At 34.7% G+C, this 65,520-nt stretch overlaps 1 protein-coding gene and 1 long non-coding RNA gene across 2 annotated transcripts; both read right to left on the bottom strand.

Annotated features, from left to right (window-relative positions):
• Positions 1-5,064: 5,064 nt before the first annotated feature.
• Positions 5,065-35,723, bottom strand: EED (embryonic ectoderm development). The gene is made up of 12 exons (XM_051987285.1): positions 35,469-35,723; positions 29,069-29,221; positions 27,414-27,506; positions 24,200-24,265; positions 17,194-17,319; positions 16,574-16,655; positions 14,475-14,566; positions 9,654-9,787; positions 7,700-7,805; positions 6,565-6,723; positions 5,843-5,916; positions 5,065-5,419 (listed from the first exon to the last, which is right to left on the bottom strand). Exons 1-12 carry the CDS (start codon positions 35,580-35,582, stop codon positions 5,293-5,295), a joined length of 1,326 nt encoding a protein of 441 aa, XP_051843245.1. The 5' UTR covers positions 35,583-35,723; the 3' UTR covers positions 5,065-5,292.
• A 14,265-nt stretch (positions 35,724-49,988) lies between these two features.
• LOC127558071 (uncharacterized) lies at positions 49,989-57,431 on the bottom strand. Its single transcript, XR_007952717.1, has 3 exons — positions 57,388-57,431; positions 50,348-50,429; positions 49,989-50,078 (listed from the first exon to the last, which is right to left on the bottom strand). It is a non-coding gene; the product is annotated as an uncharacterized LOC127558071 (long non-coding RNA).
• Positions 57,432-65,520: the final 8,089 nt, after the last annotated feature.

The raw sequence follows: 65,520 nt of genomic DNA, 5'->3' as shown, positions 1-65,520 counted from the left end.
ATCCCTCCCATCAAGCAGACAATAGAAAGGAGGAAGGGGGCAGGGTCAACGCTTTTAATCCCTAACGCAAATTCCCCCTCCCACCACTGACTCTCATCCTTATTGGCTGAGGATCTTACATTCTAAACGAGGGAACTACCCAAGAAATTGAACTTGACCAATAAGTACATAGTTGCCCATATTTGGTTGAAATAGGGAGGATAACAAGAAGGGGACTTAAGTATGCCCTTAGGAGGATGGCAGGAAGGGGGCTTAAGTATGCCCTTAGGAGAATAGCAGGGAGAAGACACTTTAAGTATGCCCTTGATTTAATGCTTAAAGTCCTTCAGGCCTACTCAAACTTTGAAATAGATGAAGCCTTACTCTATTTTCACAACTGTCTTGAAAGATCTCACCTTATCTCGTTCAAGCAGAACCATGAGAGCATTGAAGACAGTCACAATAGTATTGTTTTATGAATAAATTTAAGTGTCATTTTAACTATTATAAACATGTTATGTCACAGTTCTTTTATTGTCCTGACTCAATTTCCCTAATTATCCTTGACTCAGTTTCCTAATTGTTCTGCCTTAGTTAATAATTGATCTGCTCAGTCCTGCAAAACCACCCTTCCCTTTTAATCATCAGAATATTTGATAAGGATAAAAGATCTTATATTTTAGAATATCAGAATGCTTCTCCCCATCCCAAGCTATCAGAATATCAGATACCATCTTATCAAGATGGCTCTCCCCATCTCCAGGGGATCACCCCACCTGTCAGAGTCCTGTTACAGCTATCAGCACCTTGACTCTGCCCCTGCCTCAGTTTACCACCTGAGTCTAAGCCACGTGTATATAGGTCATTGAGAACTCACATTGTTTGCTGGATTCTTGGAGGTCTTATTCAGCCCTGGGACCAAATCATGGATCCATTTGGTCCCAATAAATCTCTCCCTTTTGAATAAATTATTAAATACTCTCTGATCTCTATCTTACCTCAGTTTCTCTGGCATTACATACCCAATTAACTACAAAGGACATTTGAAAGAAGATGCCATCTGCAGCCAGAGAAAAAACTGATAAATATAAGTATGTATGGAATGTTTTTACATACACACATACATACATTAGTGTCTAATAGTAGCTATCCAGGGGAGAGGAAGAAAAGGGGGAAAAAAAAGAAAAAATTTACCTAATAACTTTATTACATTTAAAAGGAGTAACAAGATGTACATAATAGATTTGCGGTTTCATATGCAATCATCATTTTTTATTATACTATGTTATGGAAATGTTTGTCTTATTCCTTAAATTAAAAACACAATATAATTTTAAATAATGTTTTAATATGGGAAATAGGCTTGCCAATTAATGCTAAGGACAGCAACAATAAAAAAAGTTTACATTCTAAATAGAGAAGATAACACATTAATGAAAACTGGCAAGAGGTTGGAGAGATTAAAAATTAAAGATACTTGGCCCTGGGCACTGTGACATCCTGGAAGAAAAGTCGAGTGCATTCTTGAAAGGAATGCAAGTATGGACAAGTCTGGACAGAATTTGGAGATAAATTTGTTACACATAGAAGGTAAAGGTCAGTATCTTAAAATCCTATGAGCAAATGGCAAAACAATCCTAGTCTAAATAGTCCTAAGAGTCTTGTAGTTCATACAAAATTTTGACTCTTTTTTTTAAGTACTTGAAGGGCTTTTAGTCAAATATAGAAATATTACCTTTCCTTTGCATGGTAGCTGTTGTGGTGTTGTAAATTACATATTTTCAAATATGTCATATAACACGTTGAATTCTTTGACATGTCTGTTCTTGGTGTAGGGACTGCTCTTCCAGTGAAGTACTTAAGTATATCTTGGGTTAGCCAGTTTTTGATTTTAAATCGAAGGTTTTTTTATGTTGGAAAGTATCATGTGGCAAGCAATCTTACAGCAGTTTTGAAGTTCATATGGAAACAAGGCAATCAATCAATCAACAAACATTTATTAAGAGCCAACTGATTGAACTCCCCATCAGTAGAAAGAAGTCAGTCATTGAAGAATGCCAGAACAAAAAGGAATTAGCAGTTTTGTTGTGTTGTGTTTTCTTTTTCACATTTTTACATTTCTAAACAGTGAAAATCAATGTGCCACTGCTATTCTGCTTTTAACAAGTTTTGACATATCCATTTTTCCTGCAGTGTTTGGTGGAATAAAATTGTTTACTTCCCCATCCTCAAAAATAAAATCCATGCTAGATTTGTCTCTCCTGTATATCATTTCTTTTTCTCATTTCACAGCTTGAGAATGTTATTATAGGTACTTCCACTTTCCTTCCTCTTTCAAGTCTGGTCTGGTATCTCCGAAATTATTTTTTAATTGCAAAATGTAATGGCATTTTCTCAATGTATACTTTTGATCTCTGTAAGTCTTTTGAGTCAGTTATTCTTTGATGAAACTGGCTTCTCTCTAGATTTTTATGACACCATAGTTTCTCCTTCCCAACTTTGTTGTTGAATCTTCATAGATTGCATCCACTGAGCATCCCTCAAGGTTCTGTCCTGGATACTCTTTTCAACACTATTTTGATTGGTGATCTAGATTTCTTAAGCACAGGTCTAACCATGTTTGCTTTCCCTCACTCCCATTTAATAAATTCCAGTAGTTCCTTACTGCCTTTAGGATCAAATAAGATCCTATTTGCCTTTAAACCTCTTTATGACTTGTTTTTTTTTTTCTATTTTTCCTGTCTTATATAAACTTCATGATAGTGATCTTAACTTTTGCTCAAGACACTCTCATATCTTAATTCTGTTGTCCCTTTTTATTGGCCATCTCCTGTGCTTGCAATGTTCCCTCTTCCCTAAAGTCTCAGAAAAGTCCCCCTTGTTTTTTCCATTTTATTTAATGTTATTGGCCAAGATTACTTCAAATTTATCTTATGTAAAGACACAGAAAAATTTAATAAGTGCTTGACTAGAAAAATATGTTTAGGCCTGGCTTGAACACAGAGATATAATACATAAGATTTCTAGAAAAGAATACGAGGGCCAAGTGGCAAAATGAGTTAAATGTCAAGAGTGGATCCTACTGGGAATAAAGAGGTTAATGAATGGAGAATGGGGGAGGGGAAAGGGAGAAATCTTATCAAGTAAACCTGTACTTTATAAGACTGCATGATTGGAGGGGACAAATCTGCAAAAAATATTGGAGAGTCAAAAATGAAAAAATGTGTAGTGAAGACATGAGTGAAGAGTTGAGGATATTGTACTTTTTCCTATGAAATTTTAGAACACAAAACAGAAGTCTGTAGCACCTCTGGAGTATTTATGGGTTGGGACAATCACAAAACATGCATAAGCTAAGAATGTACAGATTTCAAATCTATATCTTGACAAACACTACCCTAAAAAGACTTTGAGGGCCAGGAAAAAAAAAAAAAACACTCCAAAAATCAAATCAATATAGGTGTTTTATCTAAATACTTTATTGCTAACAGATTTTACATAATTTTTGACTTTGCTCTTTGTCATTTTAAAAGGCATAAAATTTAATTAGAAATCTGTTCTTGAAAATATTACTGCCTGTGAAATTACATATTAAATCAATTTCTCCTTTCATTATGGAGAAAAAAAAAAAAAAAGAGAGATGTGCTCCTTGAGGGAAAAAGTCTGGCTTGTAAGAGCCACTGGAGAGTATATTGGATTTGAAGTCACAGGGCGAGTTCAAATCTTGGTCTTCCCTCTTATTATATATGAGACAAAGTCACTTGACTTCTGTTTTCTCATCTATAAAATGATGAAATTGGAGATGACTTAAGTTTCCTTTTTGTTCAAACCGTAATGTACTAAAAGACAAATCACATTGTGTAGAAAATCTTTGAAAAATAAGATATTTTGTTATAAAAAAATCACTCAAGTATTCTTCAATAATTGACTTGCATTGCTCTTTGCTGTTGGAATCTTTACAAACTGCTAACTCATTAGAGTTGATAGATTATTGATCTGATCTTACAAGAAGATGTTTTGGGCCAGAACCGGAAACAAGGTACTAAGTAGAACGAATACAATGCTTGTGTTTATACCTTTACTCTTTGGAGTTCCAAGTATGGGAGATTCACAAAGTTAACTGTGTAACTTGGTGAATTCACACCTCCCTTGAAGCTCTTAGGGCCAGAGAGTACTATGGGAGAAAACCCATAATCCTCTCTCGTATCCCACAATTTCTCTCTCTCGTATAAAAGAAACAGACAGAGGCTCTCAGAAGAGTGGAGCTGGATTGGAGGCTGAAGAAAGCAGAAGCAGAAGCAAAGACAATCTGCAAGAGCTCTTGGAAAACAAGCAGAGAGATAGGCCTCAACTAAGCAGGCTACTTTGGAAGGAGAAAATAAATGTTTGTATTTTTACCAGCTGGCTGCATTTGGGTGCAACTAAGGTTGTTTCCAGAAAATCTCCTCAAGAAACCTTCTCTTGCAGAGAGAATTATCATATTAAAAGAAAAAAATCACCACACTTTGCTTCCTCTCAACTAGAGATTTAAGCATTGTATCATAGCTTACTACTGTTTTATTAAACAACTTTCACCTCATCAAGATTATTGATTCTTAAAGGGACTATATGTCATATAACTCTAAATTATAATGAAACACTTTTTTTGAGGGGGGTCCCCATTCTTCCACCCAGCACAAGATACATATCAGGATCTTAAAAACTTAAAGTTTCCTCTCCTACTACATTTAAACTTTTAAAAACAGTCAAGAATATGAAAATTTTGTCAAGTCTTTGTATAATGGATATTTACCAAGTCTTACATTTAAATAGTAAGAAAAAGCTCTTTTTGACAAGTTATAATTTATATTAAAAATATGCCATTATGCTTATAATTTCTTTCAATAAAGTGTCCATCATTTAATCATTCACATATTAGGATCAAAATTACATTTAGAATTCATTTTGAAATATGAAAATGTCATATAAACTTTGGTTTATTGCACATTATAAGAATAATCATAAGAATAAAAGTGTTAACTATTAAATGGTGTAAAACATCTTTTAAACACAATGATAAATGAAAATGGACTCAATACAGAGAGCTTTACAAAAATAAATTTTTATTAAAAGCTGTAGAGTCTGAGCAGGAAGACAGTACAAAGAATGTAAACAATGTAAACATCACTACGTTCAGCTCAGGCTGATTGTACACTGGAAGAAGACAACACAACTCTAAATGCTAGCGATGCTCTAGGTGCTTTTACTAGCAAGACACAGTAGAAGGTTATATTGTACACAGAAATTTTCTACTTTCAATTAAGAAAAAGTAATTTATCGAAGTCTATCCCAGCGCCAAATGCTAGCATCATCACAAACAGCTATAAGAATACTGCTATCCCTGCTAAAACTGGTTTGTCTAATGGCAGCAACACATTTTGGATGAGTAAGTGTTGTACATCTGTAGAGAAAAAAAACAACCATGATTATATGTGAAAACAGCACAGAAAGTACTGGTAGTAGCAAATATCATTAATTATTTTCTCTATGAAATGAACAACTGTGTAAAATCAAATAAAAAGTACTTTTAAGTTAGACAATTTTACTCTAAGGAAATATAATTACTTTCATGGGTGAAAATTAACATTTCATGAAACTTAAAGCAAATTATTTTTTTCTTGAAATTATCAGTTAAAAAATAAGTTTTTAAAGAATCCATGTTATAAAAGTTGATTTACTTAATATGTTAATATTGTTTCAATTTAATAATGTCTGTCTAAAGATCAAACAAAAAGGTTTGTTAAAGATAACATACCATTTACTGTTTTCTAAATAATTGGGGAGATGGGAACAGGAAACATGAAGGAAATTTATGAGTACTCACTTGGCTTTATGAGGATCTTCTACTTCTAAATCCCAAACATAAAGTTTGCCAACTTGATTGCCCAAAGCAAGCATCTAAAGGTATAATTAGAAGAAACATATAAATAAAAGTTTCTAGATATACAGCATGCCTAAAATTCATCCAGAAAATCAACCAACTTATTATTTTTCTAACAAAAAAGAAAAATATATCAGCACCATTCTATGACTATTCTAAATAATCTAAAATTCACTATTTGGCATATGATATAGCTTATATAAGAGAACAATGGCAGCAAAAACTATACAAAGTGATTCTTTCAAACCCTTAATGAAAAACATTTCAGGTAATTCGTTGCCAACAATTCTTAGCAAATTTGTTTAAATAATATGTTTTTCACCATCTCCTCCCTTATTATTTCCCCTCAACTATAAGACTTTGAGGCATAAAGCAGAAAATGGCTGAAGAATAACTCTTTAATTTTTAGATATAATAGCTTATTAACAGGGATTATTTGGAACAAAACTTAATACCCAACTGCTAATTTTATTCACAATAAGAACTGTAGATGGTATGTAAACCCAGAGTCAACACCAAATATCTTCTGTAGGTAAAGAAAGGAAATCAATTCATATACTCACAAGAACATTATAGATAAATAGATCAGAGGCACAATAAAAGATAAACTGCACTACAATTTTCAAAATATAAACCATTTAAAAAGTACAAAAATAAAGTGTTACCTTCTGCCAGAAATCCATTGAAAATCTCATGTACCAAATATCACACTGACTATAATCAAATCGCCCAAGTATAGTCACATTTGATTCACTAGGTTTAATTTTATCTATCTCATCTTCCATTTTGCCAGGTTTCCAGCACACAATGGCATTTTCACAAGACTGAAATACAGAAATGTAAAAGGAAAAAAAATGAAAAGCAGGTTTTTCATAATTATTATTTTAAAGTTACAGAACAGTAAAATTGTATTAAGTGGAAGGAAATTTACAGCTAGTTTAACCTCCCACTCAGGGCAAGAATTCCTTCTACAGTGAAAAGAGAATCAAGTAGGAGATAGAGAAATTCACTGATTTTAAAGTTCTTTATTATCTTAGATATACTTCATAACATTTAGCATCTTTGGACTTTTTCAATCTCAATGTAAAATGCATGATGATGGCTATTCAAAAATTTGTTTTGAGTTTTTGATAATTCTCCAAAGCCAAATATTTATAAGCATTTAAAAATGTCAACTGGGTTGTTTTTTAAAATGGGACAAACCAAACATAGTTTTGATAAAAACTGAATGGATTCAGAAAGACTTTCACAGTTCCCAGGGAAAGCACTAAGACTTTCTGATTCTATTTTAATATTCATTAACAAATACAATTATACAACATACCTTTTCCATGATCCTTTGCAAAAAATCCAACATGTTTTTAAGACTTTATCACTTAAGAGTTGAGATTTTAAAATGGAAAGATTATCATAAAAACATGGTTCCCACAAAGGGACTTAAAATAGCTAAAATTCAATACTCTAATTTTTCTAAAATAATTTTACAAACTTATAAAAACTCAAGGCACCTGCAACAAACAGGTAAAAAGAAAAAAGGAAGCTCAGGAAAACACTATCACCACTGACAATTATCGAGATTAGTTAAAATGTAAAATTATTCTTTGCAAAACAATCACTTGTCCCTGTTAAATAAATCCCCCTTTTTTAAGCAAAGAAAAGAATAGAGAGCATAGATAATTTGGAAACTGCTGTATAATTTGTCAAGATTTGTAATGAAACTAATTATATTCAAGTGGAGAACTCCCTAAAGAGGAGCCCCACCACACACAAAGAAATACAGCTTAACAACAGCTACTATACCTTGGAAAGTATCAGATCTCCTAACCATCGCACACAATCGACATAATTCCTATGTATGTCTCTGGTTGAAAAGTCAGGGAAATGAACTTTCTGAGAAATAAATGGCCTGCAGGAAGAATGGATATGTCAAAACTCAAAAAAAGGAGAACAGCAGTGGCACATTCATTTTCACTGTTCAGAAATGTAAAGTGTGAAAAGTAAAACACAAGAGGGCTATTAATTTCTCTTTGTTCTGACATTCTCCAATGGCTGAGTTCTTCCTTTCTACTGATGAAGATCTAAGCCTCATTAGTTACTTTCATGATCAGTTTTTATACTTTATTTTCTTCTTTCAACTTAATATTCTTGAAACAAAGTTTGAAAGAAGTTAGCTTAAAAAATGGCAAATTCTCTTTTTTTTCTATTCAAACCTAAATAGTTTTAAAATACACTAAAGAACAGCCTATAGAATTATAAATGTTATAGCTAGAAATTTAGTTTCATAAATTTAATAAACTGAGTACAGTTAGTTACATTTATAGCAACAAAAACCGCTATAAATGAATCTCAATCAGAGATTAAAAATCGAAAGGTGTAATTATTCCAAATAACTATTTCATTTTAGGAAACCATAAACAAAGCACCAATTCTCTAAAGTTATTTTTTTGTTATTCTCACTTTAAATGATATTAACATAAGCAAGTCAAAGGTAAACTTTAACTCTAGCAAGAAGGGTAACTTTATAAGCGTGCCTTATATTTTTAAACTAAAAAAGTCAAGTCTTTGCAGGGTTTTTTTTTTTTTTTTGGTTATTTAAACAATAGAAATGACTTTTTACTGCCAACTGATGTGTTAACCTGTAGAAATCATTTACACTTGAAGAGTTTTATTTTTTTATCTGTAAAATGAGATTATTTCTAATGTCATATCTTGCTCGATATTCTATGACTCAAACTTTAATACTATGTGTCAAGATTTAAAGGCCTCATTCTTTGGTTATTAATTATGTAAAGTTACAATAATTCTTTAGACTTCTCTGAATTGAGAGATTAGCACTAGCTGACTCAATAATCAAAGGGAATTTAAATTCATGTTCTTTAGCATCTCTAGTTCTTAATTAAGACATTAATGTACATTTAATGATTTTATAAAAGATAGATAATCTCTACAATGGAACAATCAAATATAGTCTTTTTTTAAAGATTCCTAAAATTATAAATTTTATAAATTAGATTAAGAAAAAGTCAACCCCTTCCTATCTGCCTGTAGAATCTCTTCTGTTTGGCATTTGACCCAGTTTCTAATAAAATGGGAGATTATTTGGCATAAGGCAGTAATATATTAGAAATGGAGACCTAAATATTTAAAAAAACAAAACTGTTTTCTAAAAAATAATGTTTTATACAGCACATATACTAAGCATGCAGACTTAATGACAATAATTTTTTTTTAAAGTAGTAATGAACAAACTTATTTAGAACAACTATGTCCAACATGGTGTCCAAAGTCTTTAGGTGCTAAAATTAAGTTTAAATAATACTTTAACCTCATACCATTGTTGAACAGAACTTGAGATTTTATTGACCACATAACTAATGATACAATTTAAGTTCTGAATTGCCATTTACTGTCTCCTATTTCTTCACAGTAAATAAAATATGGTAATATGAAGGTTTTTGTCCTTTATTAAAAACAGCTAAGGACAGAAAGTTGAATATGATGTCTAATTAAAGTAAACAAAATTTTTTAAAAAATAAAACGAATTTGGGCAAAATAAACTGAAAATGAACCCAAAAACATGAAAGACATCAGACTAAACATTAATCCATTAATTATTTTAGAAAATCACTTTCCAAATTTCACTTTTTTAAATAGTTAAAAATGATTTTATAAAAATTATAGCTATCATCCATACTTGTAATTGTTTTGTATGGCAAGAGTTTTGTTTGTTCTTAAATGAAGTCACAAATATTACCTGTTAGTTTTATTTGGGTTATAATCATAAGAATCCTTAATTGCATTCATCATTCTTTTTGAATTGATTCTCCAGAGTTTAAGAGAATGATCCATTCCACAGGACATTATTTTTTCACCAAGAAGATCATAATCCTATACAGTAAACAGGTTAAATCAAGATAATATTTAGTCAGAGTATCAATTTTATGCCATTTGTGCAAATTTGTCTTACAATATGCAAAATGGTACCCACTACAATACAAATTATATCTAATTTTAGGGGGGCCTTTTAAAAATTTAATCAGAAATTACAGATACACCATTAAGTGTACAAGTCTTTACATGAAGCCTAAATAGGCCTTTTCTAACTTCTGTCTGCTAGGGCCAAATAAAACAAGTCCAATCCGTATTCTACATATCAGTCCTTCAAATACCTATTCATAGTTCTAATGTCACCAACCCAACATTTTCTTATTTCCAGGCTAATTATTTAAAATTCAACTATTAGGGGCAGTTAGGTGATACAGTGGATACAACCACCAGCCCTGATGTCAGCAGGACCTGAGTTCAAATCTGGCCTCAGGCACTTAACACTTCCTAGCTATGTGACCCTGGACAAGTCACTTAATCCCAATTGCCCCAGCAAAACAAACAAATAAATAAATCAACTATTACTTTGACTGATCTTTATACAGCACAAACTTGAAGTTTTTCACCTTCCTGGCTATCCTCCCATGTAGACTCTCTTATGTTTCCTTCACCTCAGATGCAGTCATACCAAGTTCAATACGCATTTCTCCTCAATTTCTGGTAACTATTTCTCTCTCAATACAGTTTATACCATTCACTTTAGTGGTGATGAAACCACACTTGGGAATTTACAGTCCTCCAAAACCCATTTAATCTTTTTTTAGGCAACCTACTGTTTAGTCACAATACTTTATACTTAAAAAACCATTTCCCCTCCATCCAAATGTAAATTTTTACACTCATCACCTTCAACTTTATTTGTTACACTCAGGATACTTTCATCTGTAAAACATTTTGGAAATATTAACAAAGATATCTCAGGAAGCAGACATTTATTAAGTTCTTACTATATGCCAGGCACAATGATAAGACCATTACAAACATCTCATTTGAATCTCACAATCACCCAGGGAAGCAAGTGCTATTATTATCACCCCCATTATACAGCTGAGGATGACAGAGATTAAGTAACGGAGTCACACTGCTATTGAGACATCCAATTTGAACTTGGGTTCTTATCTAAACCTAGCAGTCTATTAATTGTATACTTGCAACACTGCCTTCAGTAGCTAGGATTTTATTTTCAAGGGCAATTGCATTTGATGTCTTAATTATTTCTCCTAGATCTGTGTCACTTGCAAATATGATAAGCATGTCATCTCTAATCAATTTATAAATAAAAGTTCAACAGAATGAAGTCAGACACTGACCTCTGGGGCACAAGATATCCTTCTGAGTTTACTCAAACCATAAATTTGCCAAGTCTAGTCACTCAGCTATTTCCAAATCTACCTATGTGCACAATCATCTAGCTCACATATTTCTATCTTTTTATGATAGAAGAACAACATAAAGGACTTTATCAAGTTCTAGTTCTAGTCTAGGTAAATTTTATCTATAGCTCATCTCTGAACAAGTTAGGAAGGAAATAATGTTAATGTTGTATGAGCTGTTCTTAGTGAAAAGTAGGTTTCTTGTAATCTGCACTTCCTAGTCTAGATAATTCACCAAAAGCTCTTTGCTTAATTTTCAATAAGCTAAATTCTAATGAAAAGTTTTCTCATGTGACAGACATCTTTTACAAAAAGAAGTAAAAAAATGAATTTTCATCCATTTCTATGTGTTATAAGAGACTTATTAACAACATATTAACTGCAATTAAATAGATACAGCTTAACTATGAATAGCAAAAAAAAATTTTTTTACAAAGAAAAATTTAAAAATAAAATTTAAAAAACCTTTAAATTCTGAACCTTTTATTTTCTTCCCCTATTAAATATTATATAACCAAATTAATTGGTAGGATTCAACAATTTTGCTTTTCTTTCTCTCCCTGGTGGATGGAGACGCTAAAAGGTCATCAGATGGCCACAAAACTACAATGAGCAATGGCTCTGTGAATAATTTGTTTCTAGCACACCACTATGACCTCACACTTTTATTATGCTAAGCTTACTGTTGAGATAATTAGGGAAAATTATCACATGCTTATGATTCAAAGTTTGTTTTCTGAAATTCAGACAAGGTATCTGAAATCAATGTAACTTATCATTCAACTAATAATTGTACATTGGTACAGAAATACCATTGCTTGCAAAAAGTACATTAATAGGTATCAGCACCAAAAGAACAACCAAATCATTGCTAAATGCTAGCCTTTAAGAAATTAAAAAAACCCCATAATAGGTCTTCCAAATAACACGTTTAATGAGAACTTTAATTCAGAATAATGTCCTAATAAAAAAGAATTTCTAATAAAATACATTAAAAAAAGAACTGACTGGTTTAAAAATAAATCCAGGTTTGTTTCTATTTTACAGCAACAGACTAGTGAAAATGTACTTATAAACCATTAATTTCAGAAATAAGTCTCTGAGTTAATTCTGTCTCAACTCCAATTCAAAACCAATTCAAATTAGAAATTCAAGATTGAGAATTTTACATCAATTTCCGTCTATCCTAATTCATAGTTAATTCTCAAAATATCAACTGATGGGATTAAGTTTCAATGTACAGAATGTCTAAGTTGATAAACCATAAAAATAAAAGAAAAACCTTAACAACATATTCTTTTTTTTTAAGTGTTATATTCTTTAAAACTTGCAAAACTTGTACCTCTCAAATTAAAACTAAAATCCAACAGGATCACGTATAATAGTATTTTTTTAAAAATGTAAATTACTTGCAGAGGTAAAAGAAGCATGGCAAAACATGTAAATTAAAAGTACGATAAAGAAAAATTATAATGATATCTTATTACTACCCAAATTATCTATGATCAGCCTGAAGTTGTCACCATCATCTCCACGATAGTCTACAATTTCAGCATATCACAACAGAATAGCAAATGCCAAAACCAATTTTTACTAATCCTGATCCTTCAGAAAATCTGTTTAAAGCATCTTGAGAAATTCTTAATTGGACAATGCTCATAAAAATCTCAAATTACTTAACAAACAAGACACTTTTAATACTCAAAAAACAACAAAAAGCAGAATGTTCCTTTTGAGAACAATAACTTTGTAACCTAAAGAATCAATCCTAGAGATGAGCTACAGGCTACTGGAATCTAGGAAACTAAAACTTTAGGTCACAAGGCTGGCTACTTTTGTTTTCAAGTTTTTTTACTTAGGAAAACCAGTATTAACAAGCATTCTTCCTTAGCTGGTAACTCTAAAGTTATGATTCTTATGATTAGGGTGATAGCTTAAGTTTTTCCATCTTGAGAATATGCCACATGTGAATTTATTATTATATGCATTTGCATTCTACAGCATTTGTGGCTGAGGGTCCCTGACTTATAAATCCAAGTTAAGGACATTTATTGTGTGTATGATGTGTCCTGCACTCTCCAAAATTGGTTGTTTCCCATGTAAGTATTGGATGGGATAACACTACAAGAATTTTCCCACAAAGAAACTAAAATTAAGTTAAAAATCATTACATGAAACAAGTTTTTTTTTTTTTTTTTAAATTGAAAACAGTTTAGAATACTTTACAGCAAATAGAGAATGGCACTATATGTGCTCTAAAGAGATTGAAAGTTACTATATCCCTAGTCTCACAGAGACATTTACCATATATACTTGAGTATAAGCTGAGTTTTTCTGCCCAATTTTTGGGCAGAAAATCCCCTCCTCGGCTTATGCTCGAGTCACTAGATAAAACATGTGTAAATATCCCTTTGAATGCTCCCCAGCTGTGTAGTATACAGCGTGAGTGCTGACTGTGATACTACAGGGCCGGTTGTTGCTAGGGTGATGTGGCTGTTCCTGTAGTATCACAATCGGTAACAGGACTGTATACTAATGCTGGCAAGCGTTCTACATACGTAAACTGGCACCCGCTCTCCTCCTCTGCGGGCACTAGTGCGCTACCTATACCTACTGATATAATAAGTTTTCCCAGATTTTGGGGTTAAAATTAGGGGCTTCGGCTTATATTCAGGTCGGCTTATACTCGAGTATATACGGTAATTCACACAGAAGAATAGAAACAGTATCTCTTTGCAACATGAACTATAAGAACAAACATGGTATTTTCTAAACGTATTTAAAATCCAATTTTTGAGATTCCAGACTCTGATTTTATTGGTTCAGACAATTCCCTGAAAAGAAACTTCTTTAGCAATCCATGCTGATATTTGCTGTGCAACTGACAGTATCAGAGAGCTGCCTGCGGTACTGAAAAGTTAAGTAACTTGCCAGGGTGACATAGTATGTGGCAGAAGCAAGAAATTAATCGAGATCTTGTGGATTCAGGGGTCATTCTCCAACTATAAGGTCCATTCTATAACCTCATAGAGCATACAAATAAATAAGATTTATTAGGTAACTTCTTTTTTGGCTTTCTTACACTATCTTTTCAAGATTTAGCTTAATGTAAATGAAGAAATACTACAATTATTTGCTTCATTCAATCAACAAGATTAAAGTAGTTATTACTGATAATTGAAATGATGGCCTGAAAGGTTGTACCATAAAAACCATATATGCTTTCTTGTAGGAAAAAAAAAATCTATCAGTGATAATTATTCACAAATAAATCTCAAATTTACAAATAAATCACTGTCCTGTAGTTTTCTACTTACAGCACTTAAAACTTCATCTCTGTGCCCTTCTACACCTCCAAATATAGCAACCAATGTGTCTGTCTGGATGTTCCACAGTCTCAAAGCATGATCTAGTATAAATGCAAATAGTTAAGATTAACCGTGATCATTTTATAGCGCTGGCCTTTCAAACCTATTCTTTCTATTGACAGGTAAGAAAATCTTAAGGTAATACACAAAATGATTTAGATTTGCAATATACTTTTTTTGTACAGTTAAAAACTCTCTTGAAGAATAGAAATCAAGACTGTAAGCTTAAAAAACTCCTTTATAATTTATAGAATAATACTCCTTTTCAAGTTTTTTTCATCACAAATCCTGATGAATCTGAATAAATACTATAAGATCAATTTACAATGCTTATTTATTGAACACAGAGTTTATTTTTAAAGTTACTTATCAGCTTAAATGTTTTGAGGTAGAAAATGAAGAATGAAGACAAAAATCATATTTTTGATTATGACATTTTCAAGAACATTTTTTTTCCAAAATAGAGACATGCCTTTGGTTTATTGAAAGAAATCATGTTTAGACATTTTATTAGGAAATACTAAAAAATGTATTACACTGCTTATGATTAGACATTCTTCTTTACACTGTTATGCTTATATAAGAAAGAGATGGGAATAATCAAGTTTATAAAAACATCTAGTAAGCTGAAATTATGAATGACAGGATTTATCATATACAGCATAATATAATGCTCTTCATATTCTGGAATCATGAAACTATTTTAAATTCTTCAAATGTTTCATTTAACATGATACAAGAAAAAGACAATAATGCTCTAAATCAAGAATTCAAAAAAGCTAATCAGGGAATGTTAAGTATATCTCCAATAGCAACAATGTTCAACAACATATATCAATAGTCAACATATCAAAATTTTAAAGATAGGACCTCAAAATATTATTAACAGCAAACTTTAAAAATATTCCATTCAATTTTAACTCACTGAAAACATTTGAAAATAAATATTTTCTTTACTTTTAGATGTACAAATGAGGAAAAAGCTGGGTTGAAAAGCTGTGCTAAATAAAACAAATTAATTAAAACATGACCTGCGTTATACACAGAAGTGCATTTGAGCCCAGGCACTCTTGCCTGTTCCACTCACCACTGCCAAGAGGGGAGGTGATGAAAAAAGTATTTCTATTCCTCTTACTTCTCAGAGGTGGTGACATGTGGCACAGTTAGGAACTGGAGGGTCATAGAAGCCTAAGGCATGAAACACGCATGCATGCTTCATATACATATGTACTTTACATAAAAGCATTTCTGAAAAAAGTTACTTGTAAATTGAATTACTTAAAAGTTCATTGGGGCATTGCTTCACAAACCCTTTTTAATCTATAGCACAATTGGAGAATGGGCCTATGAAAAAACTACTCGACACCATGGCCATAAAAAAGGAGAGAAAAGTGAGATGAAAATACACACACGTACAGACCCCAGGAGCATGAATGACTTGGGTTGTCTTAGGAAAGCAAAGATAACTTATCACCAACTTGTAAGAACCCAAGGAAAGTTTGAGTGGATTTAGATTTAGGAAAAGAGATATGCATCCATGGGAGGGAAAGCATGCACAGATATGAGCTCCTTGAAAGCACAGTACTAAAACCATGCATAATGCAATGTCTAAGTATATAGATCATACCTATATATGAATTTCAAGAGTTAAAAGTACCTTTGATATACTTACTTATAAAACATGCTTATAAAATGTCTTGTATATGACATGGTACTGATGACAAGCTTTAAATATAAATAACAATTCAATCGTAGAAAAATTTGATGATTTGATAAAATTTTCACAATATCAGGTTTGTTATCAACTATTTTGTATTGAAACCCATAGCACTGTTAGCTTCATTTACTTCAATAAAAGGCCATAAATTAATACCTTCTTTTCAGCACTACTTCACCTACGCTTGTCTTTTTATTTCCTAATACTATAAATTTCTAAGACTTTTTGATATAACTTTCTAATACAATTCTTGTTCAACACCTAACTAAAAGGAAGGAACATGGCTTCATTCACATATAGGTAGGTCTAAAGAAAGAGTTGCTTATCTTACCTTTGCTTACTGAGAGGAGAAGATTTGGATCTCTTGGATGAAATTTTAGTTCATTAATAGCATTTCCATGGCCAACATAGTGCTAAAATAAAATTTAAAGATAAAGTTTATTTCTGAAAGACAGCCATTTTTCTCATTTCATGGGCATGGAAATCATTTTCATTTTAAGTGACTCGTGCATTAAAATGATTTTCCACTTAAATAGGCCTTACATGATCCTATGTCCAAGCTTTTAAAACTAAGAGGAACACAAACAGAATAAAAAAATATGAAAGGAGGAAATTACAAAAACAAGAAAAAAATTCTGTACTTTTCCTTTTCTTTTAGTACATTTTTACAGACGTCAAAAATATGACACAAAAAATGGAAATCCCACATTTTCCCATTAACTAGACAAATATGTACAATGCAAAACATACTTTTAGTAATACAGAAATTCACTTCAAGGATGCCTGCTAAATGCAGTTTTAAATTACTTTAGTCCAATGAACTCTTAGGAAAATATAATCATTTAACGAATGCCAAAAGTAAAAATTTCACTAGCTAGGATTGATGCATGACAAAGCTCCAATGACACATATTCAAGAAAAGTAAATCTATGGTTTTAACCTACAACTTACCTTTATGCACTGCATTGTTATGGGATTAATTATCCTAATTATGCCTCTAGATCCAGCCACAGCTAAGAGAGGATGGCTTGTATTGCTATCATAAGTCCATGCACAAGTATAAAAGTTTTCATCAGCCTAAGAAAAAGTACCATTAAGGAATACAAAGTTTTAAAAAGAAAACTTCTAAACACAATCATTTCACTAACTATGGAAGATGCATTATATTTAATATTTTATAATGATTCAAATATAGTGAAACTGCCAGTTTTATCTGTGCCCGTTTCAATGATGCTCACCCTCCTATACTCACCCAGATAAAGAGTAGATTCTAAAATATCAATGGAGCAATAAATTCTAAATCAATCAACAAAGAAGCACAATGTTTTATTTTCCTACCTAACAATATTTCATTTTAGTTCATTGCAAATGGTGCTAATATTGACTTGTCTAACTATTTGTAGTCAACTTTGTAATAATAACAGCTAATATTCATCGTGCTTTAAGATTTGAAAAGTTTACAAACAATAAAAGATCTAACTCTTCTGTTTTAATCATTAAAAATACATATTTTCCCTTTTTCTGTGTTTCTGCTTCAAATTAAGTATGAATCTGATCACCTAAAATTCTTATTCAAAACAAAAAGAATCTGAATTTACAGGCATGGCTAAGAATCATTTATAAAATGCTAAGATCAGAAGGGAAGTTTCAATAATTGAAGTAACAAAATAAAAGATTTCCAACCTCATCGAGCTACTTGCATAGTCTCAGAATATATTAATTATATATATATTTTTTCAATTAAGTCAAATTTAGAATGTAATACTTCAAGTAGAAAAAGTAAGGAATTTGAAGTCAAGAGGATTTGGGTTCAAATCTTCGTTTGGCCATTTATTTCCTGGTATCCTGAAGAACAAGTTCTTTTAAAATCTCTTGGAAAAATGGAAGAGCACATATCCCCTATAGTTTCTTCTAGCTCTAAATCTAAGCTATAAACTTAAAACAGTCTGAGTTTGAAAACATTCACTTGGATAATTCATGACTCAAAGCTAGGAACACAACCAGAGTTTTTTGACGTATTTGGTATTTATGCAATCACCCTCCTTTAAAAGCTAAAGATGTTTTCATTCAAAGTAAGACTTCTTAAGATCACAAACTTATTAAATAAGAAATATGCTAATAAAGATTGATCTTTGGCATAGTCTATAATTGAGACACTCAGTTGCAGCCTGAGATCCCTTTCAACTCTAAATCTTGGCTTTTATGTTCCCATCCATGATCTCATTATGGATCAACAGGGTCATCTTTATACATTAAAGTCAACACTTAGCATATTTTATTTGAAAGACTTGAATATGTTTAGTCTGGAGAAAAAAGGCTCATGAAATATGTAATAACCATCTTTTTTAAAAAAAAAATTCAATTTTTATTTATTTTTAAAGTTTTTTATTTACAAAACATATCCATAGGTAATTTTTCAATATTGACCCTTACAAAACCTTCTGTTAAAATTTTCCCCTCAAAAAAGAAAAAAAAAAATAAAGGAAAAATCAATTTTCCCCTCCTTCCCCCCATTTTCTCCCCTAGATGGCAGGTAGCCCAATACATGTTAAATATGTTAAAATATATGTTATATACTATATATATATATACACATACACACACACACATACATACATATTTATACAGGATAACTATCTTTTAAGGTAGCTGAAGGGAAGACTTGTTCTATGTGGCTCTAGAAATAAGAAATAGAAGTTGCAAAGAGGAAACGTTAGGCTTGAAAATAGGAAAAACTGTTAACAAGAGTTGTCCAAAAGTAGGATGTATTAACTCAAAAGTTGGCAGATTTTGCCCTCCTTTGAGATACTCAAGCATAGGCTGGATAATCTCCTCAGCTGTGATAGTGGTGATTCCTTTAACAAAAGGATTGGACTTGCTTCAAAAACAAATTTTGTAATTTTTGTACTGATTTTAGAAAAATGAATGTTATATAATCAAATGCGATGATGATGATGATGATGATGATGATACATTTCTAAGCAATACCAGATCTCAAATGGTACTACATAGGAATAATCATCCAAACTATTTAGTACTGGTTAAAATATAGAAGTCAACCAGCATAAAAGATCAGATATACAACACACAGTAGCAAATAACACAGTACCCCATTAGAAAAATCCAAAGATCTGTTATTAGCAAAGGGTTAATTTTATAAATATTGCTGAGATCAGAAATTCTATTTAAGTATAAATATTAATGATATCAAACCCTTAAATCTGAAAAACGAATGCAAACTTTTCAAAATGACACAAACCACAGAATGAACCCAGTCATCAAGTTCAACACATATAGTTTTATTCTAAGGAAACTAGATTCTTAATGTATAGATTTTCATACACTATAAAGGGTGCACAAAAACTAGAACAATGGATAGCTGAAGTAGAAGTAATGGATGACTCTGAACAGAGACCTTTACCCAAGGAGAATCCTCAGCATGGGGAGCACCTCAAACACTCCTACTGGTTTATCCCATGGCCTTTTCTGTTCTACCACTTTTATATTGTGACTGCTCTTCTTCCCACCACCCTGAGAGAATATGCAGATAACTTTAAGGGCTTAGTTTCTAGGATGGTTTTGGAGAGTAGTGCAACAACTTAGAAGAAAGCTAATAGGTACAAGAGAAGAGTTTTCAATAGCTATGCAACTACCTTTTTTGCTACAAATCAATGACCTCCTGATAGCCCAAGAAATATTATAATCAAAGAATGGTTTAACCATTGCTAAACTGATGGCAAACATAACTTCAGTTCACGTTGCCAATAACTTTTCTCAAATTTTTAATGGCTTTATGGCAGAGATGGAATTTTAATTAATTATATGTAATTTTAAATTTGTAATAAAAAACATCCTTATTCCAAAAAATTCCAAAGTAATATGACAAATAGAGACTACTATAATTGTATTATCATTATTTTAAAAAATTAAACCAGTATTTAGATGTAATAAAATTTGAATTTGTGATGACAACAAACTATTTTCCCCCCTAGGGCTATTTTCCCTTCATTTTTTATTTATCTTGTATGTACTGATTTATGCTGTTTTCCCCATTCAAATATAAACTCCCTGAAGATGGAAACTGTTTTTACTTTTTAAAAAATATTTCTAACACCTAGCACAGTGCTTAATAGTAAATGCTTAATAAATGCTTGCTTGTTGAGTACTCAAGCTCTAGTACATTATGGAATATTCTGGAAGAAATCTATAATGGCTTAAAGAAATTTAACTTAATCACTAATGCAGGAAAACCCAAATAGACTTGGACAAGTCTGCTGTCCAGATTACTACATGCAACTGCTTGAATCACCTACAAAGCTCATCTATCAGTATGTAGCTTCTGGATAAAAATAGTACAAATGAACTGAATTGGACCCAGAAACACTTATATTAGAAATGAAAACCTTTTAGTATTATTATGAAAATAGTTTTCACCTTGGGGAATTCCTAAAAGACTCTTAAGGACCCCAAGGAGTACCCAAATTACATATTGAGAACCTCTGTTTTTGAGCTTTAGACAAGTAGCTGGGCACACAAAGGTGAAAAATGTTTAAGCACAGCACATCAGTTAATGTTCTACAACTTTAAGAATTGTTAAAAGATCAATCATCAGTTTTTCAATAAATCATGCATTATTAAGGCATAGAACTTAAGGCAGAACTATATCTAAAGCATTTTTTTACACCAACGTTAACAAATGAACTTGCAGGTTGAGGCCCCACATTTCAAGGAACTAAACAAAAGGCCAAATAAAACTTAAGTAACAAGGCTAAAGAAAAATTTAGTACTTTTAATTCTTCATTACTTTTACTTCCTACCTCCAGCTTTTTCTGTTTCCATTTCTCTTATGTACACAAAGTGCAAAAATAATGTTCCTAAATCATAGTCTGACCATGTCACTCCCATCCTCATTTTCTCACTTTTATTATCAGTGCCTTTAATAGAAACTTGAGAACAAAAAACAGCATTTTTCACCTTTGTGAGTCCAGCAATTAGCACACAACACATATTTAATATTTATAGAACTGAATGTGATCACTAATCAATAATTCAACTGATTCTTCTAGATTCAATTTAATTCTTCTGGAGACTTTTTTCCAATTAATTCTACTTCCTTATTTCTCTGGCATGATTACCTTTTATTCAGCTTTCTGATCTAGACAAACTAACTGTTCAATTACAAGTCAACTACTGATCACTGCTCAATTCTAAGACTATGATTCAAGTTCTTATGCAGCAACCTTTTACATGAACACATATCTAAAGGTCATTATTCTTTGAATACCTTCAGTCATTATTTCAAGAGGTAGCCTGCTCCTTCAATAAGAGGTCCAATTGTTAAAAATAGGTATCAAGTGACTAGACTGAGTAACATATGCTTATAAAAGTTTTCAAGAATGTAGACAAAGACAACAGAAAAACTGAATATGACAGCTAAATCCAAATATTTGTATTTATTTATTTATGTGAGTGCTATTTGAAGTGGACAAAGGTATAAGATTTAAGAGTCAGAGAAGAATAAGGAAATCATTCTGAAGGAATAGTATATAGTATGATCAGATGATCAGAGATTTGATGGCAACTGGGAAAAGTAATATGTACACATAATATAAAATATATAGAACATAAACACATAGAAATAAATATAAACATTTTGGGTATCATGACACATAACCAGTAAGACAACAAATTCACCCATTTTCACCCATTATAACTGACTCTACATTAAATAAGAAAGCAGCTCAATAAAATAAAATCTTTATGACTGAACACTAGTTACATTTAATCCAAAAAATGCTAACTCTAATCATTTTCGCTGTTAGCCAACATATTTACCCGGTGTAGATACTAAGTTGACTATAGCACTTGTACTTGGATCTACCTTATAATTTCTACTCCTATCTCCTGCAACAGTCACAATATTCCCTCCCAAGACTACAGACTTGAACAACTACATGAAATGAAGGGGAAGGACTAGAAACAGTGCAGTCTTCTGCCTGCAGCCTGGCCTAGATCAGAGACTCCCAAATTTCAGAAATTGCTTGAAAAACCCTCCCCCCTCTGCAAAGAAACTTGAGATAAGGAGATTCAACCTACCCATAAGAAATAAAGGAGAGTCAAGGGACATGGGAATAATGACTCTAGGTCTGCAAGAATGGAGATTGAAGACATGGAATTTAGCACTAAGAAGTATTCAAAACAGATTCTATATTCCTCAATATGGGAAGGATAGGGAGTAGGATGGGTGTGACCAACAGCAAAAAGCTACGTCAGAAATTAGTTAACCAGTGAATATATCAAAAGACTGAAACACTAAAGACTTTAGGAGAAAAAACCCTCAATAAAAGTTCAGAACACAAGTAGATAAATCAACTGAGATAATCAAAAAATCACAAGGATGAATACTAAATTCTTAAAGAGATTACAAAACTCTCAAAAAATTCACACAAAAGCTAAATGATTTAATGTTTGATGAAATACAGAATCCTATGGACTGCTAAGAGAGAAGAGAATAGTAAGAAATTTCAGAAAGGCTCAAAAGAGCAATTCATAGGAGAAATAAATAGTAACATATAGATCAAAAACCAAAACTTTCAAAGCAGAATTCCTACCTCTGACATTTACTAGCTGTACCATGGCAAAATTACAACCTCTCTAATGCTATTTCCTCTTCTGTAAAAGATAGGTAACAATACTAGTAATACCTTAATATCTATCTCCCAGTGTTGTTAGAAAGAGCAAATGATACGATGTCTGCAAAATGCAGCCACACAAAAAGGTGCTCCAAATCACTACTGACCAGAGAAATGCAAATTAAGATAACTCTGAGATACCACTATACACCTGTCAGATTGGTTAAGATGACAGGAAAAGATAATGACAAATGTGGGAGGGGAGGTGGGGAAACGGGGACACTGACGCATTCTTAGTGGAGTTGTGAAACGAATCCAACCATTCTGGAGCAATTTGAAACTATGCTCAAAAAGTTATCAAACTGTGCATACCCTTTGATCTGGCAAATATTTCTACGGGGATTATATCCCAAAGAGATCTTAAAGGAGGGAAACTCACATGTGCAAAAATGTTTGTGGTGGCCCTTTTTGTAGTGATAAGAAACTGAAAACCTCAGTGAATGCCCATCAATTGGAGAATAGTTGAATAAATTATAGTATATAAATGCTATGGAATACTATTGTTTTGTAAAAAACAACCAGCAGGATGATTTCAGAGGCTTGGAGAGACTGACATGAACTGATGCTAAGTGAAATGAGCAGAACCAGGAGATCATTCATTATACATGTCAACAAGACTATACAACGATCAATTCCTGATGGATGTGGCTCTCTTCAACAATGAGATGATTCAAACCAGTTCCACTTTTTCAGTGATGAAGAGAGCCATCTACATCCAGAGAGAGAACCGTGGGAACAGAGTATGGACCATAACATAACATTCTTAGTCTTTCTGTTGTTGTTTGCTTGCATTTTGTTTTCTTTCTCAGTTTTTCTTTTTCTTCCTTTTTGATCTGATTTTTCTTGTGTAACAAGATAACTATATAAATATGTATAGATATATTGGATCTAACATGTATTTCAACATATTTAACATGTATTGAACTACCTGCCAACTAGGGGAGGGAGTAGGAGGAAGGAGGGGAAATTTTGGAACAAAAGATTTTGCAAGGGTCAATGTTGAAAAAATTACGCATGCATATGCCTTGTAAATAAAAAGCTTTAATAAAGTAAAATGCTCTACAAACTTTAAAACACTAATGTCAATTATGTTATGAATCATCTATTATGGGAAACAAAGTTATAGACGAAATTAATGAACACCAATGCAAATTTTAGGGGAATAATTAACTTAAAGCAGTTTTTTTCCCCCCCCTCAGAGGTGATGTCCTTATCTCAAATCAATTCACAAATCCCCATAAAAATAATGTACTAGAGAAGGATACATCAGCATCCACATAAGACTGCAATAACCGAATTTCTCCTTGTGAGTGACATTCATATAGGGTAACCTGATAAAAACAAAATGAACAGTATATTTAATTTTGACAACCACATAAGTTTGTTCTGAAAGTTTTGAATGGGTTTAAGCAAGCATACTGAAATACTATAAAGCTGTTGCTTCAAAACAGAATCTCTATAAAATCTTAAGTCAGCTATGATAAAGTCTTACTTCACAATAAATATAATGTTATAAGAATTTCTCCTTCTTTCAAATAACTTTTACAAAGTTCTTATGTAACTAGAAACTTGGATAACTCTAACTATGAGTCAAATAAAAACAATCAGTAATCTTTCTGAACATTATGGATCTCATATATGTTATCCCTAGGACAGCATGGATTAACGGATAGATTAATGACGTCAGAGTTAAAGAATTCGGATTTAAATCTCCACTCAAAAATACTTTCTGCGTTTCTCTGGGCAAGTCACTTTACATTTTTTGTGACTCATTTTTCTCAATTTATACAACAAGGATATTAATAGTACCTAACTTACAGAATTCTTAAAAGTTCTATATCAGAAAAAATAATTATGGAAAGTATTTTGCAGAAAGCACCATATTATTAAAGTTTTAAAATACATAATAACTTGATGAAGATCCTATGTATAATTTATTACTATTTATTAAAACTCAACAAAGCCATATCATATCTTCATTAAATATATAAAAATACTTGATTATGTCAAAGATATAACTTTTTCAATTTTATTTTCAAACATATAACAGAAACTTTGATCATTTTAAATCAATGCCTTTCATCTATTCATTAAGTTTCATAATAACTGGGACCAGGACCTTTTTTTTTTTTTTTTTTAAATATTTTCCTAACACAGAGCATATAGACCATTTGATAACTCATTGATGAATTAAATTCCTCTGTAGGTTAAACTTCGAAAAGGGAAAATAAAATTTTTAAATGCCTTAACAAAACACATCATTATAAGTTGAACTTTGGAATTAGGACAAGAAGTAGGATGATGAATTGTACAGGCCTAGAAAGACCAGATTAAATTCTCAATTCTGACACCTATCAGCTACATTATAGGCCAGCAAAGTCAACTAAAATCTCAATTAAAACAGGCAACTTTCAAAGAATATAAATTGTAGAGGCAGGTAAGTGGTGCAGTGGATAGAGCACCAGCCCTAAAGTCAGGAAGATCTGGGTTCAAATATGATCTCAGACACTTAAGACTTCCTAGCTGGGTGATCCTGGGCAAGTCACTTAACCCCAACTGCCTCGGGGAGGGGGGAAAAAAAAAATATATATATATATAAAAATATAAAAATTGTAGTATTGTTGCTAAGCTGTAAATAAAGGGAGTATTCTCATAAGGAGTCTCCTATACCAATATTTTTTTTAAAAGGTCCAGTGAAAAAAAATTATTCTGTATCGTGAGTGGTATGTAATTTTTGTTCATCCTAGATTTTATAAAATATTTTAAGTATCCTTAAGGTAATTAAAGATTATGTTTCCCACAAGCCAAAGAGAACAAAGTAGTCTCACTCCTTATTTGAAACCTTCTTTGCATTCTTTTCAAGGTTAGAAAATCAAAGACAAAAACTGAAACTTAGGACTCATGCATCTTATTTGCAAAATAGAATTTTAAAATGGCATTTCACCAGGTTATGATCTTCACTAGTGAATCTTGGGAGAGTATGTATAAACTCTGAAACTATGTCAAGTAGGAAAAGGGTGGAACAGATAAAACAAATCCTCAGTATCCAAGCTTATCTCTTTAAAGGACAAGCAAGGTCTTTTGGATACTACAATAAATCTTATATAAAAACCAAAAAGTATATATACCTTATACCGAATTTCACTTATAGAAAACCATAAGGAATGAAACTGGAGTTGTACACAACTTATCTACTTTGACGTTTTCATCAAAAAATATGGAAAGGAAGAGACTTTGTAGAGACCTTCTAATTTCTCTACTGAAATGACAGTTCCATCTCTAAGAATTTAGGTGATGTTAATTAAAAGTGAGATCAAAATTCAAATTTCCACTTGAAAAATCAATAACAATTCTCAAATTTTTCCATCAAAAAAGCCGTAACTTAAAACAGTTTACTTTCAAGTTTCAACAATCTATGGCACTTGAAATAGATGATTTTTTTTAGTTATAAAGATGCTGAGGCTGCAGATAAAATAGTGAAGATGATCAGGTTTATCTTTTCTGATCTTTCAAATTCCTAGTTAATTTCCTTTTTTATTATCTGATGGGGGCCCCAGCAAAGTCTCAATGCAAAGCACTACCACAGCTCTCAATCCACTTAATTTTTTCCGAATTAATTGATTACCTAAATAGTCAGCAGATAAAGCTTAAGGATCTACATTTTATTAAGTTATTTGCCCTACAGTGTAGCTCCAAGAAAATAATGCTTTACCAAAGTGAGATGATTGGAAGATGATGGTGATTAAAGTCAAAGATTTTCTGGAAGACACTGAATGAGCTTCTGCCCACATATTCTTCATTCACACTAACAACCATTCCACAAAAACGCAATGCTTAGGGTCCAAACTCTGGCTTATCACAAGATCAAGACTAATTGTAACAATATGGTTCTTTTTCAAACAATTCTTGTGTTTCTGGATTATTATAGTTTGCTGAAGGAAAAAAAAAAAAGCCCAACTACTTATTGCAAATAAACCTAGATTTAAAAAACAAAAAACAAACATGTTTAAAATTAATGACTCTTTTTCATAAGCTGGTATCTAAATAACAACCTTAAATTTATTGATGGTAAAGTTATGTCTACTAACGTCTTTCAAAAATAAACCCATACATACTTAATTAACTTAAAAAAAAGGGATAGCCAAATCCATTCACTCGAAAGATTTAAAGTGTATTTACATTTTGCATGGAAGCAATAGATATTTTTGACTAAGCAATTTTAATTTGAAAACTTCTTGTATAATTAATTTAAGATTAAGGAATTTTTTTGGGCACAGCTTATTTTTTTTTAAATCTCAGACTATTTATAGGAAATTCATTATTTCAAAACAAAACTCCAGTAAAATAGAACAAACTCCTTCAGGACAAGGACCATTACAATTGTTTTTGCATCCTCAATGCCTAGTACAAGATAGGCATTTCATAAATGTTTATTTAATATCTAGATTGAAAAGAGAACATCTTTAATACTATACTTACTCTGTTACTCCCTACAGTTGCAAAAACTAAGGGATCTCCTTCCTTACTGTGCCAATTAAATTGTACTCCAAATAATGGTTGGTTATGATCTTCCTGTAAAAGAAAGAAATATCGTTAGAAAGACTAATATGGTTTAGAAACCTAAAACTTTAAAAAACATTACATATTGAATCCAACTAATTACAATTAACAAGTATTTTAATTGTATGCTAAGCTTTCTAAATAGAATACACAGATTAATAAAATAAAAATATTCAAAAACTCAAATCATTTATTTGCTAACTACATATCTATCCAAAATACTTGTATATATCATATATATATATATATATATATATACTTGGACCCAAATTGAAAGGTTATCTAAAAGAAATATTTTCTACTGTACTATTTTCACTAAAACTTTTATCATCCTATATTTTTCAGTTTATAGTGTAGTAACTGTTTTTTTTGGAACATGCAATCATGAAGTGATCATTTCCCTTGAAGAACAAAATATAAAAGTTCCATATAGATTTCTATTTTTAAAATGCCATAGCAAAAATTCAAAACCTTAAGTTCAGGACTTGAGAAACACATGAGACTCAAAAACATTCACTTGGGGGGGGGGGGGGAGGGGGGGGGGGGAAGCACTGCTTTCACAAAAGCAAGTTAGAAGATTTACAGAACTTAAAAAGAAAAAGGATTAGCATTTGATTAACAAAAGCTTTGACAAGAATTAGGAGTTTACTGGTATTATAAAAGTTACTTTTCTCTTGTTTATTTTCAGGACAGTTAAACAGTAAACTTTTGTACCATTTCATAAAGAATAACTGAAATTTCACTTCTTGTCACTTGGAAGCAATCAAATATTTAATTAATAACTTGAAAAGAATATAAAGAGCAAAGAATACTTTTTAGAACAATCATGCTTTTATTAACATATAGAACAAAGTATAATGATCATTTCACAAAATAACCTAGTTCCTACATTTTGAAATTATACTTCCAAAGAAAAGTAGTTTTGAACAAAAATCAATTACCATAAATGCCTATATTCTTACCCTAAGTATATTAATTACTTAGAAATTAAAGCTAATCTAGGCTTTAGTACTACATATTTATAGGATTTAAGCTACTAAAGGAAAATACACTGAATTTAAATTAACTTTAAAAAGTTAAATGAAGATTCTAATACCACATTGATGATAAAAATTTGATAATTCTAAGTATAACAAAAATACTATCCACTCCTACCAAAAAGAAACTTTAAAAAATAATTGACATTAAAGTCAACCTTACCCTTAAAAAATACACACACACACACACACACACGCAGCATAAGTAGATGAGAAAAAACCCTATACAAATTAAGCCATCTGGTTCAATTTATGCCGACTCAAAGCAAATGGACCATGGCCAGTCTCGTCAATTAGCTGGTGCCAGGAAGTAGGATTTTTAAAAAAATAAAACATCTTATTAAAAGAGGGAAACTAGGCCAGTGTGAGATAAAATTAAATAACAAGTAGCCTAAGTTACAAAATATACATTTTATTTTCAAAGTAATCTTTCTTTGATTGGATTTGTAGGACACTTTGAATACAAAATATCAACCACTACAAAATAATTTTCAAATTTATAATTCAAGCTCATAAGACTGCTTTTCTCTCACATACCTTGAGACTATTTACACACTTAAAAGAGTATTTGCACTTCTTTGACTTCCACTTTCCCTTCCCCCAACTCTTCCTTCCAGGAGCATTTGGAGTATTTGTTGGAGTATCAGGTCGTTCAGTGTTAGGGCCACTTTCTATACTGATAGCATCATCCTGCAAAGGCAAATTAGGAAACATAAATAAAAATTACAGAACTATATTTAGGAACAAATTCTTTTGTTGTGGAAACCGATCATCCTTAAAGAAACAATTCATTAGCAAGGTCTGCAAAAGGGTAAAAGACAGCTCAAATCAAGTTTAAATATTACCCCATCAAACACAGTGAGAGGGGCAGTGTAAGACAGGAAATAAAGATAAGTACTGGGAAGTCTAGAGACTTGACCTTGTTCTACTTCCAATCCAGTTTTTTTAAGTTGTCTAATTTTCTGTCTCTTTCTGTATATAGAAAATGATCTAGGTTAGTATTTCCCAATCCAAAGTATATATTAAACAAGTAAAATAGCTAAAAATTCTGATACTTTTCTACAGCCACTGTTTAATATTAGGAGGTTAAGGATCAAGAATCAAACATAAGGATCAGGAGTAGAAAACAAAGAAGACTTAAATCAGGAGTCAGTTTTAAAAATTCATAGCCTTTAAGTCCTAAAAATAGTAAAAAAAATTTTGGTTAAAAAGCTGCTACAGTTGAACTGCATATAAAAACACTTAGTAATATGTGCTGAACTAATATCAATATATAACCCAAAAAAGTCAATAAGAAAATGTTATCCTACAAAAATGTTATTACTTGAAATGTTTTTCAGTTTAAAGTTCACCCCCATAATGGTGCCTCAGATAGCACAAAGTGAGTTTAATTTTCAGACCTTTCTTTGTACTCCTTGCTAATAGCTATCCTTATGGAGATCTGTTTATCAGATGAAACCACTGGAAATGAAAAAAATTCTAAGATCTTAAAAAGAAAACAAAACTTTGCTATTTGTGACTGAAGTATTACTGGTGTAATTTTCACAAACCAATAACCAGTAATGGGTGAATTTAATATCAGACTTAAGAATTCAAAATTTTGCAAAAATTTAGATTAATAAAGAAGCAACTCTTGCAGTTTCTTAACTTGTCCTCCAAGTTCTATTTTAAGGTCAATACAAAGTTTGTAGAAATCCTTTGTGATGGGAGTTCATGTACATTTATTTTGAGGAAGAAAAAAAAAATACAAGAAAAATTGAAAAAACTGATGGTAATTCACAAACATTCAAAACGAAGTGAAATCTGTAAGCCATTAGAGAATGGGCCTTGAGAAGTAGCCTACATTCTAGAATATAATTAAGTCTCCCTGGAGAGATACCTACCTTTTTTTCAATTTATAGAAGTTTCCTAACTGCCTTTGATAACATTAGTTCAGTACTTTAAAAATCTTATTATCGTGAAGTTCTGCAAAATGTTTAAGAATCTGTTCTTTTCAATACAACTTAAGCTAATTTTGTTTCATATTTTCTCAGTGGGATCAAACTAAAACTTTTCTTTAAACTAAAACCATCCAAAAAATTTTCACCCCACTCTTATTTCCTAAATTAGTGGTTCCCAAAGCTGCCTTTTGACATGATATGTCTCCAAAAGAATTGATATTACAAATTATTCAAAATAAAATGAATTGCAATTTAATTATATGCCTTATAACACTTAAAAATGCTACAACTAATATGACACAAATAGAGTGTTTCAATTATGGATGTGTTAATCCAAGGAGAAAAAAAAAAGATAAAAACTGTTTATTCTTTAAAAGAGCATTTCAAATGAGAAACATAAGAAATGATACTCTTCCCTGAGTACATCTCTTTTCTTTCACTTTCATACATCTAAAACCTTCCAGACTAGCCCTTAAATTGTGAGGGGTGTGCCAAGGTAAAGGAGGGACCTGCAATAAATAGCAAGGCTGTACCTCATTGATGACTATGTAATAAATAAGCAATTATATCTTTTCTAAACTGTAAAAATACTACTTCTCACACATACATGTTTTTCAACTTTTTGAAATGTATGTTGATGATGTTATAAAAATACAAAAACATAATGAATAGCACAACTAGTTGTTTTCTAGTAAAACTACTATGTTGAAGAGTGTGTGTGACATTTTTTTACGTGAAGGACAAATCCCCAACATTCAAAGATTGAAAACTCCGAAGAAAAAGAATTTATAATTCTTTACATTTTGGTTGAAATATCTTTTGTTATCAGTAAGCTTGGCATTTTTTAAAATTTACATTTCTCAAAATTTATTCTTCTTCTATTGATAATTTAAATTCATAGCAACACAAACGTACAAACTGATGAATCTCAAAAAGCATCTAATTTTAAGATGCTGCTCAGTTACTACCTTCTGCATGAAATGTTTCCTGATCTCCCCAAATGCTAATTTCTCCCTTCCAAACTACCTTATATTTAACTACTGTCTTTTAACTTTATATTTACACTGTATATATATTTTTATGCCTGCTTGTCTCCTTACTTAGATCATACTTGTAAGTACAAATTATTTCTTTCTTTCTTTTTTTTCTCTTTTTGATACTTGTTTTTCTAAGCACCTACCAGAGTGAGGGCCTATCCCATAGTAGGCTCTTAATATACTTGCTGACTGATTAAAGATCATGAAGTCCAAGGAAGTTGTGCCTCACTCAAGATCACAGAGGAAACAACAAAGAATGGACTTGGGTGATCTTTCCACTATACCACAGTAAGCTACCATTTTTTAATTTTTCTACATGGCAGTAATCAAATTAATTATTCTGATTTGTTTCTGGTTCTGACTTTCTAGTAGGAAGAGGCATAGATTTGAAATAAGTAGGAAACATTTTATATTTATTATTTATCTAATATAGATGTACATATGTATGTGTGTGTGTACACATATACTCACACTAGGGACTATGCCAGGTGTTAGGATAAAAAGATAATTATAGGCTTTAAAGAACTTATTTTCCACCAAATAGAAACAATAGTAACATAGGTAAGTAAATAGAAATATACATAAAACTATTTTAGGATGAGGGGAGGGGGAGTGAATCAAGAAAGGGTTCTTGGAAGAAGTAGTATTTGGGCTGAAGGTTAAAGGGAGTCATGGGATCCAAGAGATAAACATGAACTGAAAGAGCATAGACAAGGTATGAAGCATAAGTCTATGCAAAAGCACAGGAACAGGACATGAATGCTGATAGTGGAAAATATCAACCAGACCAGGAGAGTTAGAATATAGGAGCACTTGAGAAGGGCGGAGAAGAGGAATATGTATCAAACTGGATAGAAAGGTTAGATGCAGATTCAAAAATTTTTAAATGTTAAACAAAATGATCTGTGTTGATTCTAGATGCAACAAGGAGCTGAAGATTTTAAAACAAGAAAAATATGATTAGATCTGTACTTCATATTATCTGTGAATTAACTTTATACTACTAACCAACCATTTACAAGTACTTAGCATATGGGCAAGGTAGTAGGAAAATGCAAAAGTAGCAGTATAAGAAATGGCCCCCACTAAATTTTTTTTTGAACAATATAGCACATACAGACTCATTTCACAAATGAAGAAAACCGAGGAACAGGATGATTAAACCATATGTCTCTAAAACTCATCACTTGTTTCTTGGGTCTCAATTTTTAATGCCTCGATTTCCCCCCAACTAAAACAGGAAGTAACATAATTTTTATTTTTTGGAGGCAATAAATGATTTGCCCAAACTAGTAAGAGTCTGGGGCTACATTTGAACTTGGGTCCTCCTGACTCCACTCTACCCTGAATTCTACCATGCTGCCCTGAATTAACATTATTTTTCAAAAACCAGAGAACTGCTTCTCCTCCACTACTTCTTGTGAGCTACAAGGTTTTAAGATGACAAAATTAATTCCCTTATAGCTAATTCAATATACTGTTCACACATTCTTCATTAATCTATTGTCACATATTCATCCCTTTACTTAGTTAACTAGAAATATTTACAGTATTGGAATATTTTATATGTAACCTCAAACAAGCACTGCCATTTCATTTAATAGATCAGGGTTGCTGTTTTTCCATTAAGGCAGCTTCAATACTACATTTTTAATCAACTCAAAATTGTAAAATTATTTTTCTTTTGATTATTCCCTCACCCTTCTATTTTTCTTTCTTCTAATCTATCTCCCATATATATAGTTTTTAATTTCCATATACACATCTGTTAGGTTTGATTCTAATACTGATAAAGTAACCTCTTTTAAATCAATTTAGCTTTGAATATGTTAACATTTTCCTCTTTAAAAAGATCAGTATAAGGCCAAAAAAAAAGTCAGTAACCTCTTACTAATTATTCACAAGTACAACTAGAATATTTCTTAGCCTAAAATAAAAAATATTTATCTCTTAATCACATGCTTTGCTGTCACAGCACAGTTGGAGAGAGCTATTTGAGGAGCTCAGAAGGAGAAAAGTTAAGAACCAAGTCCAAGCTCTGCTAGAACATTTTTCTGTGATCTTGGGGCAGTTATTTCATCTCCCCCCAAGCCTGTTTTTTCATCTGTAAAATAAGGGAATCCCCTTACTATTCTCTATGATCCTCACTGGTCTGAGTAACAAGTACATTACAGTACCAGCAACAGAATCCCACAATCACAAAAATCAGCTGCTTTGAAATACACACACTAAATTGATTAGAGACACATTTCACTGAGAATACAAGAATGAGAGAGGGCCTCTTTTGTGATTTTCTGGACAAAGAGTAATATCTAGGTGGGGAAACTCCATTTCCCAATGCCGACTGGCACCATCTTTGCAATTTAGTTTCAGAGTTGCCTATACAACCCAGAAGTAACTTATCCAGAGTCACACTGCCTGTGACAGAGTAAAGAAATGAACCAAGGTCTTCTTGGCTTTGATTGGCTCTCTATCCACTAATATCGTGCTGATACTAAAATGCTGGAGGCCAGATCATTTACCTCCTTGGTTAAGTTTTAGCTCGATAATCAAAATATTAGACGTTGTGGCTTCTTAAAGACCCCAACCACCTGTTTCTTGGAATGATCCTCTAAAAGTTCCAGATTTCTAATACATAACATTACTCTTATTTCAAAGTACTCGGTTCAGTTAGGGAGTGAGAAGCTAAAAGAGGGTTGAATCTGAACTGGAAGACCTAGATTTAATATCAGGTTTGCCACTTACACGTATAACCTTAAGCAAAACATTCCCTCCTTCATGGGCTCAGTCTCCTCATTTGTAAGAGGAAGGACCTAAATTAGATGACCTCTAATATCCCTTCAACCAACAAGTATTTACTAAGCACTTAATATGTGTCTGCATTGTCTGAGCTGCTGGGATATAAAGGTAAAAATTAAAATCTCTGCTCTCAAGGTGCTTACAGTCTAGCTAGAGAAACTGTGTCTATACACACATTACATAGGCACATATATGCATATACATGTGTGTACATGTACATCTATGTACAAATGGATTGGAGAGTTAATTTTGGAGATGAAGGGACAAGCAGCTGAAATGGGAGTGGGGGAGGGGGGACACAGCTGGTAAATCAGAAAAACCTTCAGGCAGAAGGCTGAACTTGGCCTAGGCCTTAGAGGAAAGGAAAGAATTCTAGAGATAGAGGTATATTTAAGGTATGGAAGACAGTCAGTACAAAGCCAGGAACAGGGGATGGGAGTAAGCAGGGAGAAGAAATTAATGTGTATTAAAACTGGAAAGGAAGGTCCAGGCAGCATCCAACACGAACTTTCTCTCAGTTTAAAGTTTTCCAGAAAGTTCAATTCTTCTTCTACGACTCAATTTCTCAACCCAGATACTTTATTAAAAACTAAGCCCCTTTATTTGCCTGCGATCCAGTTCCTTCAACTGTAAAATGCCAGCATTGGAGGAGTGTAAGTGAAAGGCGAAGCTATGGCTGGGATGCACTACCTGTCAAGCACACTCTAAGCTTCGGTTCTCTGCCTCGGACACAAATGTCTCCCTCACATTGACCTCCGTGGTACCTAAGAGCCACATGCCCACAGTTTAACACCCTGCTACCACCTGACGAATTTCACATGCTTCCTCCGCGGTGGGATGGGGAGCAAAGAAGGAATCTAGAGAACTCAGGTCCCCCTCCAGTTCTCCCCCTCCCCCATTACATACTTTACAAAGAGCCCGGAGGTGGGGGGGATGGACACGTCGTCACTTTTGCCTAGTCTCCCGCCGCTCCCCCCCTCTTGAGTAAGTACGACCCTCTCGCGGAGCTCCCCGAGTTCCCTCTAAACCCCCTTCCCGCGGGATGACACTCGTCCCGCGCGGACAGCGGGGCCACGCCGGAGCCGAGATGAAAGGTTCCCCAGTGGGCTCGCTCTGCCATCCTCCCTAGTCCCATACCCGTAGGAAGCGGCACCCACTTACATTCTCGTCCCCAGACAGATCCGGGTTGCTGTTCTCGTCGCTACTCAGCTTCTGCTTCTTGGCCGCAGGCATGTCGCTTCCCGCCGGCGCTGTAGCGACTTCCCTCTCGGACATGTTCCTGCGCCTCCCTCCGGGCTCCTGTCGCCTCGGCCGCGGCCTCCGCCACACCGCCGTCAAGCAAGCCCGGCCCGCGCCGGCCGCAAAGCCGCCGCTGCCGCCTCCTCCACCACTACCGCCTCCTCCGGCCCCCCCACCGTCGCAAACCGCGCCCAGCCGCCGAGGCGGGCGGGCGTGCGGCCCCGCCACACTGCTGAAAAAGGGGCGCGCGCTCGCGCGCGCCCGCCCGCGCGGCCTCCGCTCTCCCTCCCCTCACTGCTCCCCCCGTCCCTCCGCGCCTCACCCCACTACCCCCACCAGCTCCCCACCGCCTGCCCGCCTCTGTTCACGCGAAAGGGCGTCGTGGGTCCGCGGACTTTCGAGAGTTCTTTCCCGCGTGTCCCTCAAAACCTTGGTCCTATTCCGTTCCTAACAACCACCTTGAAAATGAGTGGCGGGAATGAAAGGGACTCTCCCTCAACCCTTCCGCCTCCCGAAGCCGTTTAAGCCGCAATTGGCCGAAACCCTCGATCCCCTGACGGGTTTCAGAGGGCCTGAGAACCGCCGGAATGGATTAGACCATTAAACCAGCTACGGCGGGGAAAAAGGCAGCTAGCTGCCTCTCTTCCTGGAAAATGAGGCGAGGGCTTGCAGTTGTGCCTTAAGCACTTAGTTCTTCATATATTTTCTTTCAAAAGATAGATGCAATCTAACATCCGACGAAGGAATGGAAGTAAAGTACGGGGGACACAAATCTCTTCGGATCCTCTACTGAAAAAAATGGAAGTTACCCACGAGGGAACACGCATGCGCAAGTTGTCGTATGCTCCTGCTCGCAGTTGATTTGGGCCCCGCCCACCAATGGGGGCCCCGCCCCTATTATAGGAGCCCCACCTCCTCCTAAATTGTCCTGGTTTAATTAACTATAGTGATCCTTACTTTGCTCGAATTCTATCTGAGAAGCGAGGAAGCTAGTTGCTGCAGCTTTGGGAAATATGTAGGTTGTTATTTTCTTCCTTTCTTTTTGCCTACTATTATTTGCTTCTTTCATATTTGCCATTGAAAAAGCTTCATAGGACAGTGCATTGGGATCGGCGTCAATGAGACCCGAATTCAAATTCAGCCTCAGATATTTTCTAGCTGTAAAATCCCCGACAAGTATGCTTCGCTGCTGATTGCCTCAGTTTCCTTACTTGTAAAGTGTGGATTATAATAGCACCTACCTTCCAGAGTTTTTGTGAGGATCAAAAAAATAATAATAATAATTGTAAAGTAGGGCTGCTAAAATACTTATTAATAATGCTTAGAATCATGCCTGATGGTCACCTAAATGGGTTCAGGAGATCCTGTTCCTGGAGAGATTAGGAAAACTCACTTTACTAAATTCATACCCAACCTCAAACACTTAATAGTTCTGGACAAGTCCCTTAGCCCTGTTTGCCTCAGTATCCTCATTCAAAAAAAAGAACTGGAAAAGGAAATTGTAAACCCATCCAATATCTTTGCAAGGAAAACCCCTAAAAGAGTCAGGAAGAGTTGGACACAATTAAGCAAGAACTAAATAGTAAATGACATAGTAAGCTCTTAAAATTATGCCAATTTCCTTCCTAATCTGACCCCAACACTTTCTTCCAGTCTTATTGCATTTTTTTCCCTCACTTGACAAATGTTACTTGGTTTGGCCAAATTGGCCTTCTTCCCATTCTTTATACTATTCTGCTACTGGTTTTTGTTTGGGAAGTTTTTTGATGGAGGAGAAGACAGACTTTTGGACTGACAGTTCTCCTCATCTCATCTCTCAGAACCCCTAGTTTCATTAAAGGCTCAGTTCAAGTGCCACTTCCTTTGTGAAAATATTCCTTATCCTTTCCCACCCCTTGTCTTCAATTCTATTGTATCTTGTATTAGTTTAGAAGTTATATACACATACATTACCTCCTTTAGCTAGATTGTAAGCTTTTGGAGGATGGTAACTGCTTTACTTTATTCTTTGCATCCTTAGGATGTTACACAATGTCTGTTCCTATTCAGCATATGGAAATTTTTTTTAAAATTGAAATACTTACTGCATTTTCCTTTACTAATGAAAGTCCTTACAATCTAGAACTTTGTTACTTTTTTCTGCTCCCTCTTCAAAATTCTCCTTGACTCCATCCTCTCCAGTTAGGGCCTTTTATACAGATAAAACAGAGGCCATGGAATGAGCCCCCTATACTCCTTTCTTCATCCCCAAATCCCTTGATGTCATCCTTCACTTTCTCCTATTTTAATTTTGTCTCTAATAATGAGGTAACTCTTACTCAAAGCCAGTACCTTTTTTTATGCTCAGGATTTCATGTTCTCCCATCTCCTCTAATACATTATACATCTCAAATTCTTTCTCTCTTCCTCATTCATTTTCTCTCCCTACCTTGCTCCTTCATCCATCTCTCCCTCCTTCCCTTTGTCTCTCTCTCTGTCTCTTATTTCTGTCTCTCTTTCTCCATCTTCAAGTTCCTTCCCTGAAACTCATGCACATATCCAAATCACTTTAATCCAGATATCCAGATGCTACCATTCATTCCTTCAAACTATCATCCCCTAATTCTCATTTCAACCAAACTTCTAGAATAAAAGCTGTCTATATCGACTACCTTAACTTCTTCTCGTCTCAATTCCATCATACTACTATGCAATCTATGCATGCTCCTATGCAAAGTGGTATTACATATTACAATGCAATTGTTTGAAACGGTTCCCTCCAAATTTGCCAAAGTTGTCAAACTTCATGGATTTTTCTCAGTCCCAAACCTTTTTGACTTTTCTGCAGTACTTAACATTTTTGAAAATTCTCTCCTCTTTCGTATCCATCTTCTCTAGATTTCTGACATTTTTTTTCTTGCTTCTTCTATCTGTCTGGTTGCTCCTTTTCAGTCTCCTTTGCTGGCTTCTCAGCCATATCCTTCTTTTTCCTTAAGACACACACACACACACACAAACACACATCCCTGTGTTCTTACAGTCTGTCTTGGGTCCTCTCTTTATATGCATTGTCATTTAATGACCTCATAGAATTTCATGGATTTAATTATCATCTCTATGCAAATGATTCTGAGATGTTTATATTTAACCTCAGTCTCTCACTTGAACTATAGTCCCAAAACCCCAATCCCTATCTGCTTCCTGGACATTACAGACTACATGTCTGAGATATCTCCAACTCAACACAAGCAAAATTCCATCTTCCCCACCATTCCAAATCCATCTTCCTTTCCTATTTCTTCGCCTCTTTTGAACTCTTTAACATTTTACTTAAATATTAAAAAAAGTTTTTGAACATATTATATCTGTCCCATGTTTGTGGGGCTTGGACAGCTGCCCTGATTAATGACAATTGATTGGGTTTGTCAAGTGGAGAGTCCTTTGGAGGAAAATAATGGTCCCAGGTTTGATCAGAGAAAGTAAAGGAAGAACTCAAGGCAGAGTTCATAGGAATATAATAAACTCCAGAGGGCAAGTCAGGAAGCTGAAAAGAATTTGTATCAACATTTTCTCTTTTTTTTAATATATAGGTTAAATATGTGCAATTCCTTTAAACACATTTATATATTTGTCTTCTTTTATCAGAAAAATTAGACCAAAAGGGGGGAAAACCATGAGAAAGAAAAACCACAAAAAAAGGTAGAAATACTAGACTTTGATTCACATTCAGTCTCCATAATTTTCTCTGTAGATGTGCATGGCATTTTTTATCCCAAGTCTATTGGAATTACCTTGAATCACCTCATTTTTGAGATAAGTCAAGTCAATCACAGTTGATCATCACATAATCTTGTTGTTACTATGTACAAATATTCTCTTGGTTCTGCTGGATTCACTTAACATCAGTTCATGTATTTCCATAAAGGAAAGGCTTTTCTTAAATCAGCCTGATGAGAGTGAACTCTGTATGACCTGAGAGAGCCCTGTAAAATTATGTAAAATCACAAAAAACCAAGTCCCCTTTGATCAAAGGGGATCTACACCTCCAAATGGTCTAGCATCCTCTCAGAGCAAGATGAACTTTCTTGTTGGGAATTCACAACCCCAGGAAGGTTTCACATTTAGTTGAGAATTATCAAACTTCTCTTAGACATATATAAAATGGTTCTTCAAAAATGACTCTTTGAGTCCTTTCCCCTTTTTTATGATCTCTTTGAGATACAGACCTAGTAGTGAGACTGCTAGATGTAAGGATATGCAAAGTTTTATATTCTTTTGGGCAAAATTCCAATTTGCTCTTCAAAATCTTTGGATCATTTCATAATTGCATCAACAATGCATTAGTTATAATAACATTTTTAAAGTAAAGAAGTCAGTAGAAATGTATAAGGGGTCATGGGACCATTGGTTTTGATTTGGAAGAAATTATCTAGTTAAACCACCCCTACCTCTCCTTGTAGATGAAAAAACTTGAGCTTGTAAAGGTGATCTTATTTGCCAAATGCTACTCAGTCCCTAGGCAAAGATTCAAACTCATGTCTTCAGATCTCAAACTTAAAAGCCTTTCCACTTTCCCAGGCTATTGTGCTATGCTTGAAAAGGAAGATGGGCTGATCCCATGACATTAGCAAAAGATCATTGGTGGACAATCCTTGTACTATACTATTATCCTGGTGATGTCAGGAGAAAAAAGAGAAAGCCATCCACATAGCAATGTATAGTGGATACCCATGACTATAGACAAAATTTGCAAAGAATGGTAGGAAGAGATGGATTTAAATCTGCACAGTTGGAAGAAAAATCAAGAATCTTTGGGGAACAGGAAAGAACTTCACATTGTCAAAAATAGAATCAGCAACACAGAGTAAAAAGAACTTTTATAAAGCAGCCAGATGGCTAATTCGATAGTACATTGTTCTATGATATGCAAAGGAAAAATCAGTCTGTCAATAAGCATTTATTAAGTGCCTATTTTATGTCCTGATAGAGCTCACCATTTAATGGTGGAGACATCAAGTAAGCAGCTATCTACAAAAAAGTCTATATAGAAGATAAATTGAAAGTAATCAACTGAAGGGAGGTATTAGAATTAAGATAATAAGAAAGGTTTTCTGCAGAAGTTGGGATTTGAAGGAGACCAGGAGGCAGAAAAAGAAGAGAGAACATTCCAGTTAAAGGGAACAATGAAAGAAAATGCCTAAGCTGAAAAATTGAAAGTCTTCTTTGTGTTTGAGCATGAAGTCCATTGTAATTTAATTGAATATCATACAATGAGTAGTAAGATGTAAGAAGACTGAAAAGGTAGGAGGGTGTTAGCTTAGGAAGGGCTTTGAAGGCTAAACAGAGGATTTTATATTTTATCCTGAAAGTAATAGGGAGATAACAGAGTTTATTGAGTATAGATGGATGACAGAATTTGGATAAATACTTTAGGAAATCACTTTGGCAAATGACTAGATGGATTCACCAAAAGATTTTTGCAATAGTCTGTGAGATAACAAGAGCCTATTCCACTGTGGTAACAGCAACAAAAGAGAGAAGGAAGTATATTTGAAAGATATTGCAAAAATGAAATGGAGAGGCCTTGGCCACAGATTGGTTAAAAAAGACTGTGACCCTGAAGAACTGAGAGGATAATGGTGCATTAGATAGAAATAGTGAAATTTTGAGTAATGGCAGTTTTAGGGGAAAGAGAATGAGTAAAATTTTCATTTAAGATATCTATGACATATCTAATTTGATTTGTCTGAAGAATGTTAGAGATCCAAAGATCAGCAGAGATTAGGACAAGATAGATTTGAAAATCACTAGTATAAAAATGATCATTAAATCTTTGGGAACTTATGAGGCCAGCTCCTCAGTGAAGTACTATACAGGAAAAAGGGAAGAAAATCCAGGACAGAGCTCTGTGGGAAATTCATAATTAGCAGGCATGATCTGGATAAGCATCCAGCAAAGGAAACTGAGAAGGAATACATAGGTAGTAGGACTAGAGGACTAGTGTCCCGAAAATCTAGATAGAAACAATTATCAAGAGGGTAATCACCAGTGTCAAAGTCTAGAGAGAAGTTTAGAAGAATGAAGATTAAGAAAAGGCCAATGGATTTGGCAATTAGAAGATCTTTGATAATTTTGGAAAGAATTTTGATGGAATGATGAGTTTGGAAGCTGGATTAGAGTCAGTTAAGAGAGTGAGAAGAGAGGAAGTAGATGAAGGCACTTATCAGAGTTGGACTTCTAAAGGACTTTAAACACAAAAGGTAGGAGATAGAGTGATATTAGGTACAAAAGATGGAGTGAGAATTTTTGAGGATGAGGAAGACATAGGCATATTTGTAGGAAGTAGGGAGGTATCCAGTAGACTGGGAAAAATTGAAGATATGTGAAAAAGTGAGGATGAACATGGGAGGTAGTAAATTTGTGAGTGATGGCAAAATCTAAGATACAACCATTTTTGTGTAGCTGAAGTGGGGTGGAGTAGGGACACGAGTAGGTTGAGGAACTAAATAGGATGTTTGAAGGATAATCAGTATTTGTTTTAAAGTCCCCTAATATAAAGGTAGGAATTGAAAAGAGAAAAATTGTGATCCAGGTATTGAATTCATTGAACAAGGAAGGGAAGTGATTTGGGAATCTGTAGGCAGTAACTATTAGAAAATTGATTGGATGATAGATGTGGATTATATGGCTCTCAAAAGGACAGAAATGAATGAAGAAGGTGGGAAGAGAATCAGGAAGTATAATGGGGAGCAAGGAGTATTCTAATTCCCCCACTTTCATCAGTGTACTAAGTGGAATAAATGAAGGTGCAGTTAGTACTGGAAATAATTTCCAGGGAGGCAATGCCATCAGTATGGATCCAGTCTCAGTAATTCCTAGAAGACAGAAGAAATGGGAGAAGAAAAGATTTAAGATGAAGACAAGTTTATTGCCTATTGTAAGGCATTCCAAAGGGAAGGAGTAGTTACCATTTAATTTGAATTTTGGGATAGAAGGGTTGAGAACAACGATAATAAGGAATTAGGAATGGGGAAGGTAGAGAATACGGTTTAAATGATGAATTACAGGAATTCAGACTCACTGAGATGTGTAGAGTATGACCAGGTGTCAATACTCATTACTAGTTATTGAGTTAATTATTGTCTTCTAGAAAAGGCTAGAAATTGGATTGGAATAACAGTAGATGAAAGTTGAAATTGCATAGCAGGTGGTGGAAGTTCCATTCCCCACCAACTTTCTTCTTTTCCTTTACTCAGGGAACAGGCCTAACAGGTGATGGAAGGCTCCGAGTGAGGGAGGTTACTTTTCTTTGAGTGTGTTTTACACTCAGGTAGTTGAGGGCACCAGGAGGTAGAAGTTGCCTTGAGCTGCTACAAATGGAAATTGTTGTCTCCCCTTAGGGTTAATGCACATCAGGAGACAGAAAGTATGTAGTCATATGAATTAGTAGAAAATCGAATACATAAAACTACCTAGGACTAATAGGACAAGTTGGGTAGGAATAGAGGATCAAGTCCTACATTATACAAAAGAATTATAAATCTATGGTCATGTACCATTTTCTATACGGCTAAGAAGAAGTCTTATTGTAAAGCAACCACATGAGAAATAGAAGAAAAATAAAACTGCATGTAGTTGGTGAAAATTGAACTAATCACACAATTGGCCAAGAAAAGCTGCTTTTGGGGGGAGGAAGAAGAGGGAATTGAATACACAGGTATAGCATCATTTCCACAAGTGTTAGCAGATACAGATAGAGATGGGATTAGCCAGACAGTTTAGCAGGTAGTTTAGCTTGACAGCCCCATGTCCAGCACTCTACAATTTTTCCTAATAGGGAATGGTGACTATTTATAGGGCACATAATAGGGAAATCTTGCAGAAGAAGGCTGCTTGTGACTGAGACACTAGGATTCCATTTTTTTTTTTTTCCAGCAAAAGAGTGAACATTTGAGTGAAATACGAAAGTGATAGAGAAGCAGGTTTCCTTCGGATATGTAAGAATTCTGGTGTCTTAGGGAATTTGGATTTCTTCACCCTCATTTGAGTGTTTTCTTTGCTCCCTATGGGATTTGTTCAGCTTGACTGAACTTCAAAAAAGACATTTTCATGTCACTGTTGCCCTTGGGGAAGTGGTTGTATGGATCTGAGGCATTAGTAGCATTAAATAACTTGTGTCCATAAATTGCTCTGTTAGCCACATATGTGATATATTCTGACTGATGTACTCAACACTTAAAAGTCAGAAAGACCAGCTAAGATGATTTACGTTTATAGCCTTTTTCCCATGTAATCAGTCGTGTGAAATTCCCTTTTTGCTTGTCTATCTGTATGAGTTTGTATATATTTTGGGCTCTTGTGTTTCTGGATTTGACCCCAAGGAAAAGGGTCTTGTTTGTGTGTATCTAAGAGGAAAGGGTCCTCTTAGTGGAGAATTTATAGGATTATGGGTCTAAAAGAAATCACAGAGGCCATGCAATCCTATACCTTCATTTTATGCATGATGAACTTGAGGCTCTGAGAAGTGAAGTGATATTTCTAGGGTAATACATCTAGTAAGTATCAGGAGTGGCATTTGAACTCAAATCTTTGGACTCTAGAATCAATCTTTGCTTTGTTACCTTTGCCCAATTAATGAAGAGCAGAATTTGAGCCCCTATCTTCCAATTTTAAACCCTAGATATTTTCTTGGTGTGTTTCTGGATGACAAAAATTGACCATGGAAATGGCTTAAGATGGTTAAATATCAAGAGTGGGAAATAGTCTAAATGTTATTTCTGAGGCTCTGCTTAAAGCAGATGCTACTCCCAGAGTAGTTTCTTTGCACTGTGGGATTTAAACTAGAGCAAACATTACTTGATTGCTTGAGACCCTTATTTGCTAATAAGTGGTAGGACAACAAATATGGAGTCCTACTTACAAGTGGTTTTCGAGTGATTCTAACAACAGAATATGCAGAATCACAGCAGGATACCAGAGCAATTGTATTTATTGTAAAGGGAGCTTTAAGCATGAAGGCTAAAAGAAATGCCTAGGAGGTTAAGGTTGCCTGGAGGCACAGCTCTAAGCATTGGAAAAACTGGGACTGCTGGGTATCAAAAAGAGCAAGCAGACAATAATACTTTCTTGTGGCATTCAAGAATAAGACAGCTTTCTTTGAGCAAAAACCTGGGGCTGACTGAGAATCTAAGTAGCAGAAACAAATAGTCAATTAGAGTGGTTCAAGTGGTTGTGTAGTATAGAAAGAAAAAAAAAAAACAACTTAGTATTTACAAACTGAATGTAAGCCCCTCGAAGACAAGGGCTATAGAATTATTTTTTGCCTTTGTATCTCCAGCACCTAACACAATTCCTTGAATACAGAAGTTGTTTGATAAATGTTTGTATAGTTTTATTGTCTTGATCATTTCAGCCACATCCTCATCAGATAAGAAGGGTTAGAAAATATTCCCTACTATTGCTGTGCCAAGATATAGAGATGAGTTGAGAAATAGTCATTTTTAATTGGAGACTTTATTAAAGTCGACAGGCCCATGGGGTTTGCATCCAAAGCCGGTGGCCCCGAACAAAAGTATAGATATAGGGCCTTTTATTAGGATCTAAAGAAACCAGCAAACAGGTTAGCCTGCTTCCTTATCTGACATATTTGCAACTTTTTGTTAAGGGGATATATCAAAGACAGGGGTAGGAAGACAGACATCTAGCATGAGATTTCTAGTACTAATTTATGCAGGAGAGAAGAGACAAAGATGGAAAAGGTGGTTTGGGATTGCTGGGTCATTTTAAATTCTCAAACCCAGTTTTCCTGGAGGATTGGGGCTATGGTTGTAACACTATGAAAAAACTAGGTGGTGCTCTTGGATAAGGGTGCCGGGCTGGAGTTAGGAAAACCCGAGTTCAAATCCAGCCTCAAATACTGACATGATCTTGTCCAAATCATTTAACTCCTTGTCTGCCTCAGTTTCTTTATCTGAAAAATGGGAATAATTATAGAATCTGCCTCCTAGGGTTGCTGGGTGCTTTACAAAACTTGTTCTTGCTATTGTTCTCCTCTTCCTTCCCTTCCCATGCAGCCTGCAATACTGAGCCCTTTTTCCTAATTTTTTTTTTTTTTTCATGTATTGAGATTTTATTTCCTGGGCTTTGACATTGCAAGTATTAGAGGTTAACAAGTCCTAAGGGACTTGAAGTGGCCTGTATTGAAAGGGTATATTTAGATAAGTAAGATATATATCATTCCATTGTTGTTCTCCAAGGAAGACTCATTCCTTTATTTTCTTGTCTCCAAAAGGGGTATTGAGCTACAATAATATTTTATATTGGCAATCTAAAGGCATCATGTTCTTTTAGGGGTTCAGTATAAAAAGTATTTTCTCCTGATTTTTCTAAAGAGGAAAACAATTGACTTCTATTTGGCCAGGTTAGCTCCTTCCAATCAAGTACAGTGCTACCTCAGTGCTTGTTTGCTTCAAAACTTGAATTTCATGCATCTCAGTGGGGGGAAAATATTCCAGCACTTGCCACTTGCTTAGTGCCCATCAATCACACTTAGCTGTTGTCTAGGTTGAGCAGTAGGGATGTGAGATTAGCCACTTATACTTCACTCCTTACCTAAAGGCAGCTGTGCGCAGAGCTGTCAGATTGGCACCCACAATGCTGAGGTTGTGCATGATGGGGGACAGATCACTGGGCAATTCCTGCAGGACAATATGGCTGCAGCATATAGTCTCCCAATTCCTAAAACCAATACTGGAAGGGACGTGGAACTGCTCATGCTCTCATCTGAAGAAGCAACAGGAGCAGGAGCAGTGAGGTGACATGAGTTGTGGTGGCAACAGCCCAGGTATAGGTAGCCATGGTCCCAGGACTCCTAGCAGCCCCAGGTAGTGCCCAGAGCCCTGCCCAGAAGAGGGCAAGGAGTCATAACTACGCTTCCACATCCAGTCCTCACCCCTCTCCCCCCATCTCCACCTTCTTGTTCTAATAAAGCTTGGACTGCATGGAATAGAAGAAAGAGTATAAAGGTTTTGGTTCCTCTCAGAAAGTGATTGAGGTCAAGCAGGGAAGAGCTCCACTGAATTGGGCTGGGTTAGGCTGGGCTGGCTTATTTCTCAGGAGCTGGAAAGCCCCACTTGCCCCTTTATGGAACTGGGTGGGGAGAGATGGTTAGGCTGCAGACTGAAGATGTATTCATAAAGGGAAAAATTCATTGGATAGTCTTCATTTTTGCCATTTGTCATGCCTTCTGGAACCAATTAATGAGAATTGAGGTGCTACTAGTGCAAAAGAAGCAAACATGTTTATTTAATCAGCAAAATTGAAGTTAGGGATATTATAAATATTAGAGTAGAGAACAAAATATGAGCTATTCAAATTGTGAGCAAGAAAAAAAATCTTGCAACTGAGAATAATCTCACTAGAAAAGTGTCCTTTTAACAGTTTCTGGTGCTATAGGTGTTACTGTTACATAAGTTGAAGGGCAGATTTCCCCAAAATGTCTATGGCTCTGGAGGCTCCTATGCCTTGCCCCTCTTACTCTTTCTCTCCCTCAGATGCTACTTTTTCCTCCCAAAGTCTCTCTTTTTCATATACCTTGGACACGGAGGCTCAAGGGTCTATCAGCCAATTAGGAGTTACATCTCACTGTACTTAAGTAGCATCACAGGGATAGCTTTCAGGGAACTGCCAAACAAACCTGGAAAGGGGGAGTTATACAAAAATATGTTAATATGAATATTTGGCCTCTCACATGTTACCGGTTTGCTCCAAATATGAGATCAAGATAGAAAATGTCAACAATGTCATTTCTGTCTATAAAATAGGCACCTAGGAGGCCTGATGAACAGTCAAAACTAGCAAAGGGCTTTCCCCAGCTTCAGGGCTTTGCCTTAGGACAAGGTCCTCTCCCTTCCTTCTCCCCTCTAAGGTGACAACACGAAGGAACATTCCCTTTTCAGAGAAGCAGCTATGAAAACATGCCCCAATGTCCGCACCTCAGGGAGAAGTATATGAAACTGTGTTCTCTTTTCTAACAATCCCAAGCATAGTCAGTCCCCTCAGGCTTCCTCTATCATCCAGTCTCCTTTCCTGACCTGAGGATATTAATCAAACAGTGTTTTATATTTCCCTGTTAGCCTCAAGATGCCCTGGCGGTTCAGTCCTTTCCCAGCTGAAATTTGCTCCAAGTGCCAAAATCTCTATTATCGACTCTGCTGATTAAATAAGCCCTGTGACCAGCTAGATAAAATTATAACTTATTGCTAATTTATGAAATGGAAACTGATGAGGGGAGCCCCAAAACTCTCTCTTCTCTCTTCTCTCTCCTCTCTCTCCTCTCTCTCCTTCCTCTCCCCTTTCCCCTCTCCCCTACTTCGGGGGAAAGCTTGGGAAACTCCCTCAGAGAACTTCTCCCCTGAGAGACCCGTCCCAGGGAATCAAGATACAGTAGTTTCATTCTGTTATCTAGGTGGGACTAGTTGAGTCCAGGATCACTCTTAGCACAAGCTGGACATCGAGATTTCTATCCAACTCTATTGTGTTGGAGATTAATCCAGGGACACTCATTCAATTCAAAGATTCTCTATTCTAATTCCAATTCAAAGTGCTCCCACACCCACCAAGAGCTACCCATATAACAAGCTAACTTCAGCCCAATTCCTAGAAGAAGATCTAAAAGCAGGAATTATGCCAAGAAACCCTCTCTATCCTTGGCATAGCTGTGACCCTCTGCCCACTGAAAAGACATTCTCTTTTCATTGTTACTCCCTCTTATTTACCTCTCTGTTGGGATTTCCCTGCTAGGTCTTTACTTTTCTGTTGGGACCCTGTCACTAAGGAAGTCAGTCTGCAAAAGCTGACTTCACAGTTCTGACAATAAACTTCTTTTGCTAGTTTAACTTTTTGGGTTCACAAATTCATTTTATGACCTGCGCTAACCAGAAGGGGGTTCCCACAACTCCCTGCCCTGCTCTGAAACTCATCAGAAACTATACAATTTCCATGCTACACAATACAGCTTTAAAACACATGAATAAGAAAGGGCCTCTTCCATTCCTGTTGTCACTCTTCAAAGCAAATTTGATGGGAACTCTAGGAGTCTTCAAGCAACCCCTGATCTTATGTGTACTTACACATGTCTCATTAGTATGGTTTTTTACATTTTGATCTTAAATTTGTGAGTTTTGAAAGATAAAGTATGCCCTCACTTTGGACACATTGCTTTATAGCTACTTTTCTTGGTGTAGTTTCTCAGTAAATTCCTTTTTATTAAAGCTAATTGATGTCAGTTGGTTGACTAATATAGAGGAACACACTGAATGGAAACTCATGAATCATGGTTTTAGAAAAGCCTATAAGAGTCACCTGATGATAGAACCTTTAGAGGAGAAGTGATGGGGGTATGAAACTCTGTTCTCTTTTGATCTGTAAAATTAACACTCTGAAATTCTGTCCCCTTTTTGACTCCTGGTCTCCCAGGCTCTGTGGAGTTTATGAGAGAGTGTGTTTCTCAGGCTGGACTTGTCTAAGGCAAATCATGCCATTGATGCAGACCCTTTTTCAGGAAATTCCAAATTCCACAAGCCTTCAAAAGGTGATTTCCATTCAATTGGAGATCTAGGCCTGGGGACTTTGGCTTTCTTTTCAACCTTAAACAGGAGCCTCAAGATTCCCTATTAAAGGACAATTTTAAGCTCACTTTTTTTGCAGAATGTCCAAAGCCTGCCAGGACTTCTGCCTGCTGTGGAGAGACCCTCTTCTCAGCAAAAAACCTTTTATTTCCCTAATAGGACTTTGCCACTAGGAAGTCAGTCTCCTAGTAAAAGCAAAAGCTAACTTCTAACCTAACAATAAACTTCCATTTTTGCCACGTAAAACTCTTCAGGTTTGTGAATTGTTCAATCAAAAGGGGATTTCCACAACTCTCCGATTGCCACTAGAACCCCAACAGAAGTAGTCAACTGTCATCTGAGATTCAGTTGATCTGATCAGGAATTAGGGAAGTAGCTAAAAGGGGATACTACATGGGATATATAAGAAAGTATGAGTAAAGTCATAAAGGACTGAAAGCATAATATTGGATTGGGGGAATAGTTAGTTGATAGTTGTTAGAATAGAGATTTCATACAGGGGAGTAAGAGGGTCATAAGCTTTAATATTATATCTAGGCTATTTTTTTTTTTGGTCATAGCATTCAAAAAGTCCAATGATTCTTAAATTGTTTTAGCTGATAAGTGTTTAAAATGAAGTTAACTGAGAACCACACCTTTCGTTTTCTGCATTCCCAAATATGAAACAAAGATATTAAATAATATTAGTGAAGCATCTTAAATCAATGCTCTCACTAAAATAACATTATCATAATTTCATAACACAAAAATATTTTTGTACCATTAATTATTTCATTCTTTTATTTTTTGTTTAGGCTTTATAATACATAATCATTAGTGCAATTTATCATATGTACTTTATAAATAAGTGAATGTGTATGTATATTTTTATTGATAAAGTGCAATATTAAAATGCTTAGATTCTCCCAAATCTATAGAGTTGAGCCTGTGAAGAGAGGAAAAAAAAAAATCAGTAAAAGTAGTAAAAATTAGTAAAGCAGTATAGCAAAAAGGAAGCGTTGGGTGCAATGGATAGAATATGGCATTTGGAATGAAGAACTGAGTTCCTATCCTGTCACAAACATCCTGAGCAGATGATTTAAACCCCTCCATGCCACAGTTTACTTATTTGTGAAATAGAGGAAGTAATTGTAGGAATCAAATGAGTTAACATATATAAAGGAAATTGAGGCTAAGGGTGGATAAATGACTTACCTTAACATAATTAATGTGTGTCTGCAGAATTTTAATTCACTTCTATCTAACCCCACATCCAGCATTTTATCCATTGTGCCACCTAGTTAAAAAAAAAAAAATACTAGTTCCTTATTGGGCAAAATACCCTTTCTCTTTCCTTGTTTGGTTGTGATCTAGGACAAGGTTTAGTGGATCTTTGCATGAGGAAGAGGCCTTGTGGTCTTTCCCATCTGGAATGACTTCCGTTAACCAAAGAAAGCACCAGCATCAAGGGTTTACTTTCACCTCCTGGGTCAGCATGAAACCATGATTATATGGTCCTGCTATTTCTTTTCTTTTCTTTTGTTTTCTGCTTTTAGATGAAGGAATATTGGAGATATCTGTGACTGATGAGCTTTGAGAGGTCAGAAGACTGCCCCTTTGGAAATATAGGTACTGGAGTTTATGCCAGTTTGTGGGAAGAGCATAGTGTATATCCTCTGAGAATATTTTCCTCTGTGACCAGTCCCTGTCCACCTCTCCCCCTTCCCATTCCTCCTACCTTTGCTCATTCATTAATAGACCTCGTTTAGCTCCTACCTATGACCATGCATTTTTAAGATATGAAACTTGAACTTTGATGATGTTATGCCACAGTCTCTTTGAACTGTTCTACATCAGTTTCCCTGCACTAGTTTCCCTTATTGTCCTGACTGGGTTTCCCTGAATTGTTCTGTCTCAGTTTCCTTAACTGTTCTGCCTCAATCCCCTTAGTTGTAAAACTCCTCCTCTGGTCCATTAAGACTGAGGACCATTTGCTCTAAAGTTATAAATTGTCAATGTAAGACTCAAGATAAGGAGGAAATCAGACTTCCTGACTCCTAACGCCTTCTGTCCTCAAGAATTTATGATACTGTCCCTCGAAAATATTCCAAAAAATAAGGCTATCTTGGATACCTGACATCTTCTGTTTATTCAGACATCTTAACTCTGGCTTTTAGTAAGAATTTATGGCCTCCCCCCATCCTGACAAAACCAAATGGCTCTGGGAAGAAGTTTCCCGCTTCGTTCCCCTTCTTGGTTTGTAAAAGGTATATAAGGATTTGGGATTCTCCCATTCATCGCTGGATACTTTGAGACGAGAGTCTTATCCGGTCAATTATGCTCTCCAATTAATAAAATATTAAAAACTCTCTAAATTGTTTCTCTATCCTGCCTCAGTTTCTCTGGCATTACAATGAGAAATATATTTTAAGAAACATTTAAAGGTGATTTTATTCTTGTTTGTAAAATTTCCAGTGTTCCATAACTATCCCAAATAGAAGAGAAATACTAGGCTACAGAAAAGACATTTAGTACTGGAATGAATCTTGGAAGTTGAATCCAGTCCTTCTACCCAGTTAATCTAGAAGTGATCCATTTTGAACTCTAAAGTTCCTCTGTTCCTGCATTCAATTCAATTCAACAAACATTTAAGTATGTACACTGGACAAGGCACTAAACACATGATACTTTGGGCTGTTATTTATCTTTTCAGAGAAAGAAAGAATTGGGGTGGTGAAGTGAATTTTTCAAATTCACACAGTGAATGACTATCAGAGAAGGGACTCAAGTCTGTCTCCTATCTCCCAGCATAGTGCCTCTTTCATTAGTCACACTGCTGATTCCCTTAAATTATTCACACCATATCTTCAGCTATTAGTTTTCCTCACAGATGAAAAGATTTCTAAAGAAAAATACTTTACAATCCTATAGAGCTTCAATCTAAGACTTTCGTGCTCTTTAAAAAAAAAAAAATTCAAATGAAAACTGAGAGTGCCACAAAAATGTTAACTATTTCAATAACTGTTTTCAAATGCCAATTCCTGTTCTCTCCTTGCATTGAAATCTTCTGGAGCAAATTTTTATTTTGAGTTCAGGATAAGGACAGTGTCTAATTAAGCATTAGCACTAAACTTATCTGTACATAACTATCAAGTATAGGCTATATCTAATTTAATTTCTATCACACCAAATAACACCATATTAATCAGGAAGCTAAATTCTATAAATATTTATGATAAGTACCATATAAATATAAATATATTTTTTAAATAGTCTAAGGTATTGAAAGTCAACTCTGATAACCCCACAAGTTAGTTTTTGCCTAAGCTACTTTGAGAGGCAGTGCTTAACTAGAGATTAGTAAGGTTGAGCCTTTATAAACAAACAAACAAACAAAAAACAAAAAACAAACAACCAACAAAAACAAAAAAAAAAATACCAAACTCAACCCCCTCCAAATAAACAAACAAAAAACAAAACCAAAAAACTTTCTTTGGATTTTTTTGTCGATATTTGTTTTTCCTTCTTCCTATGAACCTATTAGTTTATCATTACAATGTATTTCCAGAGGATTAGCCTGTAGGATGAGATTCTGTTGATATTGTTAGAGTAAGAAAAGAAGACTAAAATTTAGTGTTGAAACAAATATGGAAAATGCATAAATTCTGCAAAATGTCAAATGTTCCCTTAAAACAAATTGCATTTGAATCAGTTGATCTTGATAGTATGCAATCCACAAACACTAACCAAGGAAAGAGAACAGATATTTCTGCATGACTGACTACATGCTATGCTGAGTTTGGAAGTGTGCATATAAATGAAAACATAGCTAATGTGAAAGGGACGAAGGGAGAAAAGCCTATGGTCCAGATGAGGATGAAATTGCCATTAAAATGTAGGCAGCTAAGAAAATGTTAACCATTTAAATTATGGATCATCAATTTACAATTCACTCTTATTTCATTTCAAACCTTTGGAGGTTAGAGTTCATTTATGGAAAAAGGTAACTTCCTGTTCCTAAGAACAAAGACTTTAACAAGTAGCTAACTGATTCTGGAAGAAGTCTTAATATCAAGCAGAGTTTTCAAAATATTATTTGGATGAGTTAAATGTAAATGAATGAGAAGTAGATTAATTCTATCCCTTCAAAATGCACATTAGTTTGAGACAGTAAATACATGATAAATGCTATTTAAGTATTAAGGAGAAAATAGGCTTGGTAAACTGCTTTGGGCAATTTTTTACTCCCTACCCCTTTTTCTTTTAGATAATGCTTAATGCATTAGGCATGCACTAAGGGAGGCCATGGAAGCTCATTTTTAGTATCAATGGTGAAGTGAATTGGAATTCACTTGATTCCCTTTCAGTGATTTTATAAACCTACACCTAGAAATTAGGTTCCTAAATTAACTGTCATCAGGCCTGTCTATCTTACTGAACCAGAAAATTAGTATTACAAATATTGTTTTTTTTTAGTTAGAGAATATGACCACAGATTTTTAGATCTGGAAGGAACCTTAGAGATAAAACTAGTCTAACTTCCTCATTTGATAGACAAGGAAACTGAGACCTAGAGAAATGAACCGATTTCCATATCTTCCATGTGATTTACTTTTCAAACTAGGAAAAAATGGAAATATTTTTCAAATTAGAAACTTTTATATTAAAAAATAAAACCATGGTGGTATCAGAGATTTTTAAAGCAGTACTTTCCAAACAGGAAGAGATTAATTTATAAGTTCATAACACTAATAGCATTTTGGTTAACACCCATTTAAATTTTCTAGTGTTAGATTGAACAAGTTCCTCCTAGTATTAGTTAAGGGGTTTTGAAGCACTCAATTTTGAAGCATATTCAATCTAGCAGGGAAGTGGTATGCTCATGTGTTTTTATTTTCATACAAATAAAAACACATGAGCATACCACTTCCCTGCTAGATTGAATATGGCACTTTTGATGGTGATCATTAGCTTTGTGTACATATGAATATATCTTAAAAAAGTCTAACTGTGAGAGAATCTGGTGAAAAGAGCATCAGAAAATGGGAGAAGACTCAGGACTATGCCCTGTGCTCAGTCTAAGTTTGACTTGTCACCAGATGTCACACACAGAGTGGCAGAGGCAGAATAAAAACCCAGAGCCTCTGTCTTCATATCCAAAGATTCTCTCAGCAAAGGTGAAGGTGCCCCTCCAGTAGCCATATTCATTTTTAAGTTATATGAACTCCTTTAGAGGGTATGAAGAGACATCCTTAAGTTATAGGTGTCATACTGAACAAATAATCAAGAACTGGACAGCCCTGGTCACATAAGAACAACTCTGGGCATAATCTTTGCCTGTCTCCTTTGCGCAGTGCTCTCCCTCCTCCTCTCTACCCACTGTCTTTCCTGGCTTTCTTTAAATACCAGTTAAAATCTTATCTTTCATGGGTAATTTTCCCTATCCCCTTTTAATTGTAATACCTCTCACTCTTAATTATTTCCTATTTATCTTCTCTATAGTTTCTTGAACCAAGGACTATCTTTTGCCTCTTTCTGTCGTGATTAATAGTAGGTGATTAATAAATCATATGTATCAGCACATAGCAAGCACTTAAGTATGGATTGATTGATTTAAAGAATGCATTTCCATTTTTTTTAAAAAGCCAAAAATTTTTCTCTTAAGATTTGTATTGAAATTTGATAGTCCAATTATGAAAGACTTGATTCTTCTCAATGGTTCAGTGATCCAAAGCAGTCCCAATAGATTTTAGACAGAATATGCTATTTGCATCCAGAAAAAGAACAATGGAGATTGAATATAAATCAACACATGCTATGTTCACTTCTTTTTTCTGTTTTTTTTTTCTCCCATGGTTTTTCCTTTTTGCTCTGATTTTTCTCTCTCAATATGATTCATAATGTGTATTAAAAATAAATAAATTTAAAAAGAAAATGAAAACAAACAAAAGAAACTTTATAGTCATATTCTATTAAGGAAGGGAAAGAGAATAAGCATGAATATAATTCTATCTAGCATTCTAGGCACTGTGCTAAGAGTATCTTTTACAAATATTATCTCATTTAGTCCTCACAATAATCATCCAAGATATGTATTATTAAATATCTCTATTTTAAAGTTGAGGAAAACTGAAGCTCAAAAATGTTCAAAGTCACAAAGCTACTAAATGTCTGAGGTCAAATTTGAACTCAGGTCTTTTTGAGATAAGAACCATCACATTCTATCCACTGTGCCACCAGCTGCCTATTTTAGATAGGTAATATTATTGAAGGTCAGATTCCACTTTTTAATATACCAATATCCAACAGTCACTATAATAAAAGTGGTTCTAAACTTTTCCTAATGACCTATAGCAGTAAAGTTTTGCTGAATTTATTGAAAAAAAAATTTGCTTGCTATTATGAGAGATATAGCACACAGACAATACGTGCAAAACAATTTTTATTTGCAAAATAATTCTCAAATATATAACTGAAAAAGGCGTGAGCCAGGTATGAAGTGAGAGTGAGGGAGACAACTAGTGAATGGCCCATCTGTTGCATTGGTACCCACTTAATGGCAAGAAACCTAAAGGTAGGCCAAGAAAATTTGAGTAGAGCCCTCATGTGGAGGATCTTTGTCAGGCCATGAAAAAGTGGGAAAAGTGAATGTCTACTGATCTGTTTGTTAGAAGGAACACCCACATGAATCATCCTACTTGGTCTGCCTCCCTCAAGTCTTCTCATATTCCATCTTCTGTCTATGTAGACAAATGATATTCTTAAAGCACAGGCTTGATCATGTCACTCCCCTGTGCAACAAATGCCAATGGTTTCCTATTACTTCTGGGAAGAAGTATAAATTCCACCACTTTGTATTTAAAGTGCCTCACAACTTGTTTATAGAGTATTTTTCACTTTCATCACCTCTTCAGTTTAGCTTTGCTTTGCTTTCTGTTTCCAGAATTTCGCTTTCTAGTTTTGCCTTTGAGTCCTTTTCCAAACTGTCCTGGTAGTTGCCATTTCCTCTTTCCTCATCCCTACTTCTTAGAATCAATTCCTGCCTTCTTTCAAAACTCAATTCAGATGTTACCTCTTCCATGAGACCTTTCCTGATCTCCACAGCTACTGAGGTTTTTTTTTCAGAAGTCACCTTGTATTCATTTTGTATATTTATGTATATGTCATTTTCTCTAATTTCTTCTAAGGTACTTAAGAGCCAGAGGCAAGTTTATTTTCATTTTGTATACATATAAATGAATACAACAGATCACTCCAGTCTTTGTATAATATCTGGTACTTAAATATTTCATTTTGCAAGCAAGTCAATACTTGCTTGATTGATGAGGTCATTAATGCAACGAAATATTAAATAATTCACTAAATTAAATACTTTTCTTCAGTCCTAATCCATACACTTGTAATAACAACAAAATTAAAAAAAACAACAACAACACTAAAATCCAATTGTATAGGGCAACCCCCCCTAGCCTGCTAATGGATATCTGATGATGTATGTTCCAGGGGGTGGCAAGAAACCTGAAGAGCCCTTTATCTTCAGGCTCTTTATGCCAAGCACTCTCCTTTATCCAACCTGAATATCAGTTATCTCCAGTGGGAAAGCCCAGAGCCACAGACTTCCTCATATAAACAAAAGGTTACTGTTCTATAATTGCATCTGGGGGATACTGGAACTGTTTGAGGAAATTTTAAATTGATATTGGTGTTTATTCTTTATCAGGAATTTAGACGCTCTTTGAAGTTTCTGTTGATGGCTTTGGCTAGTCATTGACAGCTAGGCAGTTTAAGTCTTTGATAGAGATGTCCCTTCACTAGATTACAAACCTCCCCAGTTCATTTTGTTTAATCCTATTGTATTCTTGATCCTCAATAAAAGTATTCACTGTCAAAATCTCGACAATAGCATTTTTATAGTTGTTCTTTTGCAGAACGTGATTTTCTATTTGTATTTCAGCTTAAACCTCCTGTATTATTTGCTTTCTTTTATCTCATTAACAGAGTCAAAAATACAGGCTGGCAAATCAGTTTTATATTTTGCTTAATTGTTGTACATCTTGCCTCGTAGGACAGGTAGGTGGCGCAAAGTGCTGGGTCTAGAATCTAGAAGATAAATCTTCCTGAGTTCAAATATGGCCTCTAACACTTATTAACAAATGGCAACCACCCCAGTGTCTTTGCCAAGAAAACCCCATAAGGGGTCACAAAGAGTCAGACATGGCTGAATAACAACACAGAATTTCAGAGCTAGAAGGTACCTTAGCATTCATCCAATCCAGGAACAGGAAATCTCTCTCTCTCTCTTCTCTCTCTCTCTCTCTCTCTCTCTCTCTCTCTCTTTTTTTTTTTTCTTTTTTTTTTTTTTTTTGCAAAGGCCATTTGGATATTTATAACATCATTTGTGGGCCACATGAAACTATCAATTTCTAGAATTCAAGCAGTGGGAGGTTCTTGTACCTAGCTTTCAGCTTATCATCACCTGCAGTTGATTTAGCAAATGATTTTATAAGCTTTATATGACCTACAGGCTGGATGTTCTCCACCCCTGATTCTAATCCAACTGATAACCTCCAAAAGAATCTCAACAACAGCACATCTGACCGGTGTCCACCTTGTTTCTGTTTAAAACTCTCAAATGGAAGTGAACTCATACTACCTCCCTCCTTGACATCAACCTAAATCTGCTTCTTCACAACATACATTAATTGCTTCTATTTTCTGAAATTAAGGGGAACTAACTTGATCTTTCTTCCATAGTTTCCTCAAACTACAGCCCGCCGGCCAGACACAGCAGCTGAGGACGATTATCCCCCTCACCCAGGGCTATGAAGTTTCTTTATTTAAAGGCCGACAAAACAAAGTTTTTGTTTTTACTGTAGTTCGGCCCTCCCAACAGTCTGAGGAATAGTGAACTGGCCCCCTATTTAAAAAGTTTGAGGACCCCTGCTTAGATGATCTGATTTAATTTGATTTCCTGACAAGCTTTTGGAGATTAATAGTTAAATAGTACTCTGGATTGCTCATCCCTCTTACTCCTAATATCCATGTATTTTCACTATTTTGTGAAGCAGTAATATTTATAATATCTGTTACTGTATTTTCAAAAAACAAGCATTCTAAATTAATATTGTCATTGACCACTATGTATCCTAGCTTGGCAAGAATATCAAGTGTTGGCACACTGAAACTATTTAGGGGCTTTTGAACCTCTACTTTTTGGCAACTGCTTTCTATCAATTCAGTTGGGTCCAATTTACTTCAATTTAATTTGACAAGCATTTATTTAATATCTAGTACTACATTCTAGCCATTAGTCTAGGTGCTAAGGATAAGCAAAAACAAAAACAAATAAAAACAAAAAACCCCAACTCAACAAAAACTCAAATAGTTTGGTATTAAGGAGTTTATAGTCTAAAATGTACATGGTTATCCATATAAATATAGCACATATAAAAAAGAGATACAAAGCAAATTTGTCAAAGCAGAGAAGAATACTAATAATTGAAAGGACAGGGGAAGGAAAGTATTTTATAGGGTTGGGAATTTGAACTAAGACTTGAAGGAATTGAGATTCTAAGAGATACTGGTGAAGGGAAGGGGGAGAACCTATGTAGATGTAGCGGGGGAAGAGATAGAATGACCTGTATGGGAAATCTCAGTAAGTAGGTCAGTTTGACTGGCATGTTGAGTGTATAAAGAGTAATGTGAAATCCAGTAAGGGAGATCAGTTGATACAGTTAAACTTCGATTGAACAATGATGATCAAAGCCAATGTCATTTTCCATTTTCTGCTCCAATGGATGTGTAAATAGGTCAGGGTAGGACTGTTGTCATTGGACACATTGTTGCAATTCTCTTCTTCTACTCTCTGTTCTTTTCTCAAAGATATAATATAACTCTAAATTATAGACCATCAGGTCAGGGAAGTGACTTGGCCATAATCATAAACTAATTAGTGATACATTTAGGACTAGAAAAGAATTCTACTGATTCTTGTGTTGGATTAGGAGGCACCAAGACAGTACATTGGATAGTGCTGAGTCTGGAGTCAGTAAAAGCTAAGTTCAACTCTGGCCTCAAGACACATGCTAAATGTGTGACCTGGCAAGTCATTTAACCTCTGCTTTAATTCACTGGAAGAGGAAATGGCAACCTGCTCCAGTATCTTTGCCAAGAAAGCCCCAGGGACAGTCTGAACATGGACATGAAGAACCTGGTAGTTAGGTGCCACAGTGGATAGACTGTCAGGCTTGAAGTCAGAGGGCTCCATCTTTCTGGGTTCAAATCCAGCCTCAGCTAAGTGATCTTGGCCAAGTCATTTTACCTTCTTATCAAACCATTCCAGTGTCTTCATCTAGAAAACACTGAATGGGATCACAAAGAGTTGGAAATGAGTGAAAGAATCAACAGCAAAGTCCTGAGGTGCTTTCTCTATCTGCCCCTCCTGTTTAAGCACTGTTTGGAAGGATAGAGGTGGGAAAGCCAGAGATGTATGCTTTTTAAAGCTTTTCCCTCAACACCTCACACAGGATTTAGTTTTACAATTATTTAATGTGTTTTTATTCTAATATTGCATAATTTAGCTATCTGGTTGTGTCTATCTCCCTCACAGTACACACTTTGAGGGTAGGAACTATCTTGTATAAATATCCCGTTTCTTTTGTCATCTAGAACATTGTACTACAGGGTATAGATAACTTCATTGATGAACATTTGGGAGAATTAAAAGACACCAAAATTAGAAATTTCAACTGGGTTAGAAAGTTGACAAGTTACCACCCCTACTTCTAAAAGCAATTTAAGCAGAACATCTGCTGAATGGTTGTCCCCAACATCTAATTATCTGATAAATAACTCAGAGCAAGATGATGAAACCAACTACTGTAGGAAGTGGGAAGGGAGTGCTGTAATTATTGAATGGAGATATATTAACAATATAATTAATTCTCCCATTTAAGAACTAGGTGGGAAATAAGTTGCAGTGGAATAGTGAATGGAAGCCAAAACTAATGCATTTTTTTTCATATAAAACATTAGTTGGCAATATTAATGGCATCATCTTCACAAGCCATTTATTAACTATATGTAAACCCTCAGACTTGTGGTGCAGGATGTGATATATTACAAGCTTCTCACAAGTCTCACCACTACTAATGTCAAAATGCAATTAATTCTTAACCCTGAGACAAGAGTTCTCTTCACTGTCCGTTGATCTAACGAGGCCCTTCCAAACCCTGTAATGAATTCTCCTTTTTCCCATGTATCATAAGCATAAAACCAAAGAACATTAGAACTGAAAGGAGCATCAGAAATTGTCTAGTCCAACTTCCAACCCCCCCCTTATTTTATTTATTTTTGATAGTTCAGTGGATCTAAGAGCTCACCAGGATTGCATTTCAAAAGCTAGCTACAACTTTTCAACTTGTTTTTAATTTAATAATAATAATTCAAAGTAAATGGTGGTTTAAAGTTTCAAAGCCCTTTACCTATTTTATTTCATTTGGTTACTTAGCTGTAATTATCTACAATTACCTTATGAGGTAGCTACCACAGGTATTATTATCACATATTATAGATGATGTAATTGATTCTCAGACAAGTTAATGACTTGCCCATACTTACCTGAGTACTAAGAATCAGAAGCTAGATTTGAACCCAAATTTTTGACTCATAGAATTATAGAATTTCCAAGCTGGTGGGGACTTCAATGGCCATATAATAAAATACCTATCATGTTCTTCCAAACCTTTTCATTTCCAAGTTTAAACATCTTCAGTGCCTTTATCCTTGACTAATACATCCTGAACTCAATGTTTCTCACTGTCATAGTTATCCTTTCTCTGAACACTTTCTAGCTTATCAATATCCTCCTTGGAATGTATTACCTAGAACTGTTCAAAATGTGATTTTGACCATGGCAAAGTATAATGGGACATCCTTACTCCTGCATGTTGAATTTCTTGTAATTTTGTCTGAGATCTCATTTGGATGTTGCCATTGGATGTTGCTGAATGATATTAAGGTGACATTCTTGATCTTTTATCCCCTTTTCTACTACTCTGTGATGATCACTTTAGAAGCAGGAAGAGATCATATAGTATAGAGAAATGAGGGAAATGAACCCTTGAGAGATTACATCTCTATATGTACTATATACTACAATAAAGTATACTATACTATACCAAAAGGCAACTGGGGTTCAATGGATAGAGCATTAGGCCTGGAGTCAGGAAGATCTGAGTTCAAATCTATCCGCAGATCCTGGGCAAGTTGCCTAATTCTATTTGCCTCAGTTTTCTCATCCATAAAATGAGAAGGAAATGACAAACTACTCCAATATCTTTACCAAGAAAAACCCAAACGGGGTCTCAATTAAACAACAAAATAATGCTGAAAACATTCAAGAAGAAGGTGTTTTAAAATAGTTGAAAGACCACTGTCCTGGGAGTAAGGATACCTCAAGACTATCCTTAGTTGTGTTACTTTCTTGATCATTTTTTGGTCAAGTCTTTTCACTTTTATAGGCCCCAGCTTTCTTATTGTGAAACGAAGGGAGGGAAATAAATGATCTCAGTGGCCCTTTCCAGATCAAAGATTCTGTAGTTCTAAAATAATGTGCACATTAAACTCATGATGAGAACCCCAAGGAAAAGAGGGACCATTTCTTAATTTTATTTCTATCTCCCAAAGCTTCTATTACAGTGCTGAGTGAGTAGTACATGATCAATAAATTCTGAATATTTGGCTGATTACAATATTACAATACGAGTAGTAGAGAGCAAAATATTTATGCTTTCAACAATTCAAAAACATTGCCTTATAGTCTAGGCACTGGTGTTATAAAGACAAAAATGAGGTCTGGGAGTGATGACCCACACTTATAATCTCCGTTGCTGGGGAGGCTGAGGTTGGAGGATCAATTGAGCTCTAGAATTTGGAGCTGCAGTTGGGCTAATGTCTATAGGGTGTATGCATTATGTCTGGTATGACATACCCAGGAGTAAGGGACAGACCAGTTTGTCTAAGACCAGCAAACTGGTCCAGGTCAGAAATGGACTTCTGCACTGAGGCTGGACCAGTGAGTAGCGAAAGCACTTCCAGCCTGGATTACATAGGAAGAATCTGTCTCCCGAGAGAGAGTGGGTGGGGGTGGGGAAGAAGGAAAGACAGAGAGAGAGGACAGACAAGACAGATAGACAGAGACGCAGAAAGACACACATACAAAGAGGCAGAAACAGAGAGATACACAGAGCGAGAAAGACAGAGACAGAGAGAGAGAGACAGAGAGAGACAGACAGAGAGAGAAACAGAGAGAGAGACAGAGAGACAGAGACAGAGAGGGACAGAAAGAGAGAGAGACAGAGACAGAGAGAGAAAGAGATAGACAGAAAGAGATAGAGAGAGACAGAGAGAAAGAAAAAGAGAGAGAGAGAGAGAGAGAGAGAGAGAGAGAAAGAGAGAGAGAGAGAGAGAGAGAGAGAGAGAAGAGAGAGAGAAAAAGAGAGATAGAGAGAGAGAGAGAGAGAGAGTGAGGAAAATTTTGATAACTAGGGAAATCATAGAGGATGCAACACCTGCTAAACATTGAAAGAAAGATCTTGGTCTTTTTGAAATTTGATCCCTCTAATGGCATCTGTGCAAGTTCAATCTTTGTAAACTTGTAAATGTGGGATACTGACCACATAAGTGGTATAGGTCTATAGGACTGACATATGTTAGTGATTAAGGACAATTAAAAGGGCTATACTAATAAAGAATGCTATTGCCAGTTCAGACAAACCTTATAGAGCCATTTTATTTTTGTTTTTTTGAAGTATTCATATATTTCCCAGGCATCCTCGAAATTGAATTTCCTTGTTTAAGGTGCATTTCTCCAATTTAGTTAATAAATGAAGCAAAGAAAGTATAAGACCAGTAAGACCAATTCATCAGTATGTTGTTGTTCAGTCATTTTAGTCATATCTGACTCTTTGTGACCATATTTGGGATTTTCTTTGCAAAGATATTGGAATGGTTTTTCACTTCCTTCTCCAGATCATTTTACAGACTAGGAAATTAAAGCAAACAGGATTAAATGACTAGTCCAGACATACAGAGCTAGTAAGTATCTGAGTTCAGATATGAATTCAGATCTTCCTGATTCCAAACCTGATACTCTATTTACTGAATCAATTCATCGGGTTACTGGAAGTACATGAGAATATCAGCAAAACAAACCACCCATCATGAGCCCAATAAATCTTGAAATATTGAATTCTCAAACCTCTGACAAGCTGAAGGAGCACTGAACAAATAGATATATACATATAGGCCATGCAGGATTTTACATGGTTGTTTTTCATTGAGCAGTTTCTCATATCCACATCAGATTGTTTTGGATCTGTGGATCAAATATGATAAAGAGGTATGAATGGCAGAGATCGACTAGTTCTGGATGGCCTTATCTTTCAAGGGTCTGTATTCATAACTTCATACTCTTCTTGGCAAATGGTTGTAGGCTTCCACTAAGAGATAATGTAGACCTAGATGAACTTCTTCTTCTGGTTCTTTCATAGAAATTCTTTTTGATCTATGATGTTTGACTTAGGCAATGTGTTGATCAAAACTGGGCTTCCAGGACAAGGTTAATTGAACCATCTTACAGACTATGTGGCAGTAACTACTCTGCCTCCATATCTCTACAAGCATATTGAAAGTCCTAGGGCTTTACACTATAAATAATGAATAGCCAGAGGCCCTATAGCTGAATAGTAGTATACATCTGCTCCAAATAATGCTTCTGGCAGCATTAAGAGTGAAATGTGATTTTCTATATCCTACACACTAATTTAAATATGATGTAGCAATCAGTGATTTCCCAATACTAATAAAAAGTGAAGAAAATGGATTATTGGGATTTTGAGAGCCTCAGCTTTCTCAAAGTTATCTGCATATGTAAAGCATCAAAAAATCAGGAAAGAGTTGGCACGTTCCCTGGCAAAGAAGTCAGTTATTTTACACCTCAGCACTTCATTCAGCTCCACTGACATTCATTTAACTGATAATTCTTTTTTAGTCTATAATTTCTTTACTTTTTATTGAGGCTCTATGATTTCATTGTATGAATTTCCAATGAGGAAGCTCTCTGCAATTGCTCTTCAAGTTACTGTCTTTGAAAGATACCTGGGCACTAAGAGGTTAAATGACTTGCTCAAACTCACACAGTCAGTTATGTCAGAGGTGGTACAGGAAATCCCATCTTCCTAACTTGTACACTTAGTCTTTATCTTCTGTGCTTCTGTCTTTAACATAAAATTCTTGTTTTGTTTTGTTTTGTTTTTATTTTAGTAATATGTTATTTTTCCAATTACATGTAAAGATAATTTTCAACATTCTTTTTTTTTTAATAAAAAGCTATCTTTATTATTTCTAATTATTCTACATTTTTAAACATAATTTCACCTATAATTTTTCATTTTACTTTATTATATTGAAGAAAATGTTTCCAAAATATTCCACATTTGCTTGAAAAATAAAGAAAACAAACTAACAAAAAACCTTCTAACTTGATACAATAAATTATTCCAATTACACACATATGTTCATATGTGTGTGTATGAAAAACAAGTAATTATTTTCTTTTTTATATAGCTTTTTATTTACAAGTTATATGCATGGGTAATTTTACAGCATTGACAATTGCTAAACCTTTTGTTCCAATTTTTCCCCTCCTTCCCTTCTCCCTCCCCCCCCTCCCCATGGCAGAATGACCAATACATGTTAAATATGTTAAAGTATAAATTAAATACAAAAGAAGTATACATGTCCAAACCATTACTTTGCTGTACAAAAAGAATCAGACTCTGAAATAGTGTACAATTAGCCTGTGAAGGAAATCAAAAATGCAGGCGGGCAAAAATAGAGGGATTGGGAATTCTATGTAATGGTTCATAGTCATCTTCCAGAGTTCTTTCGCTGGGTGTAGTTGGTTCAGTTCATTACTGCTCCATTGGAACTGATTTGATTCATCTCATTGCTGAAGATGGCCAGGTCCATCAGAATTGATCATCATATAGTATTTCAACATACGCTTTTGTAAGATTTTGAGTTGCAATTTTTTTCTCCTTCCTTCCCTTAACTTCTCCCTCCCCAAGAGACAAGAGAACAAGCAATCTGATATAAATTATACATGTACAATAAATTTTTTAAAACATATTTCCATATAAGTCATGTTGGAAAAGAAAAAATCAGATAAAAAGGGAAAATCATAAGAAAGGTAAAAACAAAATAAAAAATAGGTGAAAATAGAATGTTTCAATTTGCATACTTTCCATAGTTCTTTTTCTGGGTATGGATATCATTTTCCATCCCAAGTCTATTGGAAATTTCTTGCATCAGTGTATTACTAAGAG

This window comes from Antechinus flavipes, chromosome 3, assembly GCF_016432865.1.
Source record: "Antechinus flavipes isolate AdamAnt ecotype Samford, QLD, Australia chromosome 3, AdamAnt_v2, whole genome shotgun sequence".
NCBI lineage: Eukaryota > Metazoa > Chordata > Mammalia > Dasyuromorphia > Dasyuridae > Antechinus > Antechinus flavipes.
Note: the sequence above shows the minus strand (reverse complement) of the source record. Positions and strands in the feature narration are given on the sequence as shown.

Coding starts and splice junctions, on each gene's coding strand:
- EED (XM_051987285.1), bottom strand. CDS start 35,582: ATGTCCGAGAGGGAAGTCGCTACAGCGCCGGCGGGAAGCGACATGCCT. Junction 24,266..27,413: donor CAACTGTAGGGAGTAACAGA/GTAAGTATAGTA, acceptor TGTTTTTATCAG/GTTACCCTATATGAATGTCA. Junction 17,320..24,199: donor AGTCTTATGTGGATGCTGAT/GTATCCTTCTCT, acceptor ACTTTTTCTTAG/GCTGATGAAAACTTTTATAC.